Raw genomic sequence first — 72089 nt, 5'->3', positions numbered from 1 at the left:
GAATGAACAACATAAATTTCCACCAGACATGTAACAATTTGGATGTTTTTCCTTGGGTCATGTTGATTTGGAAGAGTTACATGCATAGTGAAAACAACTCTTCCATAAGAGAGACTCAGGGACATTCATTTAAGATGAGCCAAACATGACAATTCAATTAAGAATTAGCACTGTAGTGTCCAGGAACTGGACCAGTCTACACAAGAGATCCACTTCCTGGACACTACAATGCCAATAAGTGATGGTCACATAAACACCACCCTATACTGGAAACCTACTGACCGCTATGCCTACCTACATGCCTCCAGCTTTCATCCAGACCACACCACACGATCCATTGTCTACAGCCAAGCTCTGTGATACAACCGCATTTGCTCCAACCGCTCAGACAGAGACAAACACCTACAAGGTCTCTATCAAGCATTCTTACAACTACAATACCCACCTGCTGAAGTGAAGAAACAGATTGACAGAGCCATAAAGGTACCCAGAAGTCATCTACTACAGGACAGGCCCAACAAAGAAAATAACAGAACGCCACTAGCCATCACCTTCAGCCCCCAACTAAAACCTCTTCAGAGCATCATCAAGGGTCTACAACCTATCCTGAAGGATGACCCATCACTCTCACAGATCTTGGGAGACAGGCCAGTCCTTGCTTACAGACAGCCCCCCAATCTGAAGCAAATACTCACCAGCAACCACACACCACACAACAGAACCACCAATCCAGGAACCTATCCTTGCAACAAAGCCCGTTGCCAACTCTGCCCACATATCTATTCAGGGGACACCATCATAGGGCCTAATCACATCAGCCACACTATCAGAGGCTCGTTCACCTGCACATCTACCAATGTGATACATGCCATCATGTGCCAGCAATGCCCCTCTGCCATGTACATTGGCCAAACTGGACAGTCTCTACGTAAAAGAATGAATGGACACAAATCAGACGTCAAGAATTATAACATTCAAAAACCAGTTGGAGAACACTTCAGTCTCTCTGGTCACTCGATTACAGATCTAAAAGTGGCAATTCTTCAACAAAAAAACTTCAAAAACAGACTCCAGCGAGAGACTGATGAATTGGATTTAATTTGCAAACTGAACATCATTACATTAGGCTTGAATAAAGACTGGGAGTGGTTGGGTCATTACACAAAGTAAAACTATTTCCCCATGTTTATTTCCCCCCCCCTTGAGGCTAGTACAGACTGGATTCAGGAGCTATTACAAACAGCGAACATTTTTGTGGTGCAAAATAAATACCTCATGGAAGTATCGCTTCCAAATACAGGAAACACCACTTTAAATTTGAGGGAGATGAAAGCTTTTTTCCCCAGTGCCACATACTAATATACCATGAGAGTACCTCATATTCATACAAAAAACCCTGTGAAGTGGGCATGTATTTTTATCGCAATAGGAAACTGAGGCAGAGAGATTATAGTGGCTTGCCTGAGGTTGCACAGGAAGTCAGACCTAGGGACCCTGATCTCCTGAGTCTCAGCCCTGCCTCTTACCGGCAACTAGTCTCAGTGTTGACCAGAGCAGTCATGTAATGAATAAAAGGTGATGGATGAATGTCCTTAGAAATAGTAGATTTTCTTACTAAACTGCAATCAATCAATTTCCCTATGGCTATGTACCTACAGATCACACCCAGCAATATTGTCAAACATCCTGGCTGTCCTAACAAACAGGAAACATTAACCATCCTTAATGACAATCCCAAGTTCATCTATTTACCACCCAGTAAGTGATTAAATAAACAGCCTTCAGACAATTCTTCAAATGACATTATACAAACTCTACACAGACAATATTTTGTGCTCTCTACACATATGATATTTCATACACTCTATGCACAAGAACACTGGCATTCAGTTGAGATTTATGATTTCTGTAGGATTTGCCTTACTACTTGACATACTCCCTGCAGTCTGTATAATTTTCTCCTATGTAGTTTATAGCTGCAAGGTCTTTATTTACACAAAACAAACAAACCAAAAAGCCACAGGGGCGAGTTGCCTCTCATTTGCTCCCTTGTAACTCCACTGACTTAAATTGAACTACGACCATGTAAGTGAGAGGAGAATTGGACCCAGAGTTATTATATGGGGTATGTTTATCTGGTTGATCACTACATTCAAACCAGCCAGGAGGCTTTAATCTTTCGCTTGCTGAAAAATCTGCTTGTACTTGATGAATTTAAACATTTGCCAGAATTTGGCTTTTATTCAATGAGGCTTGACCAATTTCACAATCATAACAAAACTCTATAAAGTAGGAGACTGTACAAATCATCACCCTTTGGTAATAAACCTGAGACTGATGGCAAATATAATCATACTGGGTTCATATGTGACAGAGCTATAGCTGGCCATGCAGGGGAGTAAGGCTAACCCACCACTCTCCTACATGTAGGCTTGGCAGGATTAGATTTTTATCGGTAAATGTCAATTTCTCCGTACACTCACCATCAGATGAAAAAAAAAAGCAATAAACATTTATAGATAGGCAAAGTAAAAAAAATGCTGCTTGAAAATTTATTAGCATTGGATTTAAGGACAGTCACTTTGTCTATTTTGACAGTTTGTGTTTTAATGGTTATAAAGCTTTAACTTTTTGAATTTGAATGTCATTGTGTAATTGTCTGACCACTCCCCCTTGTTTGATTCCCCTTCCTGCATTTGTGAAGATTTAAATTGACAAAAATAGAGAAGTGCATCAATATTATCCAACACATTATTTAAAAAATATAAATTATAATTCTAAAAAAAAATCAAAGTTCTGCCGAGCCTACCTAGATGGCAATACAGATCTTGGTTACATTGGGATTCTGGGTAAAGGAAGAAGAACAGGCCCTGGGGAGCTGTTAAACACCCCACACCTCACAAACCAGTGGGTGGGGAGAGGCTGGAAGGAGGAAAGACAGAAAGTAGGTACAGCCATAGCTCTATCTCCTATGCATTATCCAGCACAGCTGTGTTGGCATAGGGATGGAGTACACTGAGCGCATCTGGCCACGGTTCTGGTGAAGCATACACTCTGCCTTGTGCTATACTGGTGTAGGAACAGTGACTCTCAGGAGTGCAAAGTTATATACAAGCAAAATACATGTCTGGTCCACCCTTTCTACATAAGAACGTAAGAATGGCCATATTGGGTCAGGTCAAAGATCCATCCAGCTCAGTATTCCGTCTGCTGACAGTGGCCAATGCCACATGCCCCAGAGGGAGTGAACCTAACAGGTAATGATCAAGTGATCTCTCTCCTGCCATCCATTTCCTTTGACAAATGGAGGCTAGGGATACTATGCTTTACCCTACAGAACTGTGTTCCACATGTGAAGGTCCACATTTGAAGCTAAGTGTGCCCAGTCCTCATGTGAGTGAAGATAATGTCGAAAATGGAAACAGAGTATGAACCGATGCCGTGACATCTGCCCAAGTTTCAGGCTCTCTGAAGACAATTCCTCAGATGGATGAACTGCCCTATTCACCTCAATAGCGTGTCAACTCTAAAACCTGAAGTTGACAACAGAAAATAGCACCATTGTTAACTATTTCAATGCTGATCACTTTAAGTCATTCATGCGGCTAATGTGTTCCTCTCAAAGTCTCTGCTGCACCTCCTCAGGTACCAAAGCCCCAGCTATCCCCTGTGCAGCTGCCAAAACCTCTAGCTTTCCCTGAACAGCTTCTATGATGCAGTTCTGCATTAGAGGTCCCAAAATGTGTCGCACATTGAAAACTGAAGATGTGGACCTCGAGTCAAGCAAACTGACTGTGACATCAAAACAAACAACAGGAATGCCTGTTCTGATTGTAATATTCATTTCCATATTTCATTTATGAAAGACCTCCACTTTTTATTGTATTGCTGCTGCCACAGAATTTCCAACCTCTAGCAGCAGAGTCCTGCAAAACCCAAGAACCTTGATGCAAATTCCACAAACCAACCAACCAACCAACCAACCAACCAACCAACCAACCAACCAACCAACTTGACAATGATTAGGCTGCTTATGTGCTAAGACACTGCCTGTCATGCTTCCCAATAGTGTCTCATATTGTAGGGTGACCAGATCGCAAGAGTAAAATATCGGGACACTTGGGGTGGGGGGGCAGCCACAGGCTCACAGCACCCACCAGAACCATGGGGGAGGGAGGTGCACAGCCTTAGGAAGCTGCAAGGGGGGCACATGACCCAGCTCCAGCTCCCGGCTCCAGTCCCCCACAGCAAGCTGCGTTGATGCTCGGCCTGGCTCCAGCCCCAGCTGCAAGTTGTGGGCGCATGGCCCTGGCTCCAGCCCCAGCCACAAGTTGGGGGAGCACAGCCCTGTCTCCGGCCCCCGCTGCAAGCCATGCATCGTGGGCACACAGCACCAGCTACAGCCCCTGCTGCAAGAGGGAGTCTCATGGCTGGGACAGTGAGTGGGGGTGCGGGAGCGGGATTAGGGGTGCTGACTCTGGGAGGGAGTTTACCTACAGGAGGGAGCTCAGAGATGGGGCAGGTGTTTGGGGTGCAGGAGGGGGTGTGGGCTCTGGGAAGTGCTTACCTCAGGCGGCTCCCCAGAAGTGGCAATATTTCCCTCTGGGTCCTAGGTGGAGGTGTGGCTAGGCTGCCCTGTGTGCTGCCTTGACAGCAGGCACCACCTCCACAGCTCCCACTGGCCACAGTTCCTGGCCAATGGGAGCCAGTGCTCATGGTGGGGGAAGCACACAGAGCCCCCCGGCCATCCCTGAGCCTAGAACCCAGAGAGAGATGTCGCCACTTCCGGGGAGCTGTGAGGAACTGGCCAGGTAGGGAGCCTGCTAACCCATGCCAACCAGAGGCCTGGCAACCCTACGATATCAGGACAAATGACATCCCGATCATACATTGGTCGGCATGCAGGACAGAGAGTTCAATATCAGGACAGTCCTGATTTTATCGGGACATTTGGTCACCCTACATTATTGCCTTGCACTCCTGTGTCTGTCTCCATCCATCTGTTGACTTTTGTTTTTTACTTACAGTGCAAGCTTTTATGGGCAGGGGCTATATTTTGGTGCTCTATTTCTACAGCACCTAGCGCACTGGTGTCCTAGTCCATGAATAAGGCTCCCAGATCCTACGGCAACACCTTCCTTCCACAAAATACACACTGCCTTACCATATGCACACCCTGGACAAAGAACAGCACATTTATATGAAGCCTTGTATCTTAAGTCTCTCAATAGATTCTGAGTTTTAAGACTAGCACACATAGTGTATGAAAAGGCAAGTGAATAAGGTAATTTTTTATCAAATATTGGACTAGAGATTACAGATCAGGCAATGGAATACCTTAACTGCTTCAAGACACTTAACCCTAGGTTTCAATAATCTTATGAGGAAAATAAATTGGCATTACTCAAATATTAGCAAGACAAAAGCATGACTTGCCAACTGAATGGCTTGTTTGGACAGGACCTGTTCTGTGTTCATCACCACAAAATGTAGATTATATTCTTTTCTTGCTGGCAATCCAATAATTAGGCCTGATCACTCTCGACACTGCCAGAATTTTGTTATACTCCCTAATATGCCTTACAGGTACTTGTTGATATCAAGAATTGAAACAAAGCGTATGCTTTCAGCTGCCAAGTTATTGTTGCAGCCTGCTGGAAATATCTGTCTGCTCCTGGTTCATATCTGGAGCCAGCAAATACTACAGTTGCAGCTGAAATTTGAAAGTGCAACATCAGTGTCCTTGTTTTGCCTTAGCATGGATTTTGGAAGTCAAACTTTTTAAAGGGGTCAGTCTTGCTCTCATGAAAGAGATGACTTGATTACAGTGTGTGTGTCTAGGTACCTACAGGTGGAGAAAATACTAGATACTAAAGGGCTCTTTAATTTAGCAGCAAAAGGCATAACAAGCACCGATGGCTGGAAGTTAAAGCCAGACATTCAAATTAATAACAAGACATGCATTTTTTAACAGCTCAGGTCATTAACCATTGGAACAAACTACCAAAGGAAGGAGTTTTTAGCTCTCTAAAAAGCAAAAGGGAGACATACAGGAAATGAAGGGAGGCGCATGTCACCAAATAAATATATATGGGAATAGTGGAAGTGTGTAGAGACAAAATCAGGAAAGCCAGGCAAAGAATCAGTTACAGCTGGCTAGGAATGTTAGAGAAAGCAAGAGGTTCTTCAAATATATTAGACCAAAAAAGAAAGATCAGTGATGGTGTGTGTCCACTGCTCAGTGGAGAAAGAGAGCTGGTAACAGAAGATGATAGGAAGGCAGAGCTCCTCAATACATACTTTACTTCACTCTTCTCACAAAAAAATAATGTGAACAGATGACTATCAAAGTTACCATAGCCAATAAAGGGGAAGGGATGCAGATTGGGATAAATAAAGAACCCATCAGAGATCTTCTGACCAGTTTGAATGAATTCAAGTCAGTGGGGCCTGATGCTATTCACTCAAGGTACTGAAAGAATTAGCTGAAGAAATCTCAGAGCCACTGACAATAATATTTGCAAACTTATCAATGACAGGAGAGGTTCCAGAAAACTGGAGTAGGGCTAACGTAGTGCCCATCTTTAAAAATGAGAAGAATGAAATTTCTTGTCTCTCATGGACTGATGGAGCAACAGAAAATGGGACTTATGCTCCATCCTTTCTACTCTATCAGTCATCCCATGTTTTCTAAAAAGCCTATCACCATCGAATCTAAGAGAGGTGTGACGAGTGTGCCCTAATTGGTAAGTCTCTCAGCTACTTCCCTCACTTTCTCATTAAGAGCCAGACTATAGAAACCCTGACCCTTGTTTAAGTAGCTGCTCACGTGGGTGGTTCCCTTGAAGTGAGCTAGACTACTTGGTCAATAACAGCTTGCCAAAGTGAATAAGGCGCTCACACTCTGCCCAGAAATACAAGGGAGTTTTGCATTTTTAAGACAAGCAGGGTTATGATCAACCAGAGGTGGTCAGAAAAGAGAAAACTATTCACAAAAATCTTTGAAAATTCATGTGTCCATTTTTTTAAATCAAAGTTTCATTTTCACTAAAATCAATAATGACAGTTAGTTTAATCTGAGATTTTCTTTAAATAAACAAATCCCCTGTTTAAAAACAGTAGCAGTGAAAAAATATCGACTTTATCTCCAAGTAAACACAGGGTGAGCTTCAAGTGGAAACGTCTAATCTAGAAAAAAAAGCTATTCTCTGATGTTTGTTTACCTTTCCCCATAATCTTGTTACAACCAAAAGCGGGGAAGTGATTTAGGGCAGGTCGCTCTATTGGTATTTGAATAGAACTTTTCCCAGCTGTTTTGCCAACTAAGCAGAAAGGGTGACATAAATCCATAGTTACAAATCCTTTAATTACGAAAGAAGTTGAGAGTTTGGGTCCAACTCTCTACTCTCCTTCACCTTGTCTAGTCTTTTTACACCTTGCTAAGTGAGTGTACAATAGGTGCAAAAGATATCTGATCAGTCTGTCCAGAGGAGTGTGGAGCAATTACTGGTGCATTGTGGGGAGCTGCACACTGCCACTGATAGTGTTGTAACTGTGTGGTATTTAATGGGAGCTTCAAGCCTCAAAGTTTTCAGTCTGGTGCCATACACCAGCATTAAATTCACAGCCTTCAAGTGCCATAAATATGTAGGTGAGAAACACCCTTGAAGACTACTCAGAAGTTGCAATTGGTGCAGAATGTAGCATCCCATTTACTTAGTGTGACTGGCCTTAGAGAATATTATACTGAGTGCTCCACAGAACTCACTAACTTCAAAGGCCTAGATTTCTTGGGCCCTATCTAGCTGAGAAATCTCCTCTTTCTGCATACACTTGAATGACGGATGAGATCAGTTGATGTGCTTGTCCAAATTAGCCCTTACATGTAAACTTCCTTGGGGTCATGATGATGGTTCATCTTCAGTGGAGGGTTGTCTGAAGTTCACCCAAAATTGGCTGAAACCTGTTAATCTTTGGGGTGTGGTATAAAGTCATTCTGGTCACCAACTAAGTCCAGCCCCTGGCTCCACCCCCTCCCCAGCAAGCTGTGGGGACGCACGGCCCGGCTCCAGCCCCAGCGGCAAGTTGGGGGAGCATGGTCCCGGCTCCAGCCCTGGCCACAATTTGACAGGAGAGGTTCCAGAAAACTGGAGAAGGGCTAACATAGTGTTCATCTTTAAAAAGCAGGGGAAAGGAGGAGCCGAGGAACTATTGACCAGTGAGCCTGTCTTCAATACCTGTGAAGCTGTGAGAGCAATGTATAAAACATTCAATTTGCGAATACCTGGGGATGAAGGGGTGAGCACAGTCAGACACCATGGATTTGCTAAGAACCAATTATGCAAAACCAGCTTGATTTCCATCTTTGACAGGGTAACTAGTTTTACAGATAGGGGGAATGGACATCATATACCTGGACTTCAGCATGGCTTTTGACACAGTTCCACATGACATTCTCATAAGTAAGCTGCTGAAATGCAGGCTTAGTGGACTACCATTAAATGAATACATAATTGGTTAAACAACTGCAAACAAAGAATAGCTATTAATGGAATGATGATGGATTGGAAGGTTTCAGAGGAGCAGCTGTGTTAGTCTGTATTCGCAAAAAGAAAAGCAGTACTTGTGGCACCTTAGAGACTAACAAATTTATTAGAGCATAAGCTCTAGTGAGCTACAGCTCACTTCATCGGATGGATTGGAAGGAGGTCTCAAGTGGGGTGCCACAGGGATCTTTTCTGGCTGTGGTGTTGTTTAAGATGTTTATGAATGACTGGATGTGGGCATAGAGAGCAGACTGATCAAATTTGCAGAAGACACAAAGCTAGCAGGGAGGATTGCCAGTACTATAAGGACAGAGCTAAAATTCAGAGGGATCTTGATAAACTGGAGAACTGGGCTATAGAAAACAAAATGAAATTCAACAAAGACCAATGTCAGGTGCTTCACTTAGGGAAGAAAAAACTAATGCACAAATACAGAATGAGGGATAACTGGATTGGCAGAAAGAAAAGGAGTACTTGTGGCATCTTAGAGACTAACAAATTTATTAGAGCATAAGCTTTCATGAGCTACAGCTCACTTCATCGGATGCATTTGGTGGAAAAAACAGAGGGGAGATTGATATACACACACAGAGAACACGAAACAATGGGTTTATCATACACACTGTAAGGAGAGTGATCACTTAAGATAAGCCATCACCAGCAGCAGGGGGGGGGGAAAGGAGGAAAACCTTTCATGGTGACAAGCAAGGTAGGCTAATTCCAGCAGTTAACAAGAATATCTGAGGAACAGTGGGGGGTGGGGTGGGGGAGAAATAACATGGGGAAATAGTTTTACTTTGCGTAATGACTCATCCATTCCCAGTCTCTATTCAAGCCTAAATTAATTGTATCCAGTTTGCAAATTAATTCCAATTCAGCAGTCTCTCGTTGGAGTCTGTTTTTGAAGCTTTTTTTGTTGAAGGATAGCTACTCTTAGGTCTGTAATTGAGTGACCAGAGAGATTGAAGTGTTCTCCAACTGGTTTTTGAATGTTATAATTCTTGACGTCTGATTTGTGTCCATTCATTCTTTTACGTAGAGACTGTCCAGTTTGGCCAATGTACATGGCAGAGGGGCATTGCTGGCACATGATGGCATATATCACATTGGTAGATGCGCAGATGAATGAGCCTCTGATAGTGTGGCTGATGTGATTAGGCCCTATGATGGTATCCCCTGAATAGCTATGTGGACAGAGTTGGCAACGGGCTTTGTTGCAAGGATAGGTTCCTGGGTTAGTGGTTCTGTTGTGTGGTGTGTGGTTGCTGGTGAGCATTTGCTTCAGATTGGGGGGCTGTCTGTAAGCAAGGACTGGCCTGTCTCCCAAGATCTGTGAGAGTGATGGGTCGTCCTTCAGGCTAGGTTGTAGATCCTTGATGATGCATTGGAGAGGTTTTAGTTGGGGGCTGAAGGTGATGGCTAGTGGCGTTCTGTTGTTTTCTTTGTTGGGCCTGTCCTGTAGTCTTTTTGCTGATTCAGACTAGCATGGCTATCACTCTGAAACAGATCTAGATTAAATCTCAGGAAAACTTTCTTACTGTAAGAATAGTAGGACAATGAAACACAATGCCTAGGAGGTTTCAGAGTAGCAGCCGTATTAGTCTGTACTCGCAAAAAGAAAAGGAGTACTTGTGGCACCTTAGAGACTAATAAATTAATTTGAGCATAAGCTTTCATGAGCTACAGCTCACTTCATCGGATGCATTCGGTGGAAAATACAGTGGGGAGATTTATATACACACACAGAGAACATGAAACAATGGGTTTTATCATACACACTGTAAGGATAGTGATCACTTAAGATGAGCAATTACCAGCAGGAGCGGGGGGGAGGAGGAAAACCTTTTATGGTGATAATCAAGGTGGGCCATTTCCAGCAGTTAACAAGAACATCTGAGGAACAGTGGGGTGGGGTGGGAGGGGAGAAATAACATGGGGAAATAGGTTTACTTTGTGTAATGACCCATGATGGCATATATCACATTGGTAGATGCGCAGGTGATCAGAGGCTTTCCATGTGTATGTACAGACAGTGAATGAGACTGACCCAAAACCAGGATGAAAACCCCACCACTGATGGTTGAGGTGACGGAGATACGAGTACACAGGAAATCTTTACAGATATTCACTAATTAATCCTCACAACCTCCTTGCAAGTAGATGTACCCATCCCTTTGTAACTGATGGGGAAACTAAAGAAGAATGGCTAGGCCTTTGTTTGAAACGTGCAGCTTTTGTTACATAGTCTATCCATCAGAAAACTGGAACTCAGTTATCAGAGTCTCCTGAGTTCTCCAAACATGGATGGAAAACTCATGAGAACAACTTATTTCATGAGACTTATCAGAAATTTCACAAGAAGAGCCTTTTTGTGGTATTTTGTCACTTAGTGCTGTAGGCCTAGCCTGAGAGAGCACTTGTTACAGCAAGAACTGCCGCAAGAACTCCGATCAGCTAGTATGGTTTCCTCAGAGTCCCTAGAGCTGAAGGTCTGGGAGTTGCTAGAAGGGCATTATCAACAAAGGGCCTTAAGCTTTGGAGTTTGTCTCCCTCACTTGGTCCAACACAGCCTTAGTCTATTGATCTGCAGGGCACCATGTAAAGCTCATCTATGTTCTCAGGTTTTGCCTGAGGAAATGGCAATAGAGAACATGTCTAGCTTATCCTAAGGGAGTCTACTTAAGGCTGACATTAGTCATCATGTTTGCATTTTGTATTTAAATTATGTAGATGTGCTGAGAGAATGCTTGATGGGTACATCCAACAAATAAGTAAATAAAAATAGGTAAAATGGAAAAGCATAAAAATGGAAACAAATTAAGATGGTATCTCAGGAACTTTCCAAAAAAAGCTCAAAATGGTCAAAAGGTTTGCGGAGGTAGACCTTATTGTTCTTTTTCTTTTTTCCCTACCAACTGATTTACCCAACCCTGAGCCTAAGGTACCCAGGACTACAGTAACCATAGGGAACACATTCTCCCTCAAGGAATCAGCATGCAGAGTAAATGCTTTAAATGGTGTCAAGGGCTTTGAAGTGCCTTGTCTCTTAGCAAACGCTGTTCAAACAGGGAATCTCCAAGCTGTTTTGCAGACTGCTTCATAAGAGAGATCTCCTATCATTGACCTCCTCTCCCTGTTCCCCAGTCCTCTCATTGCTGTGTCTCCAAATATTTCATTTTGGAAACCCCCAGGAGGTGTTCCATGTCCCACAGCTTGAAAAACCTCTACTCTTAGAACATACTAGTGCAAAAGTCCTCCAAAAGTAATCAAAAATACAGTACTGTACTGAGTACAGTACTGAGGCCTTTTCAATAATTTTGATGCCTTTTTCCAGGTTTTTTTTTTCATGCCAAATTATTCAAAAGTGACCCTTTCCTGTGAAAATTTCACTTTCAACAAATTGGCATTTTATAAGGAGAAAATGTTGTATTGAAAAAGTCCTGGCCAGCTCTGTTTCACATTTTCAAGCTTGTTCTCCACAATCACAAGAGCTAGAAACTTTACATCTTTCAAAAAGCAAAAGCTGAGATTCTCAGATAAACACTTGACTCCAGGAGCTGGGGCTGTAAGAAAAACACCAAATATTGCAAGACTCTTGGTGAAATAGCAAGAGTTGGTGCAATGCACCTCTGAAAATTGGAGGTTTGGTTTACATAAGCATCCAAAAGCTTAGATAATTATCTGATCCTTTCAAAGTCTCTCGCTATGCTGGGACATGAACTGTGTTTACCGAATGAAGTAATAAATACACCTTTAACCTAGGCTAGAATATAGTTTCCAAGCTCAATATAAACACTGTTTTAGCTCATCCACACAAGACCACCAAACCTTATTTCAACTGAATTATTTTCAAGTTGTGTTTTAAAAGGGGTTCAGAAAACAGGTACAGAGTGGATGGGCCTATATCTCAGGAGCCTGAACAAATGAGGTAGAAATCTCACAAGAACCAGCTGTTTTGAGATTTATAATACTTTTTGCTCCTATCTGCCATCATGAATACCATAAAAATGGCCTCTCATGCTGTAATTTATCCAGCACCAGTCCCTCCAGTCCCAGCTGGTACGAGAACATGGAAGGTTAGGAGAGAAAGGAAAACCAACCAACCTAATTAACCAATGTTTGCTTCAAGCCTGGTGCAGTTTTAGGGCAAAGATTTCTCCTGGTTCTTACTTCATCTACAATTTTAGATTTTGGTCATAGTTTTCATTTTTTGACATCTGAAAATGTTTTGGTTTTTCACTGAAAAACTGGAAAGTCCAAAGGGCACTACATATTCTGCCAACATGTTTGTTTTGGAAGGAAGGCAAATTTTCTTCAAAAATAATTTTGGTGGAGAATTTTCGATGAACTCTCCTTAATTATTCTGTGCCATTTCTTTTTATAATATCACCCTCCTAACTCACCCTAACTAAAATTACTGATACGTGGTAGACTTCCTGCTAGATCCCCATGTGTAGCTGTGAGTGTGCCATCTAGGTGTTCCACCGTATCTCTAGCAGTTAGTCAACTAACAGCTCAGTTAGGCAATAGTCATCTATAATTGTGTGGACAGAGAGAGAGTTGAATAGTTCCTTAATCCTTCTCACTTGTTTCCTGCTCTGAGTTACCCCTGTGGGGTGAAGCACGCTTGAGATCTGAGGCTTTTTCAACTTTCTTATGGAATTCACAATTCAGGGGACCTATGTCATGCTTATTCAAAGCCAACATTTGTATTCCATTAGGTCAGATTCACCCATGTGCAGTGAACTAGCACGAGGTTGTGCAATACTTAACTCCCACTTAGTCCTCAAAATAGGATTCAAGAGATACATAGGTTTTGCACTGGCCTTCTGCACTTGAGGATAATTTCATCTATTGAGAACATACCATTTCCCACCTCTCATCTCAACTAGAAAAGGAGTACTTGTGGCACCTTAGAGACTAACAAATTTATTTGAGCATAAGCTTTCGTGAGCTACAGCTCACTTCAATGCATCCAGTGAAGTGAGCTGTAGCTCACGAAAGCTTATGCTCAAATAAATTTGTTAGCCTCTAAATTGCCACAAGTACTCCTTTTCTTTTTGCAAATACAGACTAACACGGCTGCTACTCTGAAACCTGTCATCTCAACTAGTTTCTCTGAATGGATGGAATCCTGAATTCTTTTTTTTTTTACTCTATCATCCAGACCAAGTCATTTGGACCCATTGTCATATCACTGTATCCTGAATTTGAAAAGTTAATTAGAAAGACAACTGAAAAACATGGGAAATTTTTCAGATTTTCTGTGAAGAACATAAAGAGGTCAATGACTGCACAAAGCAACCTCCTGGGTCTGTATCAAAATGACTTTCCATATGGAAGTTGCAGGCTAGTAGGTGTGACTCTGACAGCTAGATCAGGTCAGAGTCTCAGGTCAATTCTCTTGTGTGTGAACGTTGAAGAAGTGTTAAGTGTACCAATTCACATGTGTGTCGATATAATTCAAAGGAAGTTTAATGTTATTCTGATCACTTATCTGTGAACCTGTTGATTGCTATCGCCTTATATTATATTTATATCCCTGTACGTAATTAGCCCTAGATCAAAGGATGTATTAGTGCTTAGATGCCAATTCACTTAATGTGTAAAACTTCCTGAAAACTAATGAAAGATTGTTTGGATGGCTATAACTAAATGCATAATGGTACTTCTTCCTGCTTATCTACACCCTATTGTTTAAATTGCTCATAAAAGAGGGATATTAGCTTCAAAATCGGCAGCTCAGGAAGTCTCAATTTCATTTCAAAAGTCAAAACAAAATATAATTGCAATTTTTTAAAATGAAGTTCTCAGCTTTTCAACTGGCCTTGGGTTTTTTTTGGCTTTTTGCTGTTGTTGTTTTTTTCCCCGATTGCTCAGCAGGAATAGAGAGTAGGAATTTTTTTTATTGCTCTTTTTCTGAGAACTGGTAGCAAACATTGACACCATGTTGTTCTTCAGGAAGTTCACAAGTTTTGATTAATGGTATTTTGATAACATCAGACTTGGCAGGCAGAGAAGTATTCAAATGTGGTTGATTTTACAGATCCTGATGGTGGGGTCCACTTGAATGACTGCCTCCTAAAGTTCCTGTTCTTCTTAACTTTGATATTGCGTATGAGATTTGATCTAGCATTTTGACTTTTGTTCACACTGGCTTGATACAAGGAGGGCCAGATGCTCAGCTGGTGTAAATGGGCAAAGATCCTCAATGGAGTTTCACCCATTTGTACCAGTTGAGGATCTCGTACAGGAGACTTTCACATTTACCTCATAGAAAGTGTGTTCTGAAAACAAATCAGATGGTTGTGTTTGTTACCTGTGATAGTCAAATGAAACCCTCACCAGATGTGTATCACTAGATTCTTCTACCAACGCACTCACTCTAAATAATATTTCCCTTAAAGACACCTTTCCAAAGTTATATCTCAGTTGACTCTTTTGTGTGTGTGTGTCAGTCTGTCTCAAATGAGCCTTAATACTTCAGGAACATTGCAGCACATTTGGAATGAGCTTTGAGGAAAGAAAAAATAAAAAAGAATCCAGTCAACTGCACAGACTCTGTAGATGGTGCAGTGCAGTCCATGCTGGTCAATTTGCATTACCTCCCAACAAAGGCATACCATTCATTTCAAAGACGCAGCAAAGCCAATCTAGCCAGCCTATCAGGAGACAGAACAAAAAACAAAAAGCAAATGTGTAAAACTAAAATATTTGTTGCATGTTTTGGAATTGAGGGTGCTAGTGGATAAGAGCTTTCTCACACTTTTATTTCCTGCTCTACTTTATGAAGCCCTCACTCTCAAATATGTAACTGGTAAAAGATCTTTCCCCCAACTGTACAAAAATCTTGGAAAAAATAAGTATTACACAGAGCTGCACAAAACTTCCACTGTGAAACTGAAACACCAGGCAAAACTCATCAGGTTCCAAGTTGTCTTTCAAGCTTGTATCCCAGCCAAGTTAAGTGAAATGTTTTCTAGCCTTTTCAGTGAACTTAGCTCTGATTGCTAGCAAACCTGGGACAATGAGTCATGTGGAGTTTATGGTTGCACCTGACTCTGATACAAAACAAGATGAAACTTGCCCTTCTCAACTGAATTTCACTCTGGGGCTTAGGGTTCAAATATGACACCCAAAGCAAAGTTTCTGGGTGCAAACTCCATGTGGATTGAAACCACGGACCATGTCAGCATGAATCTCCATGATCCAAAATGGCAGAGGCTTATATAGCTTTCATAATAAACCCTTCACAGCTGGGTAGCTTTGGACTCATAGTATGAATTACCTGGCCTATTAGTGTCTGGGAGACTGTGCTCTGAACTCTAGAGTTGCCAGAAAGTTCAATTAACAGGTTTAACTAGTCTCCATTTGCAGAGTTTAAGCATCCTTCTGTTACTTTGTATCTTCTACAGAGGAAGAGGTACATGTGAATATAAGGCATAAAGCCTCATGAAACAGTCTGAATCAGTTCAACAGTTCTGTACTGAGGAAACAAGACCCTGTCCTCTGCAATTTGCATACAGCTGCTGTTAACTGCCAGGTTAAATGGCTTTACCAAACCCATTAAAAAATTATTATGATTTGTCATGAAACGCACTATGGTAAAATCGTTTTTGTCTTGCTTTCCATTGCAACTCTTTATACTGATGACTTGGAGATATATTACAAATTCAGGCATTCAGGAGGCTTTTCTAATCCTTGGCTGCAGTTGTCAGTGCTTCAGGAATATTCCCTTGCTTCAATCCTTCATCCTCAACAGGAGCTGGATTAGTAACATCAGAGTCTGCAGATGTGCATTGTTCCCCATTAGTCTCAGTTTGAGCCTGGTGTTACGTCCTTTTCATCGGGAACCTCGGAGTCCAAGTCAGTGAACCAGGACTAATTATCCCAGACTTCCTGGGAGACATCAGAGCCTGTGTATGTAACATCCAGAGTCTTTGTTTCTGTTGCTGTTAGACATGTAATGTGCCCCTTAAGCTTCAGACCATTTACTCCCATTGCGTAAGTTTCTGGACCTCTTCACAACATTTCCAAGAAAATACACTTGAATACCATTTTCACACCGTCCCTTTGAATTCTTTACCAGGACTTGCAGTTCCAGATGGCAGGAAATGGGGGGAGGAGGGGGGAAATCAATTTGCAAACACCTATTCAGTAACAACACCAACATGGAGGAGCGGGTAGGTGAGTTTCTGTGGCCTGCATTGTGCAGGAGGTCAGACATATTGGTCCTTTCTGACCTTAATGTCTATGAGTCTATGCAAAAAGAAAAGGAGTACTTGTGGCATCTTAGAGAGTAACAAATTTATTTGAGCATAAGCTTTCGTGAGCTACAGCTCACTTCATCGGATGCATTCAGTGAAAATACAGTGGGGAAATTTATATACACACCTTTATGAGAGTATCCAGTTTTGAGAGCTCATTCTTAATCTTTCCCTGTTTGCTGTAGAGGATGTTGATCAGGTGGTTCTGCAGTTTCTTTGAGAGTGTGTGGCATAAGCTGTCAGCATAGTCTGTGGGGTACGTAGATTGTAATGGATTTTTTACCTTCAGTCCTTTTGGTATGATGTCCATCCCTTTCCATTTGGAAAGGAAGATGATGTCTGTCTGTATCTGTACGAGTTTTTCCATGAAGTTGATAGATTTCCACTCACTTTAATGGCAGTGAAGTGGCGCCATCTAGTGGAACCAGATTGAGTTTACATACAGTAGGTGAAATCCTGGCTCTACTGAAGTCAATGGGGATTTATTCGTTGTCAGTATTTCTCTGTATCGTCTCTCATTGCAAAATTCTTTCTGTACGCAGAAGGCAATAGGCACACGATACAGGAACAAATCCTTTGATTGTCATGGCTTCTCTATCCCACAGTACCTCTCATCTGCACTTGAGAGAAAGACATGTCACTTATTTAACACCCATTTTACTCAGATTCCCCAGAAATCATCTATTATGCCAAGTTTGTCACTGCTGATATTATGCAGATGCTTAGGTCCCATGGCAAAGGTGCCATCATGGATTTTCATGACAAAGGAAATATACTATTCTGTCCCTTCTTCCATTAAAAAAAAATCATGTTTTTCTTCAGATTAGGGGATTTGGGCTTCCTTGCCACGTTTAAATAGTCAAATAAAATTGTCTGAAGGCAAAGTGTCCAGTCTAGCTGTAAAAAGGCACCATCGATAGCAGAAATCAATAACTTGCCTTGCCAGCCAGGGCTGGGTTTTACCCTCTCCCAAGCTGGAGGTCTGGATGACCTGCATTGGCTTGCTTCCCAGCCACCTGGTGGCCTTACATACCCAGGCTACAGCACCTCACCCTGGGAGTCTCCCTTACCCACCATAAGGGGTGCCCCTCTTGGTCAGTGGCCTCAGCATGTCCATGTGGGGGTCTCTCCTCCTCCTCCCTTCCCATCCTGCATTAGCAATTTTATACAGTACGCCCAGGGGATCAGGTGGCTCCAGCCACCCCTGCTCTGGCGCCCCTTGCCAACACCATTCCATCCCTGCAGTGATCTGTTTCTTCTCATGCCCTAGCACTCCATCCAGGTCTCTTATAGCCAACCCGCACCCTGCTGTAACAGACTTCCACCAAACAATAACCCAGCAACTTCACACCAGGTTTTCAGCCTGACACTGGGCTTAATAGTCCTTACACCCCTTGTATCACCTTCCTCAGAGGCTGATGGGGGAACCCAGCACCCATCCCCTGGGTTCCTGCAAAGGGATCCTGTAGCAAGCAAGGTCTGCTTCCTCAGACTCCTTGCTTCCTCCCTCGACCATTTCCTACCTTGGCCTGTGTATAGGCCCTTAGCCACAGTCCCCTGACTTCTGGCTCTTGTACAGAAAAATGCCTCTCAGGAGATCCAACTCCTTGTCTTCCTCACCTGAGGGTCTGTTCATGTCCATCTCTACTAGATCTTTGCCCAGGCCTCCTCTCCCCTGAGCCTCTTACCTACCATCTACAACTCTGAGGTCCTTCCTTTATCAGTCATCCAGCTCCTCTCTAGCTGGGTTTAAGACTAAACTGGGTCTGGCCCACCCTCCAGGTGCAACCAGATACACTAACTGTTCTCTGGCTCCAGTCACTCCTTTCACTGCCAGTGTGGGGTACACATCCCATCAGAGGTGTCTATCTACTGGCTGCACTGAGCCACTATTTGGAACTTATCCTGTTTGTTTTGGTTATGTGTAAACTAATTTAAGTGCATCTTTGCTGAACCCCCAGTGAGATGGTTGCCCACTGAAGTGCATTCAATAAAGAGCTATGTCTGCCAAACCTACAACCACCTCCTTTTCCCCCTCTTGCTGTGATGCTGCTCTGCATATAAAGTGGTGCTAGGGATACCAAACAGGGATTCTCTCTCCCAGTGGCTCCCCATCTCTGTCTCCTTGTCTTGACCTGTACAGCAAAACCTTGCTTGTAAGACCAATGCTGCCTTTTGCAGGATGATTCTGATTACATTTTGCTCTTTCTTGGGGTCCCATCACAGGTGTCACAGTTCAGGGTAACTGCACCTGTCTTCCCCCTCTATGGCCTATCAATGGCACTCACTCTAAAACTCTGGCTCCCCAGCACTGTCTCTCTTGGGTGAAGACATACATTTCTCTCCTTCCTGACTGGGCTATTTCTAGGCTGCACAGCTCCCTGGCTACACTGTGATGTCCCAGCAAAAGATAGACAGACTAAGTAGGCTTGTCTTACCTTCTCATCAGAACTGGTGAACAGTGTAATTACCATTAAGTTCCCATACCGCTCTTTCTAAGCACACACATTTTATTCTTAAGGTGAAATCATTACAAAGAAAACAGTAAAGAAGACAATAAAATAACTTACAGGTGGTTTTATAAGCTTACCCAAGATCATCCCAACTCCAACATGGGCTGTGGCAGGTGAGGAGTACCTCAACAGGGGTTTTTTTTTGTGTGGTTTTAAGGTCATCACGCCCTTTGCTCAGAACAAGTGCACAGTCTCCTGGGGCCTCGGTCGGCCAAGTCCTTCCAACCCTTCACTAAGGATCGGAGCCCTTCATGGACCAGAGGTCCTGTCCATTTGCTGGATCAGGAAGAAGGCCCTGAGTCAGTTTTAAATTCAGGCTATTTAACAAAGTCCTGTCTTTGTCTGCTGATCCCTGGAGAATCCAGTCTGAACCAGTATATGTGAGTCTCTGCTCAGGAGGTGGTAGCTCTCTGGAGATATTATAACCTGAATGCATTTGTCTAAATCCTGCTATCCCTCCCCCCCCCACACTGTTCTTAGTTCCTGAAAGGTTGTGATCCCCCTCCCCCAGGGAAGTCCATATAATCCCTCAAAAACACATAAACATTTGCATTTTTAATACAATGAACTCTTAAAATACTTAAACTTCATTCAATAAGCTTTGTCCAGGATATTATCATATCTGTCACAGTGGGCTCCAGGCCCCTTCCCACCTGAGCACATAAGCCAGAGCAGCTGGGGGTTAGCATCCCTTCCATGCTATGGGCTTGATTTCCTCAGCGTGCTGCTGGCAGAGATTGCTGGTACCCAGAACCTCATGTAACTAATGCTTCTAGAATCCATGATGGGCTCCTGTTCTGAGCTCCTCAGTCAGCTACAAGACTGCAGGGAGACACTCGTGCCTCTGTTTTCAAGGGGAAACCCGACTGAACTTTGATTCTCGCCTGTGCAGTGCATCCACTTTAGATCAACGCCTTGGTACAGATAATATTTGAAATTATAATGGCGGTACCGCAACTCAAAAATGTCAATGACATAATCGGTTCAAATTTTGCATATGAAACACAGGGGAGAAGGGGTCCTGTTTGCCTGCCAGCTACAAACTAAATATCAAGACTTTCTCCAGAGCTCAAGACATTTGTAAAATGAAAACACCCTTTGTCCATGACACCATCACATAATTAGAAAAGCAGCGCTTCATACAGTTTGACAGGTGAGATTAAACTAAACAACTACCCAGCATCTGTTTTTGAGGGGTAGGGCTGCAGGGTGTACTTCTGTGGAAAACTTTACCCATAAATCCTAGCTAATCTCTGTCACTTAGGCTATGTCATCTCTGCAGAAAAGATGTGGTCTTTATATTGAGACAGCTGACTCAAGACAAAAACCTAGTGGTGACAAGGTGTTGTAGTTTTTACCTGGACATAGCTAGAAAAGATAAACCGGAGGTGGGGGATATAGTTTGACCTCAATTAGCTACACAGAGTTTAAAATGACCCATGCTTTGTTTCTACTAGGATTTTACATCAGGATAGTTATCTTGATATTAAAAAAGCATACCTCCCTTCCCCCCGCACCCCAATTGAAAACAAGCTCTCAATATTGTTGCACTTGTCCTGCTCTGTTCTTATAACACTCACCATGTTGTAATAAGAAAAGGAGTACTTGTGGCACCTTAGAGACTAACAAATTTATTAGAGCATAAGCTTTCGTGAGCTACAGCTCACTAGCTCACGAAAGCTTATGCTCTAATAAATTTGTTAGTCTCTAAGGTGCCACAAGTACTCCTTTTCTTTTTGCGAATACAGACTAACACGGCTGCTACTCTGAAACATGTTGTAATAATTTCCCTAATAAGTTTATAAAGGTCTCAATTTCCACACTACCATTCCTTTATTAGTCCAAAGGCCACTTGGTATTGATTACATCCAAAATACCAATATGAACATATACACACTTACATTCTATACCATAGCAACACATTTATGAACACTGGCCAAAATACTTACTACAGGATCAGGCCCGGTAGATACCTTTCCATCATGACGTGACTCCAGAGGAGTAAGGAAGAGCTCTGATAGTCATCAGCATCATCTTCATCATCATGTTCCCATTACACCTCTGGCGTTTAGGGCAGTGACGAAGCTCCTCCACTCCTGTCTGTTTTTGGCAAGTCTTTCAATGGTTCCCCAGATGTGCCCCAGATTTTTCAGCTTGGCTTCCACAGCTCTTCACCATGTTGTTTTTGGGCAGCCTCATTTTTGCTTGCCTTCAGGTGTCTATCTTATTGCTACTATGGTGATGGAATCAGTTTCCATCTGAAGCACATGGCCAATCCATCTCCAACGCCTCCTGGCAATGATCATAGAATCATAGAATCATAGAATATCAGGGTTGGAAGGGACCCCAGAAGGTCATCTAGTCCAACCCCCTGCTCAAAGCAGGACCAAGTCCCAGTTAAATCATCCCAGCCAGGGCTTTGTCAAGCCTGACCTTAAAAACCTCTAAGGAAGGAGATTCTACCACCTCCCTAGGTAACGCATTCCAGTGTTTCACCACCCTCTTAGTGAAAAAGTTTTTCCTAATATCCAATCTAAACCTCCCCCATTGCAACTTGAGACCATTACTCCTCGTTCTGTCATCTGCTACCATTGAGAACAGTCTAGAGCCATCCTCTTTGAAACCCCCTTTCAGGTAGTTGAAAGCAGCTATCAAATCCCCCCTCATTCTTCTCTTCTGCAGACTAAACAATCCCAGCTCCCTCAGCCTCTCCTCATAAGTCATGTGCTCTAGACCCCTAATCATTTTTGTTGCCCTTCGCTGTACTCTTTCCAATTTATCCACATCCTTCCTGTAGTGTGGGGCCCAAAACTGGACACAGTACTCCAGATGAGGCCTCACCAGTGTCGAATAGAGGGGAACGATCACGTCCCTCGATCTGCTCGCTATGCCCCTACTTATACATCCCAAAATGCCATTGGCCTTCTTGGCAACAAGGGCACACTGCTGACTCATATCCAGCTTCTCGTCCACTGTCACCCCTAGGTCCTTTTCCGCAGAACTGCTGCCGAGCCATTCGGTCCCTAGTCTGTAGCGGTGCATTGGATTCTTCCATCCTAAGTGCAGGACCCTGCATTTATCCTTATTGAACCTCATTAGATTTCTTTTGGCCCAATCCTCCAATTTGTCTAGGTCCTTCTGTATCCTATCCCTCCCCTCCAGCGTATCTACCACTCCTCCCAGTTTAGTATCATCCGCAAATTTGCTGAGAGTGCAATCCACACCATCCTCCAGATCATTTATGAAGATATTGAACAAAACGGGCCCCAGGACCGACCCCTGGGGCACTCCACTTGACACCGGCTGCCAACTAGACATGGAGCCATTGATCACTACCCGTTGAGCCCGACAATCTAGCCAGCTTTCTACCCACCTTATAGTGCATTCATCCAGCCCATACTTCCTTAACTTGCTGACAAGAATGCTGTGGGAGACCGTGTCAAAAGCTTTGCTAAAGTCAAGAAACAATACATCCACTGCTTTCCCTTCATCCACAGAACCAGTAATCTCATCATAAAAGGCGATTAGATTAGTCAGGCATGACCTTCCCTTGGTGAATCCATGCTGACTGTTCCTGATCACTTTCCTCTCCTCTAAGTGCTTCAGGATTGATTCTTTGAGGACCTGCTCCATGATTTTTCCAGGGACTGAGGTGAGGCTGACCGGCCTGTAGTTCCCAGGATCCTCCTTCTTCCCTTTTTTAAAGATGGGCACTACATTAGCCTTTTTCCAGTCATCCGGGACTTCCCCCGTTCGCCACGAGTTTTCAAAGATAATGGCCAAGGGCTCTGCAATCACAGCCGCCAATTCCTTCAGCACTCTCGGATGCAATTCGTCCGGCCCCATGGACTTGTGCACGTCCAGCTTTTCTAAATAGTCCCTAACCACCTCTATCTCTACAGAGGGCTGGCCATCTCTTCCCCGTTTTGTGTTGCCCAGCACAGCAGTCTGGGAGCTGACCTTGTTAGTGAAAACAGAGGCAAAAAAAGCATTGAGTACATTAGCTTTTTCCACATCCTCTGTCACTAGCTTGCCTCCCTCATTCAGTAAGGGGCCCACACTTTCCTTGGCTTTCTTCTTGTTGCCAACATACCTGAAGAAACCCTTCTTGTTACTCTTGACATCTCTTGCTAGCTGCAGCTCCAGGTGCGATTTGGCCCTCCTGATATCTTTCCTACATGCCCGAGCAATATTTTTATACTCTTCCCTGGTCGTATGTCCAACCTTCCACTTCTTGTAAGCTTCTTTTTTATGTTTAAGATCCGCTAGGATTTCACCATTAAGCCAAGCTGGTCGCCTGCCATATTTACTATTCTTTCGACTCATCGGGATGGTTTGTCCCTGTAACCTCAACAGGGATTCCTTGAAATACAGCCAGCTCTCCTGGACTCCCTTCCCTTTCATGTTAGTCCCCCAGGGGATCCTGGCCATCTGTTCCCTGAGGGAGTCAAAGTCTGCTTTCCTGAAGTCCAGGGTCCGTATCCTGCTGCTTACCTTTCTTCCCTGCGTCAGGATCCTGAACTCAACCAACTCATGGTCACTGCCTCCCAGATTCCCATCCACTTTTGCTTCCCCCACTAATTCTACCCGGTTTGTGAGCAGCAGGTCAAGAAAAGCGCTGATGATGGTGCTCATATCATCTTGGCTACACTGTGTGAATAGATCCTGGTTTGAGATTGTTTTGGGCCAAAAGATAGAGGATTTTTCTGAGGCAGGTTGTATGGAATGAAGACAGTTTGGACATGTCAGACTTTCTCATTCCCCAGCATTCTGCACTATAAAGTACTATTGAAAGTATGCAGCTCTGATAAAACTTGAGTTTGGTTTTGATGTTATATGTTGATGATTTCCAGACTGTATTTAAGCTCCTGAAGGTGTTCCTGGCTTTATTGATTTTGTTCCGGATGTCCTGGCTTGTTCCACCATCCTGGCTGATGGTGTGGCCCAAGTATGTGAATACTTCTACATTGGTGAGAACATAATCCTCTATCCATACTGGTGATGGTGAGGCAATATTAAAGGTCATAATATCTGTCTTACTGAGATTGATTATCAGTCCAATTTGCTGGCTGAATGCGTTGAGTCAAGCTGTTTTCTCCTATATAGTGTTGGGTATGTGATAGGAGAGCAACATCATCTGCGTAGTCCAGGTCTTCAAGGGATGAGAAGGGTGTCCATTTAATGCCTCTTGGCATGCCTTCTGTTGTACACTGCATTACCCAGTCAATGGCAATGTTGAAGAGTATTGCAGACATGACTACTAACATCAGAAAAGGAACAAGAAATACACCTGACAAAGCATTTCAAAGAATTGCTGAACAGGGAACCACCTAAAGAGGAAGCAAACATCCAGGAGGCAGAAGAAGATCTTGATAGCAACACAGACACCTCAACTAAGGAAGAGATCATTCAAGCCATGAAATCCTTTAAAAATAGGAGAGCTCCTCTCAAGGATAACCTGAATGCAGTGGAATGATAGTGGAAACCTCTAAAAACCTTGCTTTTTATACCTGATAACAAACAGATCATGTCACTGCTGGTTACTGGACCTTAGCTAAAGACAGATGAAGCAGTTTAGGGATGACCCCTGCTCACTTCAAGGTTTTCTTCTTTCCTTACTTTGCCATATTTCTCCTTAACTGCTGGATTAAGCATATCTTTTAAAACAAACCCTATATAACCAATTATTTTCTGCATCCTGTGCCCAACTAACCATCTTTTCTTTATTTCTATTACCTTTGACCAAACCTTAGATAATGCTGGTATTTTAGCAAAACACAAACAACTCTTCTTTCTCTTTTTTTTTTGGTCACATGCTTTGGACCTATCATCCATGCTAACATCCAAACTCAATTTAAAAATCAAAATCACAGGCTAGGACTATATTCCTATACACCACCTCCCTTTAGACTTGTTCATACTAGGATTTGTGTTGGCTAGCTTGATCCAACATCCTCAAACTCTAGTCAAGACAAGGAAAGTTTGACTTTAGCATGTTTTAAGCAGGTCAAACTGAAGCTATAAGGGAGCCTATCTTTAACTCAACCAGCTTAGTATGTGCTAAAGTACAATTCACCTTGCCTTGAGTTTTCAGTGTTTCTAATGTTTAAGGCCAGAAGGGACCATTATGATCTTCTAGTCTGACCACCTACATAATACAGGATGAATAACCTTAGCTAGCTATTTCTACATCTAACCCATGATTTTTGTTTGAGTGATAGTGTAACACCCAAAGACCCTGGTTGTCAGCAGGGGGGATTGAATCTCAGACCTTTGGAGCTAAATGCATGAGCCTCTACTGCATGAGCTAAAAGCCACATGGCTCTTAGCCAAGGCTGTAGCAGACTCATTAATCTCTCTCTAAGTGGTCTCGGTGCCATTAGATGGGACAGAGCACCACACCCAGGAGGTATGTGGGTTACAATAGCATATCTCCTGGCAGGACATCCAGTCTCAATTTAAAGACTTCAAGTGATGGGGAATCCACCACATCCCTAGATAAGTTGTTCATAAGTTATTGGTAAGTGTTAGACTGAGCAAGATACATGATAAAACACACTATTAAATCCAAGCCTTGACAAAGCCCTTTTGGGGAGGCTATAGGTGGGTGGGCGAGGAGAGAGAATTGGTTTCCTTGATAAAGGAGTCATCCTCACACCCCTTATGACCAAATAATTAAAAGATGTTTTGTACACAATATACTGTACTGTACATGGTGAGGTCATCATGATCTCATATAACGTCACTAGCCAGCCCATATGATATAGAAGGAGGGTTGACAGCCCCTGCCATAATATACCTCTTGCCTTCATGCCATCATTTTATTCCCATCTTACTCATTTTATAGATGATATTTTATAGGCATGTGGTATTGTAGTTGCAACAGTGGGGAGCTGAATAGCAGAACTCCTGGGTTCCTCTCACAGCTCCACCACTGATTTTCTGTGCAAACGCAGAAAAGTCTCTTAATCTCTGTGCGGCGGTTTCCTCCATACGTGAAACAGGGAATAACAGTCCACATTTGCTTCAATGGCTGGATATATTGGGGTTAATAAATGATAGTGAAGTTCTTTGGGATTATCACATAGAAGGTGCTAGAATATTAATATTTATTATTTGTATTGCAGTAGTGTGAAAAAGCTCCCATCAGGACCGGGGCCCCATTGAAAGTCACCTAGCACAATCACATAAGAAAGCAGAATCTTTGTCCCAAGGACCTTACCTAGGGTTGCCAACTGTCAATCACACAAACCCAAATACGCTTGCCCCGCCTCCCACCCGCCATGCCCCGAGGCCCCACCCCTTCTCCAAGGCTCTGTCCTACTCAATCCATCCCCCCTGCCTCCATGACTCGCTCTCCTCCACCTTCACTCACTTTCACTGGGCTGGGGCACGGGTTGGGGTGCAGGAGGGTGTGTGGACTCTGGGCTGGGGCCGAGGGGTATAGAGTATGGGAGGGGTCTCCGGACTGAGCCTGGGGCATGGGTTTGGGGTGCAGGAGGGGGTGCAGGGTACAAGTTCTGAGAGGAAGTTTGGGTGTGAGGGGGCTCAGGGCTGGGGCAGGGGGTTGGGGTGCAGGAGGGGGTGCGGGGTGCAAGATCTGGGAGGAAATTTGGGTGTGAGGGGCTCAGGGCTGGGGCAGAGGGTTGGAGTATGGCAGGGAGTGAGGGGTGCATGCTCTGGGAGAGAGTTTGGGTGAAGGAGGGGGCTCCGGGATGGAGTAGGGGGTTGGGGTGCAAGCGGGGGTGCGGGCACCTGCAGGGAGATGCTTACCTCGGGCGATTCCTGGTTGGCGGCACATCAGGGCTAAGGCAGGCTCCGTGCCTGCCCTGGCTCCGTGCCACTCCCAAAAGTGGCTGGCATGTCCCTGCAGCCCATGGTGGGAGCCAGGGAGGTTCCGTGTGCTGCCCAAACCCACACACACCTACCCAGCAGCTCCCATTGGCCACAGTTCCTGGCCAATGGGAGATGCAGAATCGGCACTGGGGGCGGGGGCAGCATGTGGAGCCTCCTGCCTCTCCCCACCCGCCTGGGGCCGCAGGGACATGCCAGCTGCTTTTGGGAGTGGTGCAGAGCGAGACTAGGCAGGGAGCCTGCCTTAGCCCCGCTGTGCCACCAGACTTTCAGTGCCAACAGGGCAGGGGGGGGGAAAGCAAGGGCAAGGGAGATGCGGGGCAAAGGGGGGAGAGAGTCAGGGGTGCACAGCGGGCCCACCATAGTCCCAAACTGCACGCCAGGGAGATCTAACCACATAGAGTGTTGGGGTTCTTAGGGATTGTCTTGTTTTGGCCTTGTTTTGAAATGAGATTAGTTTGATTTTCGGCTTATTGTGAAAATTAGGGTGCTTATTTACCATGTGGTAAAGTTAGCAACTATGTTGGTAACGCTTACCTTGTAATTCAAGACAAGATGCAACAAGAGTGAGTCATTTAAATGGGAAACTACTCTACAGTTTGTCTCCTCTCCAATTACCTCTTAAGTGTATCTAGAGTCTTTGTTCTGTGGCTCTCTCTTTTCTAAAGGAGCTTGTTCAGTTTCCTTTTCAGCCAACCTCCTGTCGTCTTTCAGTCTCAGTTGTACGGAATCTTCTTTATGTCTGGGAGTTAGATCTCTATTATTATCGGCCTTTATTCAGGACAGCATGCCTATTCAGGCCTTAAGCATGTGCTTCCCTTTAATCACTGTGACGGGGCAAGGCCAGATGGCTATGGAAGAGTAGTGGGAGATAGATATATTAGCTCCAGGTTAAACAAATCCCTGGTACCAGGTTAAGTGAAATGGAAGCTGCTCCAGGTCAATTAAGACACCTGGGGCCCATTAAGAACTTTCCAGAAGGCAGGGAGAAGGTGAGGTTGATTGGGACACCTGAAGCCAATCAGGGGCTGGCTGAAACTAGTTCAAAGCCTCCTAGTCAGTCAGGGGGTGCATGTCAGGAGCTGTGGGAAGAAGTTGCGCGGCTGGAGAGGCTGAGTAGTACACACCATATCAGGCACAAGGAAGGAGGCCCTGAGGTAAGGGTGAAGTGGAACTTGAGGAAGTGAGGGCTGCTGTGGGGGAAGTAGCCCAGGGAATTGTACATGTCATATTTCTAAAAGATCAGCTACCATAGCTGATACTATTAGGGTACCTGGGCTGGAGTCCGGAGTAGAGGGTGGACCCGGGCTCCCCCCCCACCTTTGCCCCCTGTTTAATCACTGAGATTGGGAGACAACAGAGAGTGTGCAAGGAAGGATAACTTCTCCTCACCTCCCTCGCTGGCTTATGATGAAAATGGCTCAGTAGACTGTGACCCTTGTCTCTAGAGAAAGAAGGGTTACGTGGAGGGTCACAGTGAGCCTCTGAGGCTAGCGAAATCCGCCAGGAAACGCGGGACCCATGGAGGCAAGGACAGAGCTTTGTCACACCACGTTGTCCTCAGAGGGCTCCTCCTCAAGCCCCTGAGGGTGGCAGGCTGCAGTGCAATAGTTGCTCCTGCCTCACTTTCCCCTTCATCCACATGTACAAAGTAATATTGTCTCCTTTAGCAGCAAACTCAACCCTCCTAATATAGACAGCCACAATCCACAGATCCCTCCTGAGAGAAACTGTTCTTACTAAAACCCCAAAGTAAAACAAGGTTACAGAAAAGCAGATCTTTAATCCCATTCAAAGGTCGCCATTCCCAGGTCACTCACCCAGGAGTCATTAAGCACTCTATGACAGTGACTTTAGCCCAGGGGCGGGCAAACTTTTTGGCCTGAGGGTCACATTGGTTTTCCAAAATTGTATGGAGGGCCGGTTAGGGGAGGCTGTGCCTCCCCGAACAGACAGGCATGGCCCGGCCCCTACCCTCGATCTGACCCCCGCTGCTTCTCACCCCCTGACTCCTGCCCCATCCAACCCCCCCCTTCCCTGTCCCCTAACAGCCCCCCTGGGACCCCTGCACCATCCACCCCTCCCTGTCCCCTGACTGCCCCCCGCCGCCCCATCTAATCCCTCTTCTCATTCCTGAATGCCCCCCCTCAGGGAACAGCAGGGGAGGGAAGGGGCTGGGGGCTAGCCTCCTGGGCCAGGAGCTCATGGCCAGGCAGGAGGATCCTGTGGTCTGGATGTGGCCCGCAGGCTGTAGTTTGCCCACCTCAGCTTTAGCCCCTGTGGCTGGGCCTCACTCTCCTCGCTTCCTGCTTGAGAGTCCAAGAAGCAATTCTCTCCCATAGCCCCAAGTCAGATCTCCCACAAGAAGGCTCCTTGCAGCTTTTCACTCCCCCAGGCCTCCTAACCAGTGAGTCCTCCCCCTGCTCCTTGGGACTTCCCTCCAGAATCAACTCCTTGTTTTTGGACCAGGCTTACACTGACCATACTTGTTCTTTCCCTTGTTCCTAGGGGCCTCTGCACAAGGGTTCCTGCAATTTGGCAGGGCTCCCCAGCTCTAGCCAATCTTCCAGCTCATCACCAGTAGCCCATGGTTACTATGCTCCTAATGGTTTCCTGCAGCTCTGTCCTTCAGGCAACTCCACTGCACCACTGCCTCTCCTCTGTTCCCAGAGAGCTTGCACCTGCCCCTTCCTGTCTTCCCCTTGATATGGCCCAGGAGCCTTCTCTTAAACCCAATCGGGAAGCAACTAACAAGTCACAGGTGCACTGGACCCCACTCTCTCTAAAAGGGGCCAGCCACCCTGTGATACATGTGCTTAAGTTGCTTTGATGTCCATGAATATTATGCACATGCTTAAGTGCTGTCCTGAACATAGATTGTTTTAGGAGTGTGCTTAACTGCTTTCCTCAATCAGGGCCATCGGCCATTATTATTATTTATTACCTATCTACTATCATTGATGTGAATGATGTTTGGAAAACAAAGTTACCTGCCAGAGCAGATGTCAGCTGAGTGAGGAAAGGTAAAACCAGAATAAACTCAAAGAACTAAACAGCAAACTACACACTGCCTTCAGCTGAGCCAGGTTTCTGTGCTCTTTTTTAACAAACTGTGGTTCTTATTCCTTTTGCTAGCTCTGTTCCTGGCCCCTTTCCCTTCAGTCAGGAGTTCTGATTCGTTCATCAATCATTTCTACTGCCATCATGTGGGAAGGAAACAAGGAGTTGAGATCCTACATGCAGACAACCACTCTGAAACCTATTCAGAACATGTAAATGTGGTAATTTTAAAGAGACTGAGCTTAAGTGAATCAAATACCTTTTGTCAGGGACAGCAAACATTAAAAAGGAGAAACAAAAGGAGTCCTTGTGGCACTTTAGAGTAACAAATTTATTTGGGCATAAGCTTGCATGGGCTAAAACCCACTTCATCAGATGCAAAAGGAGATTTATTAGCATCCCCAAAAGATTTCTTCTAACCAATCTTCCAGAGGGCATGGGGGAACACTGTGGATCTGGTCTGAAAGTCCCCACTTATGTAGATGTTTCAAAGAAACATTTGGACAAATAAAGATGGAACTGGAAACAGGAACTGAAACTGGCTAGCTATAGCACTCCATACAGTCCTGAAGGAATTTGGAATTGGACTGTTTTTAAAGTCATATGATACATAGAGTACATAATCAGCAATAACACAAATTTAGGAGAATAGATTTAACAATACAGTTTAGATATTAGAATCCAAATACTCGGAGATTTGGTTGTGGAAAGCAAAATGTATCAATGAGTGGAGATTGCCCCTCAGTAATTGAGAATTAGGTAGGTGTCCATTTAGAAAATACAATCCATGAGGAAAGTCTTTCAGTTACTTTCCTGACTCGTGCTTCTCAAGTATTTCAGGAGTACTTGTGGCACCTTAGAGACTAACAAATTTATTAGAGCATAAGCTTTCGTGAGCTACAGCTCACTTCATCCGATGAAGTGAGCTGTAGCTCACGAAAGCTTATGCTCTAATAAATTTGTTAGTCTCTAAGGTGCCACAAGTGCTCCTTTTCTTTTTGCGAATACAGACTAACACAGCTGCTACTCTGAAACCTGTCAAGTATTTCAGTTACTTTCCGGACTCCAGCTCATCCCTCCTGGTATTGCCGATGTCTGGTGATGTGTTCTATGTAGCTGTTCCTTGACCACCTGATGGCGTCTTACACCATGAGTTGTTGCATTAGCTGAACGTAGCATTGACCAATTCCACATTCTCTCAGCATTCTCTTGATACTGGTGTCCCATGTGCCCAAGGCTCCAACAATCAGTGTGTTTCTGGACCTGGTAATCCTTAGCTCTCAAGGTTTTGGCCAGAGGGGCAATTTCTCTACCTTTTGAGCTTGGGCATTGTGGAAGGCTGGGGTCCTGTTCTCGAAGGGCACTGTGACGTCCACCATGCTGATCTCTTTCGGTCCTCTTTGGTGATAACAATGTCCAGTCACAGTTGGCTGTTGGTTCCAGGGATGGTAGAGTTTGTGGCAACATTCCTCATGGGTGATGGGATGGCTCTGGCCAGGCGATCTTGGATGGCGTTGTGTTGCAGCTGCCAGGCTCTGGAATGGGGCTTGCAGCTACACATGATGTGGGCAATAGCCACACTTCCTGCAACGCTTGTCCCGATTCCCATGGTGGACGGCTCTGTTCAGGAAAACGCAGTTGAGCCTGGCCCTGTGGATGAACCTTCAGTTGGCAAATCGGGTGAAGCTGCCCCTGGGGAGGAAGTGGTTGCTGGTGTCCCACTTGCACATCAGCTTGAAGGACTTGCCCTGGTCCGGCTTCCATTTCAGGTTTTCCACGTATTGGTAGTGGATGGCATCCTTCAGGGTCCTTTCCAGCATGGTTCTAGCTCTCGGAGTGTTGATAGTGTGATCTGTATTCTTCACCTGTGGCACCAGGACTCCCAGCTCCTGACGTTCATCGCACCATGTCCAGTGGCAGCCGGTACGCTTCTCCAGTCATCACATAGCATTGCGGGCACAAGGCCAGAGCAAAGCAAAGTCTCCCTCCTCTCTTCCAAATTCGCCTTTCAGGGAGCCTCTCAGGTAGGTGGCGACATCTTGGTTGGAGGGGTTCCTGACGATTCACTTCTTGACGGCATCCTGCAGAGCATTCTCCATGGTGTCCAGGCACGTCAGAGGGCGTGAGTGATCACGGCAATGTCAGACAGATCACCCATTCGAGAGACGTTGGCGCGCAGTCCTGCCTGTGCAAGATGTACAGCAGTTTATTGCTAGCCCTATGGGGAAGAAACATCCACTTCTTCACCAGCTGCTGGATGGTGTTGTCTGCCTTGTTCAGAGGTACCTTCGCCAAGACAGATCCCCTCCAGATGAATGAGATCTGGGGGATCAGGAAGGTGTTCAAGGTGTTGATCTTCTGCCAGGGTGCCAGTAGGGAGGAGTCAATCCTAGCCACATCTCATAGGATCTCTGCAATGGTATCCTCAGGTGTCTGCTGGACACGGAAACCCGTCGACATGTCAAGATGTTGGTATGCTTGCCCATCCTTGAGGAAGATCATGGGTTCTCCCAGGATCTGAAAAGATGTCACCTGGACCGAATCCCTTCTACTGCCATCGATATGCAGGGATGCACACTTCCTGGCACTGAAGCGCAGTCCCACCCAGTTGGCAGCCTGGCAGGTGATGTTGAGCATTTGTTGGAGACTCACGGGGTTATCTGCAATCAGGACCAGATCACCTGCGTAGGCCAGGATATTCATTCTGTTGTCATATAGATTGAAATTGCCTAGACCGCTGGAGATCACTCGAATGAGCGTCTCCATGGCTAAGTTGAAAACAATAGGGCTCAGGGGGCAGCCTTGCTTCATTCTGCTATGGATAGGAATTTTGGGCATCTCTCTTTCCATGGAACTGATGGCGGTGGTGCAGCCTTCGTACAGTTCCTGGACCAGTTGGAGAAAGTTTTCAGGCATCCCAAACTTTAGCAGCATGGCAAAAATGTGCTGGTGGGGCACTGATCCAAAAGCATTAGCCAGGTCAAGCCATGCTATGGCACATTGCATCCATGCCCTCCTGCCCATGTGGATGGCAGTCTGAAGGACAAAGTTGTGTTCATAGCAGCTTTCACATGACATGAAGCCCTTCTGGATGTAGCTGATGGCTCCTCCGTTCACGAACCAGTCTGTGATCCTAGCTACGAGGCAGCTGTTATAGTTTGTACATGGTGTACTTTGTTTTTAGCAAAAAGAAAAGGAGTACTTGTGGCGCCTTAGAGACTAACAAATTTATTAGAGCATAAGCTTTTGTGAGCTACAGCTCACTTCATCAGATGCATTTGTTTTTAGGGGACTTTTTTTGCCTAAACTTATTTTTTTAATTTTTTTTTAACTTTTATAACTTTTTCATGCCCACACTTGTGCTAAAACTTACAAAACACAAAAAGTCTATACCTACCAAAAACTCTGCCTCACAAAGCAGAAGGGGGGAATGCTAAGCTGTGAGAGTTTGGGATGCCTGAAAACTTTCTCCAACTGGTCCAGGAACTATATGAAAACTGCATCACCACCATCCACTCCATGGAAGGAGAGACACCCAAAATTCCTATCCGTAGTGGCATGAAGGAAGGCTGCCCCCTGCGTAGGCCAGGATATTCACTCTGTTGTCGTATAGCTTGAAACCACCTAGACTGCTGGAGATCACGGCTCCATGGCTAAGTTGAAAACGATGGGGCTCATTTCAATAGGGACGTGTTGTAATTTCCTGGTGCCCTTGCGTTTGTTTTTGGTTCTTTTCTAGAACATTTGGTCCGGTGATGGCCTTTACACTTATTTTTTAACATACACATTCCTTATTTATACACAAAACAGAAGTGATTTACACAGAACATTTGAACAGGAATATCAAATTGCAATGCAAGAGAAAAACAATCATTGCATTCTTTTACTTATATTAAAATGCTAAACCTACAACAAAGTGGTGACCCTAAAGGTCTGTCACTGCCTTGAAATCAGCTTCAGACACCAATTCTCGCTGGTGCATCTTTACCAATGGCCCATTAGGACATTCCTTTTTGCTATTCAAAAAGGGTAACTAGCAGGTTAAATCATACACCAATAACATGTAATATATGCTACATTATTAGTCTTTATTTTTTATTTTAAATTATATAAAATACAAACATAAAATCCTACTGCTACACACAGAGAGATGAGTCTCCAGTTGTTGGGGTCATCTCGCTCGCCTTTCTTGTAGACGAGCACCGTAATAGACTTCTTCCAGGAGCTGGGAGTACGGCAGAAATGTTTGCATTTGTTGAAAATGGCAGTTAACACCAGGCAACCTGGGTCTTGTTTTTTCAGGAAGTTTTAGCCTTACCACCTTGTCTATTTTGTTGGGGATTGGCCGTCGAAAGGTCATGAACTAGGGAGTCCTCTTCCCCAAGCCGTGTTTCTTGTAGAGCTGTTATCTGAGGGATGAAAGCAAAATGCCTACTGACCTTGGGTGAAGACAGAGGTTAAAGAGTGAAAGATGACAGTTACTATAAATCTTATGTGTTGCTTCGTTAAGAAGGAAGCACCTGAAAGGGGGTTTCAAAGAGGATGGCTCTAGACTGTTCTCAATGGTAGCAGATGACAGAACGAGGAGTAATGGTCTCAAGTTGCAATGGGGGAGGTTTAGATTGGATATTAGGAAAAACTTTTTCACTAAGAGGGTGGTGAAACACTGGAATGCGTTACCTAGGGAGGTGGTAGAATCTCCTTCCTTAGAGGTTTTTAAGGTCAGGCTTGACAAAGCCCTGGCTGGGATGATTTAACTGGGACTTGGTCCTGCTTTGAGCAGGGGGTTGGACTAGATGACCTTCTGGGGTCCCTTCCAACCCTGATATTCTATGATTCTATGATTCTATGTTAGCTGCCTTGCCCCACAGTTACACATTATAAAGTCAGAGCCCACTTTCAACCAGAAACTTCAGTGGAACTTTAATATAATTTCCGTAGGAAGTTCCTATCTGAGCTGGCTTCATTACACATTCAATCACACCAACATCACTTTTCAAGTACCATCTCTTACAAATGGATGTTGTTAACGTTCCCCGACAGTAAAGGCACAGCATGTGATTTTCATCAATCTGAGGAGGCTTAATAAATCAAAGAGTACATTACAGCTTCACGCCACGTTAGCACCTTCATCATAGAATGAAATTAGCAGAGCAAAGACACTGGCTAATTGTGAAATGTGCTAATTACCAGCTCAGCCTGTGAAATAAGGCATGAGTGATGTGTGATGAGCTTTGTATAGAATCATGAACACTTGGAAATGCAGCATTTAAATACAGTCTAAACCTGCGTAGGCATAGAGAAATGGAGAACAGGCAGGACAAGGGAACATACACAGCTGAAAATGGCTTTTTATAGGAAGTTTGAAACTTTTCACTTCTCTTACTGATGTAATAGATGGCTAAGGGGTCTTGTAAAAGTGTACAAACCATTTTACATGAAAGCTAATTGGCCACCAGTTTGAAGCTAGGTCAGTATTGACTAGAACTGGGCAAACAATTGGGGCCAAATTCTTGATTGGTATAAATAGGCTGCTTGACCAGAAGTCAAGAGCTTTACTGATTTATACCAACAGGGAATTTGGCTCTTTTTGAGGAGGAATTTAGACCCTTTCGTGATCACAAATTATCCCTATCGAATGCCCTCAATTATTCCACAGATGATGCATATAAACACATTTCAGCCTAGGGATTTCTCCAACATTCACTGCAGCTACTGTGTTGAATTTTCCCTATTTGCTATTTGGCCTGCGGAATCGCTCCCCTAAATCACACAGTATGTTCCCTGCCCTTTCTTTAACAGGTATTACCCATTTTTCACCATGCGTGGATGAGACAAAAACAGCAGGCATGCAGAGAGGCATGACAGTTCAGTGCGATAAGTGAGGACTTGCAGAATCAAGACCATCATTACTATGATTTCTAATTGAATACCCCAATTCTGATGCAATTCGTTACCTGGGGGTGGACTGCTGCATCTGCACAGAGCCTGTGGCTGCCAGGGTAGACCAGTAGGGAGTGCGGAGAGGACTTGGCATCAATCTCAAATGATTAGTGAAACATAAACTCAAGATTTGGCTGTCTGCCCCTTTAAACTAACAAACAAACACAAAAGGTGACTCCTTAGTCACAGTGTTCCTAACCTAATACAGAGGAGCTCATTTCTTGTTAAACCCCACACAGCAGCACTGTCTTTTCCAGAGAGCAGGCCAGCATTTTTGACAGGCCTGCGGGCTCTCTATTGATCACCGTCTCCTTCTAGGCCTCTGTCTCATGGTTAGCCCCATCTGAGGATGTTTTATTTAAGGGGAGAGGGGTGGGTATCAGGGCACTGATCCCTCCAGCAGGGATCAGAGAGTCTGATGGACCCTGTCACAGAGCTGCATGCTACACATGGCAAGATCAGGATCTTAGGCTAATGTTCAGGCAGTGTTGACCAGTTTTCCCTCTAATTTTTCCCACCCATGTGCAGAATGAATTTTGTTATGTGCACCAATAGGGAGGTGATATGTCACACATCACCTCCCTATTGGTGCACATAACAAAATTCATGTGGCGGGGTGGGGCCGAGTGGTTCGCAGTGCGGGAGGGGGTTCAGGGCTGGGGCAGAGGGTTGGTGTGTGTGTGTGGGGTGGGGGTGGAGGGGTGAGGGCTCCGGCTGGGAGTGCAGGTGGGGTGGGGCTGGGGATGAGGGATTTGGGGGACAGTGGAGCTCCCCGGGGCTACAGTGGAAAGAGAGAGGACTCCCCCACAGCTCTCTCTCCCCACAGCAGTACCTAAGCTCGGGGAGAGAGGCGCTTCTCCCCTGGCTGCGGCCGTGGGCCGGGCAGGGTCGGGGCCCAGGTAGGTGTGCCTGTCCTCCGGCCACGGCTGGCAGACATGGTGCCAGCTCTTACCAAGACCCCAGACCTCTCTGAACACTGACAAATGCATCTGCCTCACATGGGTGCTAGTATTATTAAGATTAACATTAACATTGTAAGAACGTGTTTGGTGTTTAGATCTTATGAGTATCTGGTTGGACGCTACATGTATTGATTTCACTTATAACCTCCGTTGCCCCTGGTATAAAGTTATACCGATCATTTGCATTGTAAACCTCTGTAACCGTGGAACACACCAACAGGGAAAAAAAGCATTAATTAAGGAAAAGTGCTTGTCCTGAACACAAAATGGCCCACTGAAAGCAAATGAGCCATTGTGAAGCACCAAAGGACAGAGACCTTGTTGATTGTCTTCCTCACCCACTCCAGGAAGAGGAGACCTGTGCATGATCTCATTCCATCAGCTTGGACTCTGGGGTGAAGGGGATAAAAATCCCTGACAAGGAGAAAATTGGTTCTTTTTGTTGCTTGGACTCTAAAGGGGCAAAAAGAAAAGGAGTACTTGTGGCACCTTAGAGACTAACAAATTTATTAGAGCATAAGCTTTCGTGAGCTACAGCTCACTTCATCGGATGCATTTACTCTAAGGTGCCACAAGTACTCCTTTTCTTTTTGCAAATACAGACTAACACGGCTGCTACTCTGAAACCTGTCTAAAGGGGCAAGAATCATTAAGCATAAGCAAAATAACCCCAGCTGTTTTGCCTGGGTTAGCCCCAAAGGACGTGTAAAGCCTACTTATTATAGAAGTTTCTATTATCTTTTGGTACCCAAGACAGTATCTCATTTGTGAATGTGTATGTTACCTGCTTCTTTTTCCTAGTTGGATGAGTCTTTAGTTAGTTTATTACAGGATTAGCTACAAGCATTGTCTTTGGGGAGAGATCTAGGGTGCAACTGACCTGGGGTAAATGACTGGACCTTTGGGACCGGGAATAACCTGAATATTGTTGTGATTTTTGGTGCAAGGGACCATATATCACAGAGTCAAGCTTGCCTGGGTGGTAAGATGGACTGGAGTGCCCAAGGAGGCTGTCACTGACTGCCAGGTAAGACTGTTATAGTTAGGGCTCTGCCAAATTCATGGTCCATTTTGGTCAATTTCACAGTCATAGGATTTTTAAAATAGCTAATTTCATGGTTTCAGGTTTACATCTGAAATTTCAGGGGGGGAGCAGTAGTGAGTTGCAAAACTGTAGTGGGGGGGTCATGGGATTGCCACCCTTACTTCTGATGGGGGCACTAAAGTCAGCTCTAAAGCCAGCGCCGCCGCGAACAGCAGTGCAGAAGTGAAGTGAAGGGTATGGGGGGGCAGAAGTGAAGGTCTCAGGGTATGGTGGGCTGTCACTTTTTTGGGGGGAAAGGGCAAGGCCAGCCTTACCGTTGGGAGATGCCCAGGCCTCCAGTGGTACAAGGATTAGGCCTTGTAATAGAGTCTTGGAGGGTGAATCAGTCCACTAGGTAACATCCTGTTTTCAGCCTTGTGTCCCTTAAGGAAGGCCTTTCAGAGCAGTTCCTAACCTTGGTAGGGGGCTTAGCTTCACCACAGGGTTTGAAATGTCATTTCCCTGTCCTTACTAGATAGGTGTGTGTGTGTGTGGAAATGAGGCTTCTGCCCATCCTGCAGCAGATGCAGTTGTTAGGAGAGCCCAGGCCCTCCTACCATCCATCTCTCCCCACCACGCCAAGTCCAATATAAGGAAACAAAAGAAAAAATAAAGACAACTTACCCACTGGCCCCAATTGGTCTCAGCACATGCTGTGCAAGTCTAGAGGGGAGGGGCTACCTGGGCCCCTTATTTTCCTTTAACCTTTTCGAACCCAGGGTGGGGTTTGTACTGCCCACCACAGGCCTGAAGGACCCGAATCTCCTCTCAGTTACTACCATAGTACATCAGAAGTAACTCCACTACATTCAGTGGGGTCACAGTAACATAACAGAGTAGCAGCCGTGTTAGTCTGTATTCGCAAAAAGAAAAGGAGTACTTGTGGCACCTTTTATTATTATTATTTTTATTATTTATTATTATTATGTTATTTATAATTTAGAGACTAAATTTGTTAGTCTCTAAGGTGCCACAAGTACTCCTTTTCTTTCTAGTAACGTAACACTAAATCAACTGACAGGAGAATCAAGCATCAAGACTTCTACTCTCCATGAATTAGGTGAATCTAAAAAAGTTTTAAGTCGATACAAAGAAGTACAGTCTGTTTAGAGCAACGTTACATATCCCATAGTGGCTTCCTCCTGACATATTGCAGTAATATACTGTGACAGCTGTCACTGTGTAGCATATTAGTATAAAACAATGTAAAAAGGGATGATACTCTGGTGCATTGGTTAAAATAAAAAATCCCTTTTGCCAGCAGAAATGATTGCAAGGGAGTTTGGAAATCTGTCTCCACTTAAATTTAGGGATTAGTTTAGAATTAGTTTGAAGTGTTTTCATTCAGCCTGCCGACTAGCCTGAAGATCACCTGCTGTGAAATAAGGGAGCACAGACCAGCAGTTATTATAGCAATAGCCATAAGTTTATTGCTCATTGGTACTAAACTTAAATCTTAGTAATTTTGAATTACTGAGTTATCTTAGATTTATGGAGATGCACGATCATTTAGAACTGCAGTCATTCCAGAAGGTTATATTATCTAAACCAATTTTCTTATAGTGGTGCAATTGCAATACCATAGTTATGGTTGTATCAGCGTTTCCATTATAAACTCCTATTTTCACGGTTTTATAATTTGACCATAAAAATTCCCTCCTAGTTGAAACATGGCACACAAGGTCTGAGCCAGAGAATTATATTTTTTTTTCAAAATTTGAAAGAAAAAAAATCTGATCTATTCAGCCATTTTTTATGCAGACAACAACCAACAACAAAATAGAAGTTAGCTAATTCACATTAGCTTTCCAGTTCTTCTGCTGTAAGTTGACTATGACTTTGCTTTCCAAATGGAAGATGGGTAATTTGTTAGTGGAGTATGGGCCATTGATGGGGATAGCAACAAATGAATTTCAGCAAAAAGAACGAGGAGTACTTGTGGCACCTTAGAGACTAACGAATTTATTTGAGCATAAGCTTTTGTGGGCTAAACCCCACTTCATCGGATGCATGAATGAATCGGATGAAATGAATTTCAGTGACAACATCTATAGTTGCGTATGTTTGGAAAATACCAACCACCCCTGACAATACTTTACCTGGATTTTTAGAATTGTGTAAGTGAGAGCTGGAAAAGTTTTTTTATATAACTTATTCCTTGTTCCAGCCATTGCAGGATTGTTCCCTATCTGATATTCTTCAATGGTCTCCAGTCTAGCTTTAGATACACAGGTAATAGGACTTTAACATGCAGGTTTAATCTATGTGTAACAAACCATGCCCTTATATTTAGTCCATGGTGTATTTTATTTGCCTGATTTCGAACCACTGAAGTCAGTAGGAGTTTTGCCATTGATTTAAATGCGCACAGGATGAAGCCATATAACAATACTAATATCTAGTGTGCTTGATGTTTTTAACCAAAATCTTTCCATTTCAATGGTTTATTAGCCCCTAGAGAAATAAACAAGAATAAAACAGTCCTTTCAACACTCCAGAAAACTGTTCAACGAGATGCTATTTTACAGCATTTGGGGTTTCAGCTAATGCACCATGAATTACAAAAGATTTAGCCAACCACCATCATGTTGCAGGTACTTTATTAAACTATGTGATTTGTTTAGCTCTGCTGTAGGTTTGCATGTGCTGTGCCTTTAAGTATTTCTGAAGTACTGTACAGTAATAATTAGCAGCCAGAGGCAAAATAATCATTGCTAGTTTCACTTAATGCTAAAGCCAAAGTAGTACATTTTCCGTTGACTGAAATGTCAGGCCTTATCTACATTACTCTAAGATCAGATGGAAGAAATGCACTTTTAATCACTGTTCTGTATAATATCCTGCAGTTTGCAAATATATTAATTTGGTTGCAAGGTAAACCTTCTAGTGGATAGAAGGGTGTGTTTGAAATAACTAGAGTATGCTAATCTATGCGTGGGGTTGATTTATGAGGAAGTGTTAATAATAAATATAGCAACAGGAATATTAGAATAAATTAAATCAATATTGAATTAATTTAGCTAAATTGGCTACATGGCAAATACAGGGTGGAAATTATAACTGTCTTTGTTGAAGGATCGAGACACGAATTTAGGGCGAGCTTTTCAAAAGGGCAAGCACAACTCTGGTCAGATTTTCAGAAAAGTTCTGCCTCCACTTGGGCAACTACATAAAGGCCAAATTTTCAAAAGTGTCCCATATATTGGGTGCTGAGCTGTTTTGAAAATGTGGCCCAAAATGTGCATGGTGAGCACTTGAAATCTGGTGCTCAGCCCTTTTAAAAATCTGTTCCAATGGGCTAAATTCTGCAGTCCATACCACTGGAGTAAATCTGGAATTACACCATTGGTTTGAGTGGAATTGCTCCAGATTTCCACTAGTGTTAAGAGAGAGTAGATTCTGGCTCTAAGGTCGATAGCATTTGTGCATGGAATATGAAATTTACTTCCATGCAAAGGGCTAGCAACCAAGTCTATCCATGACTTAAGTCACGTGCAAACTCTATTTTCAGGACTTAAGACATACATAGATTCATAGATAGTCCATAAGGGACCATTTTGATTTACTAGTTAGTCCAGCCTCCCGTACAACACAGGTCATAGAACTTCTCCAAAATAATTCCTTTTAAACTGGAGTGAATCTTTTTATTTTTAATCCAATCTTGATTTTAAAATTACCAATGATGGAGAATCCATCACGACCCTGGGCAAATTGTTCCAATGGTTACTTATGCTTACTGTAAAAAAAACCTGTGTCTTGTTTCCAGTCTGAATTTGTCTAGCTTCAACTTCCAGCCATTGGATCTTGTTATACATTTGTCTGCTAGATTGAAGAGCTCCCTAATGATTTCTGTTTCCCATGTACAGTTACAGAGTGTGATCAACCTTGACCTTCTCTTTGTTAAGTGAAAGAAATAGACTGGGTACCTGCTCTCTGCACAGGGGCGAATTTCGCTCAGATGGAGGACAGCACAGTAAATGGGTCAAAACAGATTTAAAATGAAGTAAATAGCAAAAAAAAAAAAAAAAAGGAGAACACAAGCATTCCTCCTATGCATTCACATTTGGACATTGTGCATATTGTTTTGGTTTATCTCCCAAAACAGTGTTTAAGAACTAGCAATACCCTATCATGTCTTGACAACCTTGTTTTCCAAAACGATACTTCTTTCCTCCTCATTCCCCCCAATCTATCAGCTGTTCAGGAAACCTGTCCACCTGTTATGTGATAGAGATTTGCAAGCGCTTAGGTTGTTTCTCCAACAAAACAAGGAGCTGCAGCAACCATGGAACCTGGCCTTTTACATCAGCACACACTTCCATTCCACTCCCTGCCTCCAGCAATGTCTTATTCCACTGCTATAGGCTGCTTTCTTTCCAATCTGGACATTACAGTGATTTGCTATTTCATTTTCAACTGCTGACCCCATCCCCAAAGCCCCGTGCCTTCTTGTTTGCGAAACAACCTGGGTTTAAAAAAATATGAGCTCAATTTGTTGCAGAGCCAGTCAGATTTAACTAATAGAAAGTTGGCAAACTCCTATTGCTCATTTTATGTCAACAAAACAACACACTGAGTGGTCTAGTTTATGGACTAGAACTCAGGAGACATGGATTCTATTCCTGGCTCTGTCATTGGCCTGCTGTGTGACCCTTGGGCAAATCACTATACTGTTCTGTGCCTCAGTTTCCCTATTATTAAAAAAGCAGTATATTGAGATCTAATGATGAAAAGCTCTGTATAAGAGCTAGATGTTATTACTGTTGTTGATATACAGTGCAGAAAAGCACTAAAGCCAGATCAGATAGATGGGGTGGGGAGATATGAGGGGAAGTGGTTTTGGCACAACTCATTATTACATAGGAGGATTATTGTGATAATTAGGGCCAGCAGATGTGGAAAATTCTCTCTAGACAGCAACTCTGGATCCTCCAGCCAAAAACGTGGCTTGTTGGCAATTATAAATCTAGCCATCCCTCTGCCAGATGTTCCATGTATAGTTGTGTATCCTGTCTGCCATCTGCAAAACATACCCACCTGTCCAATAGTTTATAGATGGGTGAATTTGCAGGGAGATTAATTAGAGAAAATAATCTATGGCTCAGTGCAAGAACTAGAATTTTTTTGTTGTCACCCTCTCCTTATCCCTGTAATCCAGATGAAGTAGCAACAAATGCAGACAATAGCTTCTGACTCAGAGTATGCTAAAGCTGCACACAGAATGTATTGCTGAACTGGCAAAAATATGTGGATGATATTTTTAAGTTTCTTTATTTTGATAGAGGGATTTATTTGAACCGTGTCTGGACTAGAGATTTAGAATGGCATAACCATTTGGACTAAATAAGAACTGACCGAAACCTGCACCCAACACTGAAACTGGACAGAATCCAAAGCTTATTGAGCTTTATAAAGAGTTGTTATTTTTTTCCTGGAAGACACACAGAAGATGAACCTAAAGTATCAACCTGCAGCCAGTTTGTAAAACTGAAATATGAACTTCCTCCTTTGCTCCATGACTGAGTTTTATGGGCTTTGGATCAGGCCTGGTATAGATGGAAAAATACATTAAGGGAGATAAGAGTGGGGAGAACGTAGCAAATAGGATATAGACAATGGCACCTCACCCATTCCAGACCCTAACAATGTGTGTAAAGATTTTGAACACTTTTACAAAAGATCTTCCAAAACCAGAAGCATTTTGTGGCACAGAATCAATTGGATACATATTTTTTAATCCCTTTACTTTTCTGAATTGGATCCAGCTCAGAGTCAAGTCCTTGATCTTGAATTCTTCCAAGGAGAATTACAAAAGAGTGTAGTTGAGATTTTCAAAAGCACCCCCCACTGAAATAACTCTACTGCCCTTGAAGTAAATACACTGATTTCAATGGAAGCAAAGTTAGGCAGGTGCTGAGCACTTTTGAAAATCCCACCCATGAACTCTTACCTTGTCTCAACTGTCACTAAGTTTAGTAAACCCAAGAGATTGAGAGGCAAAGCCAACAAACAATGAGCAGAAGAAGATTTAAGGTTCTGGTTCTCCCTGCTCTGATTTATTTATCGATAAGTCAGATCTTAGTGGAAAATCTTGTGTCACAATATTACAGAAAAACACCAGAAAGGTCGAAATCTAAAATAAGATGAAAACCTGTTTTTTTCCCTAGGTAACTTTTACTTTGCTGTTCAACTCACTAGTTTACTTTTAATGGTTCACTTGGTTGAACTTGTGCCTTTAAAAATAATTAAAATTAATTTTACATATCTCAGGGAGTAATGACTTAATTGGCTAATTTTGCTTTAAGGTACTCCAGTCGCTCCTCTTAGCTAATGTCTCTTGTGTCTGCCAGTCTGAGTATCAGCATCATTGCCTGTGTGTGCCACTGCCTTGATTACCCTTTTGCTGGGTTCCTCACCCACACCGAGGTAGCTCGAATGCACAAGTCCTCGGCAATGAGTATTGGCCTGAGCTTCATTTCACTGTGATTGTCTGATTTTTCCACTTTAAATTTAGATTCCCAATTCTCTGCCCAGTAGGAGAGGAAGAAATACACATGTGCAGGTCTTTTGCATATTTTACCATATGGCACATCTTTTACTGTGCAGCTGTCAGTGCAGAAGAATTATTCTTTGGGGTAATGCACTAGGTTAGCTAAAAAAGCCCACATAGAGTTCCACAATCTCTGCTCCTGTCTCTTCCACCACTAGGGATAGAAGAAAATAACACAGTTTTGTTTTATTTCTCCTCCTGTATTTGCAAACATGGATTCCTCTGATGGCATCTCCGAAGCACCTCTCTCTCAGACACTAGGGCCTACACTTATATTTTAATAATGCCGGGAACAGATGCATATACTCTGCAATTATTTTTTGCAATTAAAACAAATAGAAAAGAATGAAAATTTGCACTAGTCCCATTAAACCAGTAGTTTCTAAATCAATAGACTGGTAGACAGCAGCTGCAAACCTCCTCGTGGCATTTTTGAGATCAGTTTGAGAAATCAAGGCACTATAGCAGATTAAATATTATATTGAAAACTCTACACTGGCTCTCTTAAACCACAACAAGAAAGAGAATGCATTGGATTCAAAAAATCGCAGAACTAACATGATGTTTGCCACCATCATATTGTTCACTCTGCTTGTGTGTTGCATCCCTTCCCTTGCCCTGTGCCTGTCTTGTCTGTTTCGACTGTAAGCTCTTTAGGGGGAGGGACCATCTTCTACTCTGTGTTTGTACAGTGCCTAGCACAGTGGAGCTCCATTGTCAGTTGGCCCTGAAGCACTACCATAATAAACATGATTAGTTGTAATACCTTTGAAAGCAAACTTGTTCTTTACCAGACGGACAGGCTGAAAGTCTTTAATTTCCCCACCAATTTCCATAGTGTAACCTAATGTTGTTAAACTTCATAACAATACTGGAAATGGTCTCAAGCTGTGAGGCCTAGATCTGGATTTGAATCTAAATCTCAACTTTGCCTGGCTTCGTGCGGTGTCTGGATTCAGGAGGATCCAGTTTGGACCCATTATAGCAGTGGGGTGGATTTGTTGAGCTCGCGTCTAGATCCAAATCAGAATTTTCATGAAATTTGGGTTTTTTCAGATGAGGGGTTCTAGTGCTGGATAATTTTTAAACAACACTTCAATTTAGACCTGATCTACACTTAAAAATTATAGTGACCTAGCTATTTTGCTCAGGACTGAGAAACATTTGGTTCCCTGAGCACTGTAGTTAGCACAGTAATCCCTGGCATAGACATAGCAAAGTTGATGGCAAAATTTTTCTGTTAACCTAACTACTTCATCTCAGAGAGATGGATTAACTACATTGATAGAAAAACCCCTTCCGTTGATGTAGGAAGTGTCTATGCATGGCACAGCAATGCCGTAGCTGTTCCACCACAGTGGCTGTAATGTACAGATGCCCTCAGAAGCACTAACAACTAGCATCTTCTGATTGATGTATCTGAATTGCTCACCTTAAGAGAACACATTCACCATTGACATATAGTTTAGTTGAGCCTTTTGACTAACATCCTTAAAATCAAAAGTAATTTCTAGGACTTTGCCCAGTAATTCCTGCAGCAGAGCCAACCACTTGTAGTTTGACTCTAGCATATCTTTGAAAAAGACATCCAGTCTTGATTTAAAGAATTCAAGTGATGGAGAATCTTCCACGTCCATTGGTGGGGTATTGCAGCAATTAATTACCATCGCTGTTAAAAATGTATGCCTTATTTCAAGTTTGATTTTTTTCTTGCTTTAACTTCCAGAAACTGGTACTTATTTCACCTTTGTCTGCTAGATTAAAGACCCCATATATCTTCTCCCTTAGTGGGTCCTTCTAAACCATGATCAAGTTGCTTTATATGTTTCTCCTCAAATAGCAAAATGTCATGTTGTATATTTATTTTTCATTTATTTTCTGTTTTTAAGATATGGCCATCATTACTATCTACTATTTTTTAAAAAAACATAAATATTTAGTTGTAAGATGATTTGAGGCACTGCAGATGACACCAGTTTTTAGTATTTTATTAAATCAACATCAGTCTACAGTATAGTCTGTCTCGGCATTCGAATCAGCCAAAATATATCCTTAACAGCAGTACCCTTCACCCAAAATGTGTACAGCTGCCTCTTAAGCTAATTTGCACATTTGCCTGTCTCTATAACTAGCTTTAGCAGTGTGCTGTATATTTTAGCTACAATTACATATTTCAGGTAGATTTCTCCTTGAAGTTGCTGGTATCATCCTTAAATTCAGTCCACGACCTTTAGTCATACACAGCAGCAAGGGGCATTTGTCATCTTTCTCAATATTGCAAGAGGAACTGTGCCCCAGATTTTAGCACCACCAGAATATATGAATCCATGTATGTTTTTCCACTGAATTTTTTATTCAATAAATAAATAAAACTTTACTGAAGTTGCAGAAGTCTCAAAGGTTCAGGAACTTGTGTTAGAAAAATGTTCAAAGAGAGTCAGACAGGCTGGTTGGGAGGAATGAGATCACAACTTGATAGGACCTAATAATAACACGGCAGATTTACACTGATGTAACTGAGGGAAAATCTTTCATAAGATCTAGATGACTAGAATTTGGGACTCAGTGCTTGGATCCAGCTGAGCTATACTTGGAGGTGAGGGGGACCAACCGGGAGGGAGGGGCAAAGATGGTTGTAACATCCCGTGTGCCTCTTGCCCATGGGGCTGGTATGACATAGAGACATTTTTCAATGCAATTCAGCTAAAATAGTTTAGTTAAAAGTTTAGTTAACTTTTCACTGATAGGGTGGGAAGTATAACTCCTACTTCAGGGGTAATCGGTTATTTTTTGTCAAGGTCCAAATTTCTTGGTCAAGTTTTAGTCAAGGTCCAGACTCCAGAGAAAAAAATACAACAAAATAAATAAATAAAAAATAATAAAAAAGATATTTAATATATGTTGAGATGGTCAAGTTAAATTCTGGTCTCCCTTAACTTTATAGCCAGTGGCATTGCCTGTAACACCCCTCCCCACCCTCTGAGTCATTTCCCTGGCTCCCTATAGTGCTATGCATCACATTTTAAATTCCTGGTCTTGCTCTCTAACTTGGTGCTGGCCTCCCAGTCATCTCTAGTGATTATCAGCTATTTCTATGTTGGTCACGCCTTGGGGACCCGTATCATGGATCATGGTCTCAGTGCGCTCAGCGCTGTACAAATACAGAACAAAGAATTGTCCCCAACACTTAATAACTTTCCATTTAAGTCTGAGGGGAAACAAGTGGATACTACAAACTGACAAGGGGATCAGAAGAGTGACCAGGATCACAACCACTGGTTGCAGCAAAGCTCCCTTACTAGGGCTAATTTCAATCTTGGCTTTGTTTTGTGGTTCTTCTCTGTAAGCTGTCCCTTTGTCTGTCTGGAAGGGAGGCTATGCCCCCTCGCTACAAGGCCTCTGGAAGGGCACAGATCAGGGGGATTAGTACCAGGGTCTCCAACACTCGGCGAGGTTGAGCAATAATGAGTCTAGGGGCCCAGGTCCCTCCGACAGGGCTGCGCACCAAACAGTCAGAGTAATGAGTCTAGGCACCCAGACCCACAGCCGGGGCGGGGCACCAGACAGTTGGAGGGCTCTGGCCTGTAGTCAGGGCGGAGTGGCAATGTCTATAACCCAGGCCCTCGGGCAGGGCAGGGCAGCAAGCAGTTAGGAGGCTCTGGCCTGTACTCCAGATAGAGCAGTAAAGTCTATGAGCCCAGGCCCTCAGGCAGGAAGGGGCAACAAACAGTTGGGAGTCGTGGCTCTGGCGGACCACTGATAAATGCAGGCCTCTTGGCCTAGAGTGGGGAGGCTGCCACCCACAGCTGGGGTGACAGATGGTAGGGGGACCCTGGCCCACCTGACTCCACCGGGTCCCAGCCCAGGGCCCTAACAGTGGCGGAGTGGTCCGCCACTGGGTCAGCAGAGAAACCCGACCACAACACGCTGGCCGGCTGTCAGTCAGCAACACAGCCAAACTATATTTGGCTCCTCTGGCTACTTCCTACACTCCTGTTTTGGAGAGGTACCTGGATCCTGGGGTTGTCATTTGTCTTGCTGGGATAAACAGCTAATAGCAGCCCCAGCAACTCCTCAGTGTCTATGGCAACTGGCAGCTCTGGTAGTCCCACCAGGTTTTGGGCACTGTAATGGTTGCTGTCAACTCTGAGCTACAGTAGCGGGTAGGAGACACCCTTCTTCTCCGGTAGCTCCTTTCCAACTGAGCATAAGGTCCTGCCTTTTATACTTCCGGTTTCTGTCCTGCTCCTCTCTTCGAGCGGGGTAGGCGTGGGTGTCCTGGCTCTGTCCACCATGGGGCGGTTGTGACTGTCCCTCCGTCCATCTGGGAAGGAGGCCACACCCCATTGCTACATTCTCCAACACCCTTGGCTCTGCCCAGAGTGCTACCTTCAACACACCCTTTCAAATTCTTCACTTTCTATTGTCTCTGTGTCTTCTTTCATGTTGCCCTGTGTGCTTGACATGGCCTTCTATTTGTCTATCCTCCATCCTTGACTCATTTAAATCTTTCCTCCCAAACCACTGGCAACATTGTCTATGCAAAAAGTGACTCAGGGAACACAAAAGAGAAGAAAATTAGGGATTAACAAGATACTGGCCTACCATTGTCCTGATCACTTGGCTTACATTTTTTATCTCTGTTCTCCATCCTTCAATTCTTTTGTATGCCTGCAGTTTGTGAGGTTAGGGACTTTGTTCTCCAGGTTATGGGACAGAACTTATCACATGTGGGGTGCTTCCAAAATTCAAATAATGAATCACAGCATTGTCAGAGATATGTTTCTGCTTTATCCCGAGGAGTTCTCTAGCTTTCTTTTGAGTTCCTATGATAAAATTGATGTCTAGAATAAAAGTTTAGATTCCTTCTAGTCAATATTCTGTTCGTTACAGGCTAATGATGAGAGTTTCTCTCTACCACCTATTTCAGCATTGGGAAGATCTTAGCAATAACCCATTTTTATGTTGTTTTACTGAGTTTTGCACTGGGACTCTAAAGCATGTCTTGAATTAAAATGGATCATTAGTTAAATCCAATTTTGGGCAGTTTTCTATTAAGGGAGTTTAGCCCTTGCCCTCCTTACCAAAGGAAAGTCCTAGCTGTCAAATGTTGCAGGACTTTCCTTGGTTTTAGACAAATTCTAGGTATTATTCCCACCTCCATATAGTTCTATTTCTACGACAAGTCCCAAGTTTGTCTTTGGCTCTACCTAGCCTATTTTCAGCCTTAGACATTCAGTTGTATAGATTTGAAAGCTACTCCTGCACTTTAGTTTTTAATTGGTTGTATTTTTGTTCTATCTTAGAACATGAGATGTCTGAGCAACAGCAATACCCACTGGGTCTCTTATGCCTAGGGTGACCAGATGTCCTGATTTTATAGAGACAGTACTGATTTTGGGGTCTTTTTCGTATATAGGCTCCTATTACTCCCCCTCACACCCCATCCCGATTTTTCACATTTGCTCTCTGGTCACCCTAGTTACGCCTCTTCCGAGAAGGCCAGTTCAAGGTTTATGGAAGTAGTATGGCCAAGTGGATAGGGTGCTGGGCTGGGACTCAGGAGAGGTGACTTCTATTCCTGGTGCTGTCACTAACATGTTGTGTGACTTGGGGCAAGTCATTTCACGTCTCTGTAGCTCTGCTTCCCCTTTTCTCCATCTTGCCTATCTAGATGGTAAGTTCTTTGGGTAGGAACTGTCTCTTAATATGGTTTTGAATAGTGAAAAGCACAGTGGGGCCTGATGTCAGTTAGATAGCTTTAGACACTACTGTAATATGAATCATTAATAATAGCTTCTTTAGTAGTGAGTGGGGCTTGTCCTGGCCCTCTGCAAAAAGACAAATTTCATCCATTGGGAAGAACTGCAGTTGAAGTCAAAGGGTCATGAGAAACCTTTGTGAACAGGAGCTGCTGACTTGCTGACAGTTCACACCAATTTCATTTTCTACTCTCAAAATAATAATTTCTCTGGCCTCATTTTCTGTTCTTTCTCTGGTCAGAGTGAACAGCCTCTATCAGCCATTTGAATTTTGAATGGTTCTTTTACATCCATCTCAACTTCATCCAACTAATTGGGGAAGAGAAGGGGAAAAAAAGGCAAACAAACCCATCAAAATGATAATTGGTGCTAACTTAGCATTTGTTCGTTCTTTTCCAGTTTAGCTGCTGCGGCTGCTCATCTCTGCTCTTCCACTCTGCCTTAGCTCCCAAATGGTGTCAATTATCCACAAATCTCACAGGGCCTGCACCATCTGAATAACAATTCATTAACCTTCACTTTCCTCCTGCTGATTAACTCGCCTCCACCATCTCCCCAATGCAGGAGACCGGCATGTCGGAAATTCTGCCAAACTTTTTAATTATGCAAATAATACAATACCCAGAGATAATTATTTAACCCAGGACTCTTGGCTGCACATTCTACTCTCTGTTCTGCTCTCATAGGTTTTTCGATTCGACTCCCCTTTTTATATCATTGTAGCTCTGTCAAGGAGAATGAAGGATTTTCCACTTCACTCACTGTAGGTGATCACTCAGAGAACCAACACAGATGGGCCACTGTTTTGAGAGAGAATAGGATTGCTGCAGGGCTGGCCAGGAAGAATGAAGGCCCAGGTTAGGTTCCCAATTTCTTCCTTTTAGCCTGCATGCTTCCCAAACAGTCAGCAGATGTACATTGAGATTCAAACAAAGTTCATATATAGGACCAAATCCTACACCAGTTTATATCTGCTGAGGAACAGGTCAACAGAATTTATAGTTTTCATGCTATTCATGTCCTGCATGCAACTGTCAAACTTTGATGAGAAACAAATTCTTTTTCCAGCCAAGCAAACACACTATTCCTCATAAAAGACTAACTACAAGCCAAGTTTTCAGCTTTCAAACTTCAGCAGTTTTTGACCCAGCCTGATTTTTAACAAAGAAGAACGATCATTGTCAAAATTTTGTTTAAATAGAGGGGTATATGATTTTCACTCACATCTAGTTCATTAAAGGCTAAAGAATTAGATGCAAACTCTCCAAAGTATATTTTAGACAGAGCCAGGCATGGAGTCCTTCATTCCAAAAGGCAAAGATTCTGAGCATTTCTAAACAAGAGAACTGAGTATTGCTAAATTTACAATTTATTGCTGTACATCTCCGTGGCATCCATCACTGCAGTATCTGAGTATTAACAAATAACAATAAATAAAAAACAAATAAATAAATCTGTTAGTCTTTAAGGTGCCCCCGGATCCTTGTTGTTTTTGTGGATACAGACTAACACAGCTACCCCTCTGAGTATTTAATCTGAGTATTAAACACTCAGAAATCAAAACATGCCAAAGTTAAAGCTCTCTTAGTAACCTTAATTTACCCACAGCATTTAATTTACTCACAGTCAATTGGTTAACACAAGACACTGGGGTCTAGAAAAGCTTGAATCTGAATCCAGCTCTGCTACTCACTCACTCTGTGGCCTGGCCAAATCACTTAACCTCTTTGTTCCTCAGACTCCTTACTTGTAAAATGAGGATGATAATACTTTCCCACCTTTATAAAGTGCTTTTGAACCTTGGATTAGAAGTGCAATAGAATTGTAGATTATTATTTTGACACCCAATTTTACCATCTGTTACACCCATTCATCTCCCAGTGAAGTCAGTTGCAGCTGCACATTGGAGGGCAGAATTGACTCAACTGTCTATTAGTTTCACACATAATACCATGTTCATACCCCATATTAAAACACACCGTAACTGAATAAAATGAGTTTATGGTAAGAACAGTTCTTTTGTATATCCTGACTGTATCTTAAGAAAACAAGTGTAAACAACGAACAGTATTTTATACAAGATCCTTGTGTTTTAGGAATTTAAGAAAATAGGAATGTAAAACACCTACCTCTCTATGGGGTTCACTGTGCAGCATACCAAAGAAACTAAACCTGCGTTCTTGGAACTCCAAAGTGAAATAGCTGAAAACCACTCCTGTGTAACTAACATCAACATTATGCTATTCTATTATCCTGTAAATCTAAAATTTCATGGAAATTTCATGGTAGGTATTATTATCCCAGTTTGGCAAATGGGAAAAATAGGACGCAGAAAGGTTAGAGGCCAACAACAGTCTCTAATGTAAGGAACAAAAGTCAGGCACCTAGCGCCATATATAAGCACCTAACTAGGTGACCTGAGGCACAGAGGTACTGAGTGCTCTTAGGATAGGTCTACACCCAGTATGCCAACCCAGGCTTTAATCTAGTGAGCACAGGTAACAATATATATGGTGGCACAAGCTTCAGACGCCAAAGTATAAGCCCATTAGGGATCCTCAGTATGTACTCGGGTTGCTAGCACCTGCTAAAGCACATGCCACCACATTCTCATTACTATTGTTAGCCAGCATGGTCTGACTATCTATGCTACAATCACACCTTCACTTGCGGTATAGACATACCCTTGTTTATCATTGACTTCAACAGAGGAGTCAGGTGTCCAGGTCTTCTGAAAATCAGGTCACTTATTTACCTGCCTACGGACTGATGTAGGTACTTAATTTTAGGAAGTCAAATTTCCATAGTTTGGCTTAAACAAGTGCCCCAAAGTTGCATAGCAAATCAGAAGCACAACTGAGTGGAGAACAAAAGAGACCCTAGCTCTCAGGTTCATGCTCAGTCCATTAGATTATATTGCCTTTCTTAAATATTTATTACATATGAGTCACTCTCTGCCTATCTACGAATGGCAGCCACCAATCTCTATAGACAGAAAATGGCCGGTGCTTAACAGTGCCCAGAAACAATACATAGCGGTGTAGGGACTGACATGAAGAATAGTACAACTGAAAGTGTACAGCCCCGATCTCACTCCCATTGACCTACTAGGAGCTGGACTGGGCTTCTAAGGCCTGATGCACTCCCCATTAAGTCTCTCCGTTGACTTCCAGTGGCCATTGGATATGGCATTAAGGGAGGCAGAATGTAATTACGCAGTCCTAAATTTAGCCAGGACACCAGTCTTGTAAAAATGCCATGGATCTTTACTCACCAAGAATGGTCAGGGCATCAATGTTCTGACCTCTTGTCTGAAATATGCCACTTCCAGCAAAACATGCTGGGAGATTTGTTGGCTATTGGTAGTGACCCAGAGAAGAATCCCTTCTAATGACTCTCCAAAACTTGTACTGCAGCACCGTGATCTCCCTTCCCGAAAGTGAACCTTTTCCTCTAAGTTCTCCTGTCCAAGTAGGACAGCCAAGTGTCCCAGCCAAAAATGTCATTGCATAGCCTTGGACTATGATTTCAGTACAAGGTGGTATGGAAGCATCAGTTGCAGGTCTTCTTGTATGCAACCTATAGGTATACACAATCATGATGCATCCAAACAAACCCCATGATACTCTAGCTCCACTTTTAATGCAATGTTTATTATAAGCTATCACTCCACTTTTCATCTGGAAACAATAATACGCACACAAACAAGGAATCCCCATGCTGCCTAGAGCTGGGAAAACTCTCCCAGATGAAACTTGTTATATAAGTTGTGAAAAATTTGCTTCTCTAGCTAGCTGGACTGACCTTCAAAATCCAAGTTGGGAAAGGACTCAGTTAATGTATATCTACAAACTTGTAACTTGATTTTTGTATAAGAGCTAAACTATCTCTGTTTAATTGATTTTCCACATTGTACACTGAGAAATAGGATTTTTATAGCTCTTGAATAATTCAGAACTTTGATTCCTAAGGCAAAAAAAATGGGCAAGGAATAAAAGCATAATTATCATGGGGTGGCGGAGGTCAAAAGGACAAGCTGGCCGTAAGTTCATAATGTGATTGTGTATTCATTGTGGACTGTGGAATGTTGAAATCTTATTACTTTAAAAAAAAAAACAGAGTAGCACTGCTAGGCAGAGAACTGCAAAAGAAATGGAGGAAGTGTTAATTTTTAAGCAAGTTTGATAAAGATTGAGTTTCATATGACAAATACTGTCAGCAAGACAGGATTCTGTCAGTGGAAGAAGTTTAAACATTAACAATTTCTGTCAGGCTGTTGACACAACCACGGCAGACATTTCCCAAGATGCTGAGATGACTGCTGGCATTTGTCAACAATCCTGTCACAGTGACAGAAATAAGACCATGTCTGGAAATGTGACAGTTTTGGCTTTGTGTTCCCCTGAGCATTGGCCCAGGTGTTCAGAGAAAGTGTGGGAAAAACCCATATTTCTGCATTGTCATTCGAACATGGAAAAACACAGGAGGAAAATGAGCTGTCACTCCAATTCCCATGATGCCTTGCTGCTTAGCATAACTCTACTCGGTGGCCCAGGGTCCACTGGTCCATACTCTGACAGATAATTAAGAAAGCAGCAGCTTTTTCTAGACGGCTCTTCCTCATGATTTGCATTTTAGCCAGAGGCGACCAGTTATAAAAAAAACATGATGGAAAGATGGTAAGAAGCCAATTAGATGGATGGATGGCTGACTGACAGCTCTCTGGTATTACTACTCCAGATTTCATCATACATAGCCTGGTAGTTTTCTACAGGAACCAACTTTTGCAGGTTTGTAAAGCTGTTAATGTAGGGCTATATATAGAATGAGATCATTTTGCAGAATATTTTACATTTTCTTGAAATCAACATATATCATTTCCATCAAAGATTGCATCCAATAAGCCTTCATAATATAGCACAACTTACATAACGACATTTAGCTCTATTAAAAACTGTAGATGACTTTGTAGGTAAAATTGCTGTACTGATACAGAAATGATTAAAACTGAGAAGCAGGGTGAACTGGGACACTCAGGAAGGCAGCAAAGGTAAAGGCAGCTGGTAATTAGTGCTGCTGTGCAAATATCTTTATTTTTTAAATGTGGATAAAATATATCAATTCATTTAAAGAAATAAACTATATTCTGAAATGCCTCACTGTGCATGGATAATCATAACATACTGAGGTGGTTTTTTTTTATCAATAGTTGAATTTTTTCCCAAGTAGAAACTTGTTTTGCTCAGGATCTAACAGATTTTAAATATGAAAAAGCTCATAAATGGCTACTTTCAGTTCCTCTGCTAGAATCCAACAGCTGCTAGCAAATGAGAATTGTTCTTCTGTGTTAGTGCCTTACATGCTGTGTATCACAATAAAATTGAAATGTGAGCAGGGCTTTGTTTTACTTTTGTGTTTGTTTTTCATATATGAATAAAAAAATTAACAAATCGCTTAGCAACAGCAGTTCTGAATCTGCAGCTGCCATGAGATGAACTGTCCTTGACAATGTAAAAAAGTGCCTCAGCTTTTCTTAGGATTCGGAGTTAGCCAAATCTGGCAATTATCTCTTGATGAATGGCTGTTTTAGCAAAAAGGATTTCAGTCAGCCAACAATGCAAGGCATATGTCTTATACCATGGATGTGATCCATCTAGTTTTGGAACCATCTGGCACAGGTAATGTTAAGCTACCTGACCCCCAAAATCACTGGAAAGTTTTTTGTTAATCACAGATTCTATGTTCAAAATTGGGTTAGAGTTTTCTGTTAAAGTTTCCAAGGGAAGAAATTATGGGGGTGGTGGAAGAACCATTCCAAATTAAGGACCAGATTTTACTAACTTTATTAACATTGGCAAAGAGTCCTGTGGTACCTTATAGACTAACAGACATATTGGAGCATGAGCTTTCCATGGGTGAATACCCACATGCATCCGACGAAGTGGGTAGTCACCCACGAAAGCTCATGCTCCAATACGTCTGTTAGTCTATAAGGTGCCACAGGACTCTTTGCCGCTTTTACAGATCCAGACTAACACAGCTACCCCTCTGATGATTTATTAACATTGAATAGCATCTTACTCTCTGAGAGCTCCCATTGAAACCAATGGGACTACTAGTATTACCAAAGTGGAGCAAGGGGATCAGAATCTGAACCTACAGCAAAGTTGGACCCAGCTCCTGCATGAGGGGAAGAGATGGCTTAGGAGTTTGTCCCCAACTTGGCCCTCCTGGATACAACCTTAGGACTCCATTTTCCTCTATGGGGGAGTAACCTGCATATGCGTGGCAGGCATGGTGTGATCCCAGTAGAAGAAGCTCTAGGGTTTGGTTGCCTTAAAGGACAGATCCTCCCAAGATCTGAGTGGGGTGTCCTTGACCTCTCCTCGGTCACCTGGACCTCCAAGCTCCTGCTGCTCCCCTTACCACATCTACTTCAACCCACTCCTTGAGGTGCCTCCACACTACCCTCCTGCTCTGGGCTTGGGTTGTGACTTAATGCCCCATTTAAAGCTTATTTTCTTTAAATTCCTTTGTTGCTGCCCCTAACCACTATATTTGCATTGTCATTCTTTGGATATTCCTGTTAAGTGCATGGAAAGACAGCCCAACGTTTTATTGTTGTCAGAGACTGGTGGATAAATATATTCAAATGAATAAAGACAATGGTAAGGGGAATGATCCTGAAGGCATTTTCTCCTACCTTAACCTCCCCGAAGCAGGGACATGTCCATCCATCGCATGCTTGTAAAGTGACATATAAGGTTACGGTGCTGTAGACTTGTCTTGTAATACATGTCATACAGGTGTGAGTTGGTTCAATATCGTTAAAGAGTGGCAGCCCATGCATTTACTGTAGATGTGTCTGAACCAGAAACCTAGATTCTTAACCATCCCAAAACATTCTGAGGATTTGGAATGTAGATTTGAATTTGTAATGGGATGACAAAACCCTGGATAAGGACTACCCAGGTTCTAAATCTGAATATAGATGAAAGCTTGAAGCTCAGATCCATCTCCAATATTTTGGCCTATGATCATCAAGGCTGAAACCTTCATCAGCCAATCAGATTGCAACCTAGAGGGTCAAATTCAGACTTATGTCCAAGTATGCTTAAGAGGCTGTAACTTCTACCATCTTCCAGACCCCCAGAAGTGTATGTTGCACACAGTTAGACTCCCTTAGATTCACACCCATGTGCCAGTAGGTAACATTCACCTTCTTCATACCCATCACCAATGTATGGAATTTGGGCCATAAAAATATATGTCATTGGACTTAATTTTATTTGTCTGAGTCTTAATAAATTGAATTAATTTAACAATTTGTATCACAGCTCATGTGAGATTCTGGGTTTAAAAAATATTTTAAAAATCCGCAAATAAATACCGGGCTTAAAATCCTGGCCCCACTGAAGTCATTAGCAAAACTCTTATTGACTGCAGTCGAACCTAGATTTCAGCCCAAGTTCACACTGCAGTTGCTTGATGTTGGTTTAAAAAAACAAGGGAGGAAGATATTTTAGCAGATTTGGTATGCACAGCTGGATAAATATGCAAAAAGCATTGCGCAAAGATCCATTTACATTTCTGAATCAGTTTGGTGTAAGTGTGTTTAAACTTTCTGTGAATACTCTAGCCAACGATTTACTGGGTGCAATGTCTCCCCAATATCTTGTTTTAAGGGAGTACTGCAAAATATTCATAAATTAAAATTCTTAACTGTGAAAATTCACATTGGAAATTGAGTTCTAAGTTATATTCAGTCCTGATGATGGGACAAAAACATTATCATGTAATCAATGGGTCCAAGCAAGAGTGCTCAAGTTTAGAAAACAGAACTGTTCACAAACAAATTAGAGACCAAGAATTATTGGCTGAAATTATTTTGTTAATAATTTTAAATAATGAACATATTTGAGAAAAAGAACAATCTGTTCATGGACAATTTACAAAAAAAAGACGTGAAATGTGTCAAACAATTTTTTTAAAAAAAATTTACACAGTTCTGCTAATAAGTTAGTAGTGCAATCCTGCATATACTTGACAGGTTTTTCTTAAATGGAAATAAGGCAAACATCTCATTTGATTGAGTCTGGGTTAAATAGATTAAGCAGTGAAAGATTTCTTGTTTCTCTTTCCTGCCATACATGAAAGTAAAATGTGGATCACCAACGGCAAAACTCTTCGAACAAATGGCACGTGCCTGATTTTCAGAGGTGCTGGCAACTCCAATTTCCATTGTAGTCCATGGAAGCTGCAAATTATCAATGCTGGAATAGGTCAAAAAAAGGTGGGGAAGTTACTGAAAATGTTTTCAAAAACATAGTATGCATTTTTAAAATTATTTTAACTTTTGATAAATTTTAACCATCTTGACAGTTGCAAAAGTCTAATAAAAAATCTGATTTTATTTAAAGTTCAAAATATCAAATTGAAATATTAACTGTTTCAAAATCCTCCCCCACAACAATTTGACTGGCTCTACTCATCTACCCATTGAAAAAAATCAGGACATCATGTTTATATAGTGCTTTTCATCTTGAAGGATCCAAAACGTAAACACATTGGTTACTTCATCCATTGCAGCAAAATCTAGGGGATGTCAGGTAAAATGGTAGCAGAAATGCTGGATAGCATTTCAGGAGAGGAAATGAATAATAAAAAAGTGAATATTTAAATAAAAGTTCAGTGATAATTTTAGTTAGGCAAAATGTAATGATCTGGTTTGGAATTTGATGAAGACACTCATACTGTTACTCTAATGAGGAATGCCTTGGGATCTTTAATGACTGCAAGTGGTCATGAGCTCGGTTTTAGGTCTCATCCAATCCTTCAGCAGCATTACATTACTCCCTTTTCACCATGGTGGGATATTAGTTCAACACTGACTGAGCGGGAAGAGTGCCAAATATTGAGTCACCATCTCCACTTACAGAAGAACTCAAATGTTCCTTGGAGGTCTCTTATCCAAGTATCGATGCAGCCAAGTCCCTTCAGCACAATGTGATATGCCTCAAGTTGAACTGTCCCCCTCTCTTTGAGATATGCTGTAAATTTGAACTGCTTTATCAAACAGGCATACAGAAAAAATCTCTTCTCAGACACCCAATGTTCCGATCTCGTGACATCAGTGATGAAAATGTGTATGTTCAGAAAGGGCAGAATACTGAAGGTGAGAACTACATGGTTAATATCCATTACTATTTACCACAGTAGTGCTCAGAGGTGCCAGTCATGACTGGAACCCCACTGTGCTTAAGAAGGAGAATTTTGCCCATGGTCTCCAAGCCAACAAGAGCATAATTTTATGTTAGGTAATATGATAGACATTCTGAGCATGATAAAACACCATGCTCTACGATTCAAACCAATACAAATATGACAGTTGAAAATAACTGTTAAAGCAGACCATAACAGCAGGGCAGTCCCAGTATAGAAACATTGCAAGCAGGTCTTAAAATATGACTTAAAGACCATCAAAAATCCTGATTCTCCCTAGTAGCCAGAACAGCTTGTTCAAAAGCACAGGAGCAGAGCAACAAAAAGTCTGATCATTCAGGCTGTTAAATCAGAAAGAGAAAATCACAAGGATCCCCTAATTGAAGGAACAGAGAGAACAAGAGTAAACATAAGCATTCTGACAACTCAGATGAAGTAAGAGGGAGGAAGATGATGCAGACACCGAAATGTCAAGATAATAATCAATATCATATTGTCTGGGAAATCAGTGCAGGGAATGAAGGACATTCAAGATAACAGCAATGCAACTGCTATCTCTGATACAAGTGGGAACTTCAGCAGTGGCATCCGAAACATGCTTCAGTTCCATAATTAAAGCTCCAGGGAGACCTGCATAGAGTGAGTTGTAATAAGCAAGTATAAAAGACCCCACAGAGAGTAACATCTCATTAGGAGAGAGACTGAACAGGCAAGCATTGTTAAGTTAAATGACAAATTGTTTTATTTTAATTCTATGCAGGGCCAAAAAAGGGTCCAGAGGTCCTGTTTATTTTGCTGCAAGTTGGAGTGTTAACTCCTGCATAGGCTTCTCACAGGTGTGCTGAGGATAGGTAGTGTTGCCAAGTGTCTGGTTTTTGACAGGAACGCCTGGTCAAAAAGGGACCCCTGGCAGCTCCAGCCAGCGCTGCTGACCAGGCCATTAAAAGTCCAGTTGGCTGCACACAGGGGTAAAGCAGGCTCCCTGCCTGCCGTGGCACTGAGCGGTTCCCAGAAGCAGCGGCATGTCCCCCCTCAGGCTCCTATGCATAGGGGCAGCCAGGGGGCTCTGCACGCTGCCCCTGCCCCAAGTGCCGGATCTGCTACTCACATTGTCCAGGAACCCCTCATCCCTGGCCCCAACCCGGAGCCTGCACTCCCAGCCGGAGCCCTCACCCTTTCCTGCACCCCAAGCCCCTGAGCCAGCCTGATGAAAATGAGCATGTGAGTGAGGGTGGGGAGAGTGAGCAACAGAGGAAGGGGGATGGGACCTCGGAGAAGGGGCAGGGCAGGGGAAAGGCCTCTGAGGATGGGCGGGACAAGGGTGTTTGGTTTTCTGTGAGTAGAAAGTTGGCAACCCTATCAGAAAGCAAGGCTGGAAATGAAGACTCAGACTGTCTATCAGTCACTTTACAGAAAAAGAAACAGGTCTGAAGAGGTAGAGAGCTCCATTGCCAGTTGTTATGGAAGTTAATTTTATCCCAGTCTGGATATTTCCTGTTTGGTTTCTAGAGAACACAGCTTTTCTTTCCTGCAGCCAATGCAACTGTAAAACCTCAAGAACAAGGTAATCTTACAATGTGCTGAATTATAGGCTTGGCGATAAAGAACATTCCACTCCTAGTCATTATACCACAGCTTGATATTCAGATACCGTAGTGGTACAGACAAGCTGAAAGTCATTAAAGAAATCTGAGGAGTCCAGCAGATTGTACTGTGGATTCAGCCTAACCTTAACAATAATATTCCCTGAATAGGAAAAGTTGAAGTCTGAGCTAAGTCTGCGGAGAATGCTCATGTCAAGAGATGGTTTGTTGTGCCAGGGGAAAATTGGCTTGTTTTGAGGAAATCTGTTCTCCTGCACTGAACAAGAGACAGCAAATAGGGGGATTTTTGTAGGAATAATTGCAGATCCTGTGGTTGGAGGGAATGGATTTAACTACAGTCACACAGACCAATCTGGATCACTTGGTAAGTTGGGCCTGTTCAAACAAAATGTGTTTTAATACAGCCAATTCCAGGGTCATACATCCAGGAACAAGGAATGCAGGCCATACCTACAGCATGGAGGACTGTATCTTGAAAAGCAGAGTGTCTGAAAAGGATTAGGGGTCATAGTGGACAGACAACTCAACATGAGTTCCCAGGGAGATGCTGTGGCAAAAAAGTCAAATGTGATCCTTGAATGTATAAACCAGAAAGTAGTGGGTAGGAGAGTGGACATGGTTTTACCTTTGTATGTTACATTAGTGAGACCGATATTGGAATACTGTGTCCAGTTCAGGTGTCCATTTTATAAAGGATACTGAAAAATATTATTTGAGGACTGAAAAACTGTCTTACAGTGTGAAAGCTAATGAGCTCCATCTGTTTAGCTTATCGAAAAGAAGAGTGAGAAGTGGCTTAATCATGACATCTAAGTATTTTCAAGGGCAGAAAATACCAGGCACTAAAGGGCTCTTTAACCTAACATACAAAGGCATAGCAAGAACCATTGGCAGGTTTAAGCCAGACAGATTCAAATTAGAAATAAGGCACAACATTTTAAGTGAGGCTATGTCTACACTACAGAGCATATACCGGAATAGCCCCCTAATGTAGAAACAGCCTATGCTGACAGAAGGAGTTTTTCCATTGGAGTAGGAACAGCAATTCCCCAAATGACATTAGCTGCATTGACAGAAGCACTCTTCCGTCGACACAGCTGCATCTACACTGGGGGTGTGTCAGCAAAGCTATGTCCATTAGACACATGTTGTTTTCACAGCTCTTACTGACATAGCTATGCTGATATAACTTTTAACTGTAGACAAAGCGTGAGGGTGGTTATTGGGAAGTGGAATAAACAATAGCACAGGGATTGGCAACCTTTGGCATGCGGCCTGTCAGGAAAATCTGCTGGCGGGCCAGGATAGTTTATTTACCTGCAGCAGCCGCAGGTTCGGCCGATTGCAGCTCCCACTGGCTGTGGTTCGCCGTTCCAGGCCAATGGGGGCTGTGGGAAGTGGTGTGGGCTGAGGGATGTGCTGGCCACCACCTCCCGCAGCCCCCATTGGTTGGGGACAGCAAACCGCGGCCAGTGGGAGCTGCGTTCGGCCGAACCTGCGGACGCTGCAGGTAAACAAACCATCCTGGCCCGCCAGCGGATTTTGATGATGGGACGAGTGCCAAAGGTTGCCAATCCCTGTGATAGCAATATAATGTATGCAATGTTGTTGGAACTGTGTTGGTCCCAGGCAACTGAGAGACAAGTGGGTGAGGTAATGTATTATACCAGTATAAGAAACCTATAAACTGGTACTACTATATCCACACTACAGCTTATACCAGTATATCTAAATTGGTAAAAGAATCATACCCTTATCTGACATAGCAATACTGAAATAACTTTGTAGGGCAGACCAGACCCTATGTTTCACATGATCTCAGATTATCTCTATACAGAGTTGATTTTTGAGGGCCCTATATAAGAAGAGGTAGTTCCTCTGGTTACTTTTGCAAGTTTACATACACCAGGTGCTTCAAGATGCATACCCTATGCTACAAATTACAGACATGGATCACTTTTTGAGTGAAATGTGGCCGATATTAAACACCACAAATCAACATTACCCAATAATTTTGGCCAGAAGTGAATACAATGTTTTGCAACTAAAACTGGACAGGGAATATAGATAGGCAGAATGCAATTAGCAAATTGGAATTTTGCCAGGATACTGGGGTAACTCTGCTGTCCTTGGTTTGGTATCTTGTGTTTTTCTATTCCTGGAAAAAATGCCACAGGCTGTTTCATGACCACAAGTGCTCAGGACTTCAAGTTATATATCTTATCTGAAAGAGTTCCCTCCAGCAGCAAAGTGCCACTTAACACCATGCTAGGACACCAATTCCAGACTCACCCAGTGGGAAGGATGGTGCCTACTGAACTACCAACATAGGTTTTGGTTTCTACAACTCCTTCATTCTACAGTGTATTTTTTACTACTGTTTTTAAAGTTAGCTATGGTTCTTAGATACAATGATGAGGGACTCCCAGCTCTGGCTTGAGCCAAGCAGGTGCTGGGCAAGCTTCCACCAACATGTTCCTAGATTCATAGATTCCCAGGCCTCTAGTCTTCCCTCTTGTATCACATAGGTCATAGAATGTCTCCAAAATAATTCTTAGAGCATAGCTTTTAGAAAAAAAATCAATTTTAAAATTGTCAATAATGAAGAATCCACCACAAACCTTGCTAAGTTGTTTCAATGGTTAATTACTCTCACTCTTAAAAATGTACACCTTATTTCCAGTCTGAATTTGTCTAACTTCAACTTCCAGCCATTGGATTATGTTATCCCTTCCTCTGATAGACTGAAGAGTACATTATCAAATATTTGTTCCCCATGTATGTAGCTACAGACTGTAACCAAGTCACCCCTTAACCTTCTCATTGTTAAGTGAAATATATTAAAAATATAAGAATTGCCATGCTGGATCAGACCAATGGTCCTTCTAGCCCAGGATCCTGTCTTCCGACAGTGGCGACTGCTAGTTGTTTCAGAAGGAATGAACAGAACAGGGCAATTATTGAGTAATCCATCCCCTGTCACCCAGTCCCAGCTTCTGGCAGTTGGAAGTTTAGGGATGCCTTAAAGCATGGGGTTGTGTCCCTGAGCATCTTGGCTTGACCTATCCTTCAAGAACTTAACTAATTCTTTCTGGAACCTAGGTATATTTTTGGCCTTCACAACAGCCCCTGGCAATGACTTCCACAGGTTTACTGTGCATTGTGTGAAGAAGTATTTTCTTATGTTTGTTTTAAATCTATCGCCTATGAATGTCATTGGTAGACCTGTGGTTCTTGTGATATGTAACGGTGTAAATAACACTTCCTTATTCACTTTCTCCTTGAGCTTTCTCAGTCTATCGCTATAAGTCAGGTTTTCTAATTCTTTAATCATTCTCGTGACTCTTCTCTGAATACTCTCCAATTTGTCAAAATCTTTTCTTGTATTGTGGACACCACAACTGGACAGAGTATTCCAGCAGCAGTCACACCAGTGCCAAACACAGAGGTAAAATTTCCTCACCACTCCTACTTGAGATTCCCCTATTATGTATCCAAGGATTGCTTTAGACCTTTTGGCCATAGCATTGTACTAGGAGCTCATGTTCAGAAGATTAGCCACCTTTCCTGCCCAATCAGACTGACTGCTGCCTAGGATACAGTCCTCCATCTCGTAAGTATGGCCAACATTGTTTGTTTGTCCACCAGTGCACCTTTATCCTGACCTACAATTATCCTTGCTAATCCATTTCTGGGTCTCTTATATGTCTATCACCAAATCCAAATCGCATCATGGGTTTCTGATGAGCACTAATAGATGACAGCCAACCACTTATTATCCAAACTGCTTAGCCTGGGCTGGGATTCAAACCCAAGTCTCTAGAAGTTGCAGCCTAATACACTACGGCTTTAAGCCTGCAAATCCTTCTGTGATGCACAGCTGGGAGCACAAGGCTGTTCTACGACAGAGCAAGCAAGCAAGCATGGAGGCCACCCCTCATTATCTGCAACAATAAAGATCTAAAGGCCTAATTCTGCTCTCATTTGCAGTGGTGGCAATTGGGAGTAGCTCCATTCAAGTCAGGAGAGTGACACCAGAGTGAAACAAAATGACATTAGATCAGAATTGGACCCAAAGCATTTTCCTTAGAAGAAGAAAGTCTCAATCTCTGCATGCAAATACAGCTACTTCTCTCTCACCAGCTTTATTCCTGCAACTAGGAATAACCAGAGAGCTGCAGAACAGCACTGTCAGTAATGCAGGATCAGAATCCGTTGTATCTTATCTATCCTGCTTATCTGACAGCACGTACTATAGATTCTCTCTCTCTCTCTCTACACCTGTGCAGAATCAGTCTTAGAAAATTCACCATTTAGGGAGGTACTGCACATAAAAACACAAAGGTCTTTCAAATTCTGAGTCCCGGGGCTACAGCATTTCAGAAACTGACACATTCAACTTCTGGAAGGTCTCCTGCTGGCCAGACCAGGAAATGACATTTTTTGCTGGCTTAAGTAGCAGCCATGTGCTATGTTCTGATCATGAGCTTGGTACCAGGATGAAAACAAGGAGAAGGAGTGATGTGAAATCAATATGCAGCATGACATAAATGTACATATGATTTGCATATTTGTCTTATAGTAGAACCTAGAGGCCACAACGAAGATCAGGGCCCCATTGTGTGATATGTACATATAGGACGAGACAAGCTTTGCCCCAAAAAGCTTAAAAAAAACAAGACAGTCAAAGGAAGGATTATCATCACCATTTTACATATGGGGATTTGAGGCATGAGAGGGATTAAGTGATTTGCCCACGGTCACACAGGAGGTCTGTGGCAGAGCTGGGGATTGAACCCCAGTCTCCTGATATCCTTAACCACAAGATTATCCTTCATCAGATCTACCACATATGATTTTATGTGATGCTGTGCTGCAATACATAGCTATCTTGTAAAGTATCCTTCCTATGGATTCTATCCCATGATGTTTTACAGAGCAGGAAGAAGAGAAGGGCCAGAAGGAGATTTGTGGAGAAACCAAAGGAAGGTTTCAAAAACCAGCAGGGCAATCTTGAACTAGATCCTCACATTAAATGAAAAGCTAGTGGGCACAAGGAAAATGAGAAAAAGTGAATCATCCAGTTGTCTGCTATTTTAATAGTCTAATGGACTGGTTGAAACAGATCTGCCAGGACTTCTAATTAAGGTCCCCCTAAGGAATCATGTTTTCTGTCTCATTATCCAGATAAAGTGGACACCAAGGAATCTCTTAATGAGGATTAAACTGTAGGTTCTAGCTGAATTTACATCTCAGATTTGCTCTTGATGAGAACCTCATGAAATGTTGTGCTATAAATAGTAATCAGCTCCAAAACAGATATAAATTTTGAATCCAAGCTACCATATGAAAAAGCTGGTCACAGGCACCCATCACTTTACCAGATAATTCTTTAAGAGAGGAGATAAAAATTGCCTATTTTGATAAATATAGCATTTTCCCATTCACAATCCACCGTGTGTGTCACATTTTTATGTATCTGGCTTAAAAGGGACAGCTGCTCCAGGGATCTGGACATACTCTCTTTAGTTTTTAACAGAAGGAAAAACTGAAACTAAAGCAGATGTTTGTGACTATATTGTATGTGAGATGAGGCCTTCGGAGACTTTTTTTCCGACAGCAAGTATTTTAAGTCTCTGCTTCCTTAAAGGAATTTTGATTTCATGCCTGACCCAAGAAATATGCTTTGTGTGGATTCACATGACAGACTTCCGAGCTGATGGTTTGAGACACTGTGAAGCTAAGTCAATAGGGTGTTCTGACAATCCTACTAATGGCAATGATTCCCTTATAGAAAGCATGCAATCAAATCTGAGTTTGCTGCAATGCTTTTCATCTGTCTGCTTCCAATTTTTTTTCTGAGATGGAACCTCCAGAATCCTGTTCCCTGCACAGCTTATTAAACATTCAAATTGAAAATTTAAATTGGGACCTTCAGTGTATGTGACTATGTGAAGGGAAGAGGTGCTTATTTGTCAAGAACAGGGAAGGAGAAAGGTAAAAAATGTTCTCCTGGCATTTGGTGAAGATTGTAATTTGCTGAAGGCCTGAATTTGTGTCTCAGTATAACTTTGATTGTATCCACAGTCATCAGTGTTATGTTTCATGGCATGCACACAGAGAAGTTAGATACAAGCATAAATACTTTTGCTGGGAGGTTGCAAAGTTACACTACTTTATTTCTTAGAATTCAGAATAACACACAAGAATCCCAAAACAGAGAGAGACAAAGCAGGCTGCTCCCTGAAACAGAGAGGCACAACTCATCTCATCTTATGCTAGGCAGTCTGGCTACTGACTGATTGCTGCTAGGTCCTCATACACTTCTCTAGAGAGCCCCCTATCCTGCAAGCAGGACAGGAACCCCCCCTGAAATTTAAAGTGACAACCTACAATTTTAACACCATTTTCAATGCACCACAATCAGCAGGCTCCAACTCCCTCCCTGCTCTCAACAGTGTTCATATGTCAGACATCTAGTTTGCTCAAGACACTTTATCTTTTCACCCCTAATGCCATCCTATTAGGATCACAATAAAAAGACCAATACTGTATCCCTGACAGCCTGTCCATTGCAACTGCTGCCTACCCCCTGCTCAGTTCTCATTTCCTGTACTCTTGACTTTCACCATTCACTGAGGTCAGGGGGACTATTTGTGGGTGACATACTTCATCCCTTGAAAGGGATGTAAGTCATCTCTCTTTTTTAAATGTATTAATGGCTAAACCTGGAAAGGCTCAGTGTTTGGATTTAGTTTTGTTTTGTAATTATCTGAACATTTAGGTGCTTTCTCCAGACATTTGAGTTTGCAAAACTGGTCTGGTAATCTCACAAAAATAAGATTTCACATACAATTTCTGGCACTTATGGTCCCAGTACTAGCCAGAGGCACCTCAAGAAACATGTTTGGCTTCTTCTGTTTTGATATTGGCTAGCAGCCAGAAAAGAAGAAACTTGTACCATTTCCAGGCATTCCAGGATTTGAATGAGTTTGGTTCTAAAAAGGACAAGATGCAAGGTGCAGCCATGATTAAAAAACAAATATGTAAGTCAGAGAAATATAGGGGTGTATTTTCCAGAGGGCCCAGACCTGGCTTCCCTTTTTATAGGGGTACTTAGCACCCAAAAATGTGCTCCCACTTTTTTGCAGCTGTACAGTGAATTGCAGATGTAGATCTGAGTACTTGTACCTCTAATGACCTGATTTACACCACTTCCTGTCAAGTCATTAGAGGTACAAGTAGGTGATATTTTCATAAGGATTTAGCATTGGCCTAGCTTTGCTCCCATTGCAGTTAATGATAACATTCCTAGTGGGAGTAGGGTTAGGTCTGCATTGTGTGTTATTGCATATCACACCCTTTGCTATTTGTGATTTGTTTTACTATAGTTTCTAGAAGCCACAAATGAGACTGGGGCTCTATTGCACTAGGTTCAATACAAACACTAAGAGTATTCTACACTTTGAGTTAGGGGTGTGATTCCCAGCTAGAGCAGACATACCTGTGCTAGCTCAGCTCAAGCTATATAATAGAGCATAACCATAGTGGTGCAAGCCGTGAAAGGGGCTAGCCACCAAGTCCATGTCTGGTGTCTTGGGGTGGTTAGCCCCTCCCACTGCTCATTACAGTGTGTATGATAAAACCCATTGTTTCATGTTCTCTGTGTACCTATATAAATCTCCCCACTGTATTTTCCACCAAATGCATCCGATGAAGTGAGCTGTAGCTCACAAAAGCTTATGCTCAAATAAATTTGTTAGTCTCTAAGGTGCCACAAGTACTCCTTTCCTTTTTGCGAATACAGACTAACACGGCTGCTACTCTGAAACTCTATTTATAGTGCACTAAGTTGATCAGAGGTAGCACGGGTATGTCTCCTCAAGCTGGGAATTACACTGAAGTGTAGATCAAGCCCTTAGTGAGACACGTTTCCAAATCTTTCAATTTGATTGAGAGTCATGGGATACACTTGGTATTTTCCTTAAAGCCCCAGATCCCAGAGCCAAGCAATTATGTGAAAACTTCAGCTTTCGTTTTTAAAAATAAATTTCTAGACATCATGGTTGCAGAGAGAAGTTTGAAAACATAACCCGAATGCACCCTAGAAGCTCAGAACCCAGAAGGCAAATGAAAAGAACCCAACATTTATTATAATTTTAAAAACTCATTATTTTTAAGCCAACCTCACATTTTTACAGGTTTCAGAGTAGCAGCCGTGTTAGTCTGTATTCGCAAAAAGAAAAGGAGTACTTGTGGCACCTTAGAGACTAACAAATTTATTAGAGCAGCTGTAGCTCACGAAAGCTTATGCTCTAATAAATTTGTTAGTCTCTAAGGTGCCACAAGTACTCCTTTTCTCCTCACATTTTTGAGGTTTATGAAAGAGCCAGAGGTGAAGAGAAATAGTTGAACAGACGTGGTCTTATAGCAGATGTGAGTATGGCAGCCAGGTCTCCTGAGTCCCAATCCAGTCCACTTGAACAAGCCACTTTCCTATGGTCAGATTTGTGGCTTCAAGTGGATTATGAGTTCAAAAATCCAGATGCAAATTTTGTTGAGAAACTGCATCTGTAAAAGTGGGGGAGGTCATTGTTTGACAGGTTGACTCAGGACACCCTTTGGAGGAAAGCCAAGGGTGATATATATATGCTGTATGCTGAAGCCCTGAACCTTGTTGAAACAGTGGCCATAAGTGTGCATAGGAATATGGAATGGGAAAAGGTTAATGATAGCTTAAAACATTCTATCAAGTAGTGTTATTTTTAAAAAAATGCTTTCTAACTTCAAGTATTTTGCTTGGTGGTTCTGTACTTTTCCCAATGTGTTCTCTTCTTCCGCTCCCTCTAGTTCAAATACAGCAGAGTCCTTCAGACCCTTTATTACATCCTATAATATGTATGGGAACATACTCTTGAGCGACAATCTGAGTTGTTAATGAGAAGTTTTGATCATTTTTTGTGCTTCCAAATCAACCTCTGAATGATGGAGCAAACCTACTGGTGATTTAGTTTGGAAGTTTATCCAGAGATGATCCCAACTCACCCATACCTCTTCAGGCAAGAAATCCAACCAGAAATTAGGATGTAAATCATGATCTCTGAGAATATTCTGAGACCATCTGAGAAGGCTGGTGTCAGGAACGGGTGGTAGACAGAGAGGTTTCCATTATGGCCTTCTCCCATAACACAGAAACACTCTCTTAGCACATTTTGGGGATGGACTTCCTCTCTAAAGAGTGACCTCTGTCTCCCCCAAGCAATCGCAGCAATGATTAGGAGTTTTTGCTCTGTGACTGATGTAGCTTCAGCCCAGCTGTTCCCTCATAGCACCGTTTTCCTCATGGATGGGCTCCACCTGGGCCATACACGTAACAGCAACGGTGGCCAGAGGCTGCTGCACAAGCTCTGGTTGGCTCCTCCAAGCAGCTTTTGGGGAGAGGGGGATCTTGCATCCTGAAACTATGTGTTGTTCTTCATTCTGTGAATTAGAGAGGTAGGGAGAACCCTAGTATCCCCCAGTCTCTATACGAATCCATTTTGCATTAACTACAGCCAAGTACTGTCTCTTCTCTAGCCTGAGGGATGTTACAGCTCCCACTGAGGAACAGGAGTTATAATAATAGCACACCTCAGCATATTAATAATGGAAGTGGTTAGGTTGCAGGGAAAATGTTTTTCAGCTGATAGATAACTCTGCTGAGAAGACTGGTTGGACATGGGTCTCCAGAAAGGAGACAGAATTTCATTCAGATAAAATTTTTCACCGTTAAGCCCTCTGTAGTTCAGACCCTGTGTGTCCTAAGTACTGGCTCCCTCCATGTGAGATTTGCGGGGACACTGGAGCTTGCATATGTTAAGAGGGCATGGGGCTGTCTGGGTGAGAGGTAGGACTGGGGATCTCACCATATCAGAGTAAATCTGGTGTAATGCAGCAGTGATTCAGGCCTGATGGCTTTGTGGCCTCTTAACACCTGGATTTGGTCCTACACACATAGCACCAATGAAACATACCATACTCTTGGGTAGAGGACAGCAGCAATCAGACAGAGCACAAACCATGCATGGCAATACGGGAAGGGAAAAGTGGACTAAGTATACCTGAGCAAACCTCTGCATTCATGAAGTTGCTCTGGTACTTTAAATATGCAAAAATGCTAAAATCCTCTGCACAGTCCAAGCAGCTGGGCTAGGCAACCAGGAAGCTTACTCTGGTGTAAGTCAATTATAAGACGATAGGAACGACCATACTGGGTCGGAATAATGGTCCATCTAGCACAATATCCTATTTTCCAACTGTGTCCAATGAACAGAACAGGGCAATTATTGAGTGATCCATTGATCTGAATCGAATTATAACAGCATAAATGAGGAGGAGTAACACTGCAGTGAATAAGGCCAACTGATCTCTATGGATTTGCAGCCACTTAACTCGGCCAATGTTTTGCAAATTGCTTTTAAATCCTGCAAAATGACAAGAGCTGTGAAAACTTAAAACCACTAGAGACCTGCCCTGAATCTTGTGCAGATGTTTACACCATTGCGCAGTGTACATAAATAGCTACCATTCAGATTTGGCAGTGATTTACACCTGCTGCGGGCTCAATTTCCTCTGGTCTAACTGGCAACACGGGCAATGCAAGGTGCAAGGCAGTGGAGAATCAGGTCCTAGTCATTTATTATTAGATGGGGACAATAAATATAACTGACATAGGCTGGGAAG

General features: G+C 42.9%; 1 long non-coding RNA gene across 1 annotated transcript; it reads right to left on the bottom strand.

Moving 5' to 3' along the window:
- Positions 1–24432: 24432 nt before the first annotated feature.
- On the bottom strand, positions 24433–48779 carry LOC122459615. The gene is made up of 3 exons (XR_006280420.1): positions 48769–48779; positions 31617–31627; positions 24433–24586 (listed from the first exon to the last, which is right to left on the bottom strand). It is a non-coding gene; the product is annotated as an uncharacterized LOC122459615 (long non-coding RNA).
- Between the last annotated feature and the right edge of the window lie 23310 nt (positions 48780–72089).

The sequence above is a fragment of the Dermochelys coriacea genome, chromosome 3, assembly GCF_009764565.3.
Source record: "Dermochelys coriacea isolate rDerCor1 chromosome 3, rDerCor1.pri.v4, whole genome shotgun sequence".
NCBI lineage: Eukaryota > Metazoa > Chordata > Testudines > Dermochelyidae > Dermochelys > Dermochelys coriacea.
Note: the sequence above shows the minus strand (reverse complement) of the source record. Positions and strands in the feature narration are given on the sequence as shown.